At 44.3% G+C, this 60,948-nt stretch overlaps 3 protein-coding genes across 4 annotated transcripts; 1 reads left to right on the top strand and 2 right to left on the bottom strand.

Moving 5' to 3' along the window:
• Nucleotides 1–7,174: 7,174 nt before the first annotated feature.
• FAM229A (family with sequence similarity 229 member A) lies at nucleotides 7,175–7,964 on the bottom strand. The gene is made up of 3 exons (XM_036743219.1): nucleotides 7,813–7,964; nucleotides 7,574–7,720; nucleotides 7,175–7,278 (listed from the first exon to the last, which is right to left on the bottom strand). The coding sequence occupies exons 1-3, from the start codon at nucleotides 7,962–7,964 to the stop codon at nucleotides 7,176–7,178; spliced, it is 402 nt and encodes a 133-aa protein (XP_036599114.1). The 3' UTR covers nucleotide 7,175.
• A 693-nt stretch (nucleotides 7,965–8,657) lies between these two features.
• Nucleotides 8,658–10,564, top strand: TSSK3 (testis specific serine kinase 3). Its single transcript, XM_036745692.1, has 2 exons — nucleotides 8,658–8,802; nucleotides 9,903–10,564. Exons 1-2 carry the CDS (start codon nucleotides 8,658–8,660, stop codon nucleotides 10,562–10,564), a joined length of 807 nt encoding a protein of 268 aa, XP_036601587.1.
• Nucleotides 10,565–11,247: 683 nt separating this feature from the next.
• Nucleotides 11,248–39,111, bottom strand: BSDC1 (BSD domain containing 1). Of its 2 annotated transcripts, none has more exons than XM_036745690.1 (11): nucleotides 38,990–39,111; nucleotides 36,978–37,038; nucleotides 34,082–34,198; nucleotides 29,363–29,530; nucleotides 25,749–25,803; nucleotides 24,842–24,957; nucleotides 23,892–23,960; nucleotides 23,694–23,772; nucleotides 22,708–23,214; nucleotides 13,671–13,774; nucleotides 11,248–13,008 (listed from the first exon to the last, which is right to left on the bottom strand). In XM_036745690.1, the coding sequence occupies exons 1-11, from the start codon at nucleotides 39,109–39,111 to the stop codon at nucleotides 12,976–12,978; spliced, it is 1,431 nt and encodes a 476-aa protein (XP_036601585.1). In that variant the 3' UTR covers nucleotides 11,248–12,975. The 2 variants fall into 2 exon arrangements, with proteins under 2 accessions (XP_036601585.1, XP_036601586.1); XM_036745691.1 differs by lacking the exon at nucleotides 38,990–39,111 and adding an exon at nucleotides 38,170–38,217.
• Nucleotides 39,112–60,948: the final 21,837 nt, after the last annotated feature.

Here is a 60,948-nt window from a genome sequence, read left to right as displayed (position 1 = left end):
TTACGAAGTACATTGCTTGAAAAATATGAATGGAATGGAAGGATGTGCAGTTTGGTACTAACATTAACCTTTGCATTGGAACAGGATTTCGTATCCCCTCCACCTTAACATTAGTTACAATGTTGCAGTCATAGCGGAAACTGTTCTTCTGGAGGTGCTTTCCCTTATTAAAAGAGACTTCTAAAGGGCTTGGTAACTGAATGGATGGGGGATCCAGGGCCAAGGGAGAAGAAACAAAGGTGACCTAGAGGTGGCAAGCCTGGGTGATTGGGAGAACAGAGGAAGCAGTGGATAGAAAGGGAAGTGGGGACGGGGAGAGAGGCTCCTTGAGGAAGATGAATTCAGCTTTGGATAGAATGAATTGGAGATGCAGGGGGAGAGGTCCAGGGGCCAGTTGAAAATGTGGGACTGGAGCTTGGGGAAAGAGGTGAGGATCAGAGACCACGTTGTATAGGTGAGAGCTGTAAGCACACCAGGGGTGAGAGCTCAGAGTGGAAAGAGAGCCAAGAGCTAAGAGCAGGAGACTGGGGACAGAACCTTGGAGCTATAGTAACATTTAAAGGGGACAGAGTCTTTAAAAAAAAAAAAAGGAGTTTGGCAAAAGAGACAGAGGTAATAACAGGTAGCCACGAAGGAGGGGTGAAGATGGGAGATGAGGCTGAGCAAGTGGGAGGAGAGGAGAGGAGAGCTGATGGTCCTGAGGGGAGAAAGCCCGGATGGGGCAGTGAAGAAGGGGCTGTGAGGCTCACATCCTTATGCCCTTATCACATCCTCTCTGCCTCTTTCCTTTTGTTTTTAGGCTGGGGGAGGAACTAAGCTTGTTTTAAGGCAGATAGGGAAGTGCCCAAGGACAGGAAGATCACTGATAGAGGGTAGGAAGGGAGGAGGAGTGGGGGAAGGGATCAGAACACTCTTCTGAGACTGTAAGGAAGGAAGAGGGGATGGATATGGGGACAGGGAAAAGAGCACTAGGGGACAGGGAAAAGAGCATCAGGTAGGATGGAGCTCGCTCTGGGGTGCCTAGCTTCCTTGGCCAGGGAGGAACCAGTGGGCCTGGTCTTTGTGGGTAAGGAGAGATCTTTAGGGGTTCTGAAATCCTAGATGATGGGAGAGGGGTAAGTTTCACTTTAAGAGATTAACCACAGGGATACTTATGAAGTAAGCATTCATTAAATGTTTGTTGACTGAGTGATCTCTACACATGAATCCTAAAGGTTTATGAAGATCCATCCCCAGAAATAATTCAGAAATGTCCCATAAAATTCAGAAGCTAGAATATTTGGTGCTGCTAGTTACCCGTCAGCCAGATGCTGGTTCTTACCCCCTCTCTTCCCCTCCCTACTTTCTAGAAGGGGAGGTGGCAGCTTAGGGAGGTAGAAGGCTGTATAGTGAGGCCCTGGTGTGGGAGGAGGAAACAGGGCAGATGAGGAAGGGGAAGTTGAGCCTGAGGCTCCGGATACAATGGCATTTTGTGGAGAGAAGCTCCTGGGTTTCCTCAGACATTGGAAATTCCCCACGCTCTGCTCTGAGTGACATCTCTGGGAATCTCTGATCCTGAGACCCCTGGGACTGAGACGCACCCCAACCAGCTTGAGTGCTTCAACCCTGAGACTCTTCACGCTGAAATATTCTGATCCTAGGAACCCCACACCTTGAGACCCCCAATGCTCAATACTCCCAACCCTGAAAACCTCCAACCCAGACCCCCTGGAAACACAAGGGTCCTTTCAGACTCTCCCCTAGCCTTGAAACTTCCAATCCTGAAATGTTTAGACTTTGAGACCTTCAGCCCTATGACCACTAAACCCAAGACCCATGACACAGAGACCCCCTGCCCCTGAGACCCCCAGACTTCTATTACTTCCATCTCCTGATACTCTAACTGTACCATACTGATGTCCTGAGACCTTTTAAAGTCCAAGACTCTCGAACCCTGGCACTACTCAGATTCTGAGACCCTCTAGTCAAGTAATGTTGAGCAGCTACTCTATATAACTATAAAAGGTGGCTGGGTGGTACAGTGGATAGGACCTGGAGTCTGGAAGACTCATATTCCTAAGTTCGAATCTGGCCTCAGACACCTACTACTATATGACCCTGGGCAAGCCTCAGTTTCCTCATCTGTCAAATGAGATGGAGAAGGAAATGGCAAACCACTCCAGTATCTTTGCCAAGAAAATCCCAAAGGGGGTTGCAAAGAGTAGGATATGGCTGAAAAACGGTTGAACAACAATCCAACTATATGACATCCAGGCAGAGCCACCTCAAACCTGAGAACCCCCAGACTCTGAAACCTCTGGATTCTCAGACCCCCACCCCAATAATGAGATACCCCAACCCTGATACTCCTGGACCCTGAGACCCTAGACACTGGATCCTTCAACCCTAAATGTGCTTCCAGACTCCCCAGATCTAAGGTTCTTGTTAATTAAGAACTTTTGGCCTTGAGAACCCAAACCCTTAGATCCCCTGACCTTAACACAGGAAAACCTTGAAATCTCCTCCCAAAGTGGGGGTAAGAGGACATCTCTTTCTAGGCCAAGGGGTACCTTGGGTTCATTGAGCAAATGTGGAAGCAGGAGCCCAGGGACCCTCTAGGATGGTAGGGGAAATGAAGTATATATAGGTCTCTGCAGCCTTGAGGAGTTAGAAAGGAAAATCTGGGTTCGACCCCCAGCTGCAGATGGCTGGGGATGAGTAGAGAAGAGGCAGCCTGTTTCCCCTTCTCCTAAAACCCCCTTCCTCCATTTCCACCCCCTCCCTCCTACCTCCCTTCAGTGGGTGATAGGAAAGGGCACAGGTCTGACGTCTGAAGTTGCTATGGCGACACAGAAACCCCTTTCCTTGCTGTTACCATGGTAACTGAGCCTCCATCTGTGCAGCCCCCCATTTAGAAATGGGGGTCTCTAGTCAGAAAAGAGCAGGGGGGGGTTCTAACTAGGGAGGACTGGGGGACAGGGAGAAATACAGGCAGTGACAACATGAAAGAGAAAGTGGGCATGTTTGTGTGGGGGGAGCAGGGAAGGGAAGGGAGGAGATGGAGTTTCCAGGGCTGAGGTGGTTGAGGGTCATTCAGAACATCTCCCCATTCTCCAGAGGAGAACACTTAGGTCCAGATCAGGGGTTGGGCTGGACTGGGCTACAAGGAACCTCTCTTGCTCTGGCACTGATGCTAAGAGCTCACCTTTTACTCTTGGAGGGGGAGGGGTGTTTTTCGGGTTCTGGAAGATAGTGATTGTGTGATTATTACATCTTTAAGTCCTGAAGATTCCAACTCAGGTCTGGGGAGAGGGGAGTTTCCTCCTCCGGGGATCACCTCGGCCAGCCCCTTTCTTGGGCCAGGTTCCCCATTCCTTCAGTTGATTGGTCTAGGTCCTTTCTCACCCCAACATCTCTCCCCCCCCCTCCCGCCCCAGGCTAAACTGCTGGGAAGTTTGTAGATTGGGGGGGAGGAGAGGTTGGGGAGGGAATCCCCTGGGGATATGACATCACCAGGCTGGTGCGACCCATAGGACTGGGCTCTCTGGCTCCCTATCGCCCCACTGTGGTCACAGAGGGATATTTCTCCCCTCCTAGGTCTCTCTTCCTCACCCCTCTGAGTCCTTCCAAATGTCTTGCCCCATCTTGGAACACAAATACTAGGTCAGACAACTCCACATCTCAATCCTGGGAAATGTAAGGGAAGGGCTGAAAGACAGAAGAGTTCACTTGAATCTAGGGCAAGGTAAAGAGAGAGGAGAGAAATTTGGAGAGTGAGATATTACAAAAAGGGGGAAGACAGAGAAGGCGGATGGAAGAAAGGAATGGAAGAGAAGAGGTAGAAGAGATGGGAGGAGATAAGGGAGGAGGAAAGAAGGAGAAGGGAAATTCCTTACGGCAGGGATTGTCTTTGCCTTTGGATCTCTGTTGTCCAGGACTTAATATATGCACGAAGAAAGGACTGAAGGAAGGACTTGGAAGAGAAGGTGGGAATGGAAAAGGGATAGAAGAAACAGGCAAGACGAGAAATAGAAAAGTTGAAAGGAGGTAAGAGGGAGATGGTCACAGAACCTCACAGCAGAAATGGACCTTAGAAATGATCAATCTGAACCTTTATTTAAAGAGGAACTCCCTTTTGACACCCCTAACAAAGGATGATTCAGCCTCAGAACACCAGCCCTGGAGTCAGGAGGACCTGAGTTCAAATCTGGTCTCAGACACTTGACACACTAGCTGTGTGTGACCTTGGACAAGTCACTTAACCCCAAATTGCCCTGCCTTCCCTCTCAAAAAAAAGAAACCCCTCTTTTGACACCTCTAACAAAGGATGATTCAGACTTTGTTTGAAGACCTCTCCCTCTAGATGGGGAAGTCCCTCCCTCACAAGGCAACCTACTTCATTTTCTTGTAATTTTGCCCCCAATTATAACCACCACTCTCTCTCATCTCCCCTGTCCACTGAAGAAACACAAACAAAACCCTTGTAACAAATATGAATAGTTGAGCAAAACAAATTCCTACATTAGACATGCTCCAACACTGGTCTTCTAGAATCTGGAATCATGGTTGGCCATGGCATTGATCAGAGTTCTTTAGTCTTTCAAAGCCACTTGTCTTTACAATGTTGTTATTAGATACATTGTTCTCCTGGTCCCACTCACTTCACTCTGCATCAGTTCACACAAGTCTTACCAGGTTTCTCAGAAATCATCTGCTTTATAATTTCTCCAACTGGCAGGCACCCATTTCCGGTTCTTTGCCACCACAAAAAGTACCACTATAAATATTTTTGCATAGAAGCTTATTTTATTTGGGGGGCAGTTCTAATTGTTACAATTATATTAAATTAGGATACCTACATCATTTATAGCTTTGCAACTTCTACCTGTTTGCCTCAAATCTGCCTTAAGAGAGTTCTTCAAATACTTGGAAGACAGTTATATCTTCTGGGCAAATTTTAAATTGGGCAAGTTTTAACTTCTCTAAGCTTTATTTTTCTCATCAATAAAATGTGGATAATATGTCAGAAGACTGTTGTGAGGATCAAATGAGAGAAGAGGTCTAAAGAATCTTGTAAACTTTAAAGTATTAGATAAACCTAAGCTCTTACACATTGATTTTTTGAACCTAAGTGTAGAACTTTGCATTCATCTCATTGACAATCACCACCATCTTTTTTTTTTGTTACAACTAGATATATGCCAGTTACATTGCTTTACATGAAAAAACTAACACAACTTCTCAATATATACTCCCCACCTTTTGATATAAGTATGACTGCTCACTGTTCTAACCTGTCAACATATTTTTGGATCATGCATCTGTCATCTGGTAGGTTGTTTTGTGCTTTCTGAAAATGTGATAAGCATGAAATCTATGCCTTTATCTGGGTCATTAAAATATAAGGGAGCACAGACTCAAGCAGATTCCTTAAATGTTCCACTAGCCAGCTACTAGAGACTTTCCTATTGGGGTCAAAGTGGTCAAATCATTGATGGTCACTCTATTCAACCAGTTCCAAACTGATCTAATCATATTACCTTCTAGTCCATAATGACGTTGTCAAATGCTGTGCTATTTATTCAAAGTATTCCTCTGGTCCTACCAGTCCAATAGCTCTGGTCAAAAGGGGAAATGTGGTTAGTCAGGCTTTCACTGTGGTCTGGTCCTTTGTAATGACTGACCACTTCCTTTTCTAGGTGAACAGGTTCTAGAATTTTACTAAGAATCAAAATCAAGTTCACTGGCCTATAGTTTGGAGGTTTCGTTATCTGTTCGATTATTTCCAAAAATACCGTCAGAAGAGACACATCCTTAATCCTGCTCATAGTTCAAGGGCCAACTTACATACCATCTAGAAGCTTTCTCTAAGCTCTCCCCTCCTTCCCCTAGCTGAATGTGCTCTCTTTTTCTTCCCCAGAGTACATTGTGGAGCCTGATCTCTTTTCAGATAGAGGCAGGGTAGATAACCTTTAACGTCCTGTCCAGTTCTGGACTTTGAGTTTGAGTCATCCCCCTTTCCTGGGATTTATACCATCTGAGACAACAGCATCTGTGTCTGATTCCTGTGACCCCCAGAGCACAAAGAACTAGGTGGAAAGGAAAGAAAGGAAAAGGGAGGGAGATCACAGGGTTTTGGGTGGGAAGGAATTTTAGAGTTCTCATTTGACAGGAGGATAAACTGAGGCTCAGAGGTGTGGGGAGGAAAACCAGAAGAAATGGAGGGAAAGAAGAGAAAATGAAAAAAAGGTTTTAGAGGGAGGGAAGCAGAAAAAGAGAAAAGACTGTCATCTACTTTGTTTTATTTCATATTAGGTCTCAGTTACCTCCCCACTGACCGGCTGGTTCCTCAGCACCTCCCTCTCCCTCCATGCTTTAGTCCAGGCTGTGTCCCAGGCTTGGAATCCTCTTCCTCCTTTCTCTCCTTATCTTCCGAGGTAGACGCCCTAAAACTTTTTGGTCTCAGGACTCTCTTATACTCTTAAAAATTATTGTGGGTCTTTTCCCCCCGCCCCAGCTTTTGTTTGTGTGGGTTATAGTTATCAATATTTACCCTTCTGAGGAATTAGGTTTTAGTATCATCATGAAAATAGTTTTGAGTCTCGGACTGCCTGAAAGGGTCTCGGAGACCCTAAGGGCACCTCCACCTCCCCCCAACATATTGGAGAACCTCTATTCTAAGCGGGGCGGGAAGGGGGGTGCAGATCCCCTCCGGTGCTACCACTGCTAGGAAACCTTCCCTGATAATTACCCTGCATTGCCAGCGCTCTCTTCTCCCTCCAATTATACAGGCTTTGCTTCTTTACGGCGCCCCCAATATAGTCTCTCAAGCCCACCCCGCCTCGGTTGGCAAGCTCCTTCAGGGACCGTTTCACGTGTTTGCCTCGGCATCCTACTCAACGAGCACAAAGCCCTGCACACAGTGAGAGCTCACTAAACGTTGTACGGCATTGCACTGAATTTCAGGGGCGGCCGGCCAGGCTGAAGGACAGACGGACAGATGCGCGCACACACACATGCAGCCAGCCCGGAGTGTAAAGAACAGTGTAAGCTGTGCTTTTATTAAAATGTGCATCATTCTTTTATTTTAAAATGTGCATCATTGTCTCGTGCTCGGCGCGCGCGACCTCAGCGCGGTGTCCCCGCGGCCGGCCCCGCCCCTGCCCGGCCCCCTCGGAGCCGCCGCGCAGGCGCACTCAGGTGGCGCGGGCCCGGGGGCTTCCGCCCATGGCCAGGTAGACGTCGATGGGCACGTGCAGCAGCGTCAGGCAGTGACAGCCGGGGCAGCGTCGTAGCGGCCTGCTGAGGAGGGGGCGAGGGAGGAGCGGGGAGGGGGTGGGGCGTAGAAGTTGGAGGTTAGAACCTTCAGGCCTAGGAGAGTCTAGTACCGCTGCACTTGGGAGTCAGGAGGTCCAAGTTCGAATCCTGATTCCATGCCTAGCCCTTCCCTGGGTCTCAGTTTTTACATCTCCCAAACAGGGACGTGAGCATGGGTGGACCTAAATGATCTCCCCCTCCCCCCCCAGCCCTAAGTCCTACGGGATGATGGGCGGGGTGGGGGGGGCGAGCCACAGGCGCCCCCTCTATCCCTCACCTGACCGGGGTGTGCTCCGTAGCAACGGGTTCCGCGCTGTCCTGGGGCTCGGGGGCTGCGGCCAGGCCGGGGGAGTCTCCGGCCTCAATGGGGAATCTCCGACCTTGCGGGGGCTCCTGGGCGCTCATGTCCGGGCCCCGGGAAGCTCTGCAGGGAGCAACGCTGCGCTCAGCCCCAGCCCCGACCCTCGGTCCACTGCCCCGGGCTCGTCCCCGCCCGCTCCGGCCCGGGATTCTCACCTGCTGGAGGCCGGAGCCGGTCCCAGGCGGGAAACAGCTGCCCGAGCCCTGGCCGCGGGAGGACGCTCTGGTCCAGGGATAGCCGGGCAGGTGTCTGGTGCAGCGGGGCGGGGCGCGCGGCGGGAGCGGGCCGTCGAGGGCGCGGGCTGCATTGTGACCCACGGGGCGGGCGCGCTGACCTCACAGTAGCTGGGGGCCGCGGCCCGCCCCGGGCGCGTTCCTCCTCTCGGGGAACCCTCACTGCTCGGGCAAGACGGCGCGGGTCGGGCCGCCGCTTCGGGCGGGCCGCGGCGGGTCGTGGCGGGAGGGACGCGGGGCCCCGGGGGCGGCCGGCCCGGGACTGTGCACACTGTTGGGGCGCCGAGCGTCCTCTAAGTCGGGCATAGGCGTTCCCACGGCTCGGCTGGACTCCGCTCGGTGTCGGCCCCGGCTGGACGGCGGCAGCCCGCGATCTTGCTCTTGCAGGCGCCCACCGAGGCACGGGCTGGCCCAGCCGCAGCTCTCCGCTGGCCGGGCGATGGTGACAATGCGGGGCCCGAGGGGGCGGGGGTGGGGGGCACTGCCCATTTTGGTAGCCGGGGCAGCACCGCACCCCCCACCCCTGGGTCACTTGTGCAACATCAGTTTACATCATAATCGGGGCCCGAGCTTAAAAATGTCCGGCCCCCGCCCCCTCCCCCACCCGCGGCTGTGTCCAGACGGAGAATGTTCTAGCGCTGGGGGCGGCTGCGGATGAAGTCCTGGGGGGGAGAGGCGCGGGCAGAGGGCGATGGTGGAGTAGAGCTGCCTCGCAGAGGCAGGATGAGCTGAGGCGGTGACGGGGAAGGAAGGAAGGAGGAGACAGCATGGAGGACTTTCTGCTCTCCAATGGATACCAGCTGGGCAAGACCATTGGGGAAGGGACCTATTCAAAAGTGAAGGAAGCATTTTCCAAAAAACATCAAAGAAAAGTGGCAGTTAAAATTATAGACAAGATGGGAGGGCCAGAAGGTGAGAAAAGGCCTTCTCTCCCTCACCTGCGCCTGTCGGAGGACTCCCATTGGAGGGCGGGCGAGGGGAGTGAGTCGGCACTCTGATCCTCCAGCCCCTACACCGCACAGGGGCCTCGAGCCGTGGCTTCCTGCCTCACGGGATGGGAGGGAGCGAGGCGGGGGATGGATGTGCACAAAATTGGACAAGGGCAGCCCGGGAGGGGAGTGGGGAGGAGGGCTGGCTCCTTTTGTATAGCTCTTCTGCTCATGCACGTGGTGGCGTGAGGCTCCTGCGTTACCAGACAGTGGCAGCTCCTCTCGACCCTTAGTGCATCCGATCATGTGTGTCGAGCTCATGGCCAAGGGGCCCTGTGCTCTAAAGGGTCCTAGAAGCAGAGGTACCCTCGGCCTGAGGAAGCAATAAATGGAAGGGCAGGACAAGGCCTGGAAAAGAATCGGGTACGGGTGCTTGGTCCTGAAGCAATGATAAAGGATAAATGTGTGCGTGTATAACCTTGGGATCAGTCTACTGTCTCCTTCAAGTTTCCCTATCTATAAAACTGGGCTAATGCCACCACTTTACATTTATATAGGACCTTACAGGCGGGTTCTAAAGTGCTTTCCAGGGCCAAGGTCCCTCCAGGCTGAACCTCCTAACCACCTTGTAAGGTAGGAAGGGCAGGGACTCTCATAGATGGTTAGAGGTGGACCAACCCCGCTTGATTTTACTGATGAGAAAGACTCCCAGAGAGGAGAAGTCATTTGTCAGGCCACACAGCTAGTTCCAGGGCAGAGTTGGGACGATTTGGGGACCATCTGCTCAGTGCTGCTTTCCTAGATGCATAAAATTTGAGAGTTGCAAGAAGCTTCCATTTTGCAGATTAAGAAATTTGAGGCTTAGAGAGGTTGTATAACTTGTGGTCCTCCCCAGTGACTTACGGGTGAGAGGCTTTGGAAAGCAGAAGCAGTGAGAACCAGGGAAAGACAAACCTTGAAGAGAGCCCATCTCTAGGCAAGCACAGTATGAAGTCGGGGCAACACAACAGGGATTGCACATCCGTGTCCTGTGTGTGTCACCATCCTGTCTTACTGCCCTCCCCTCGTTCTCTTTCCCCACAGAATTTATCCAGAGGTTCCTGCCGCGCGAGCTCCAGATCGTCCAAAGCCTGGATCACAAGAACATCATCCGGGTGTATGAGATGCTGGAGTCGGCCGACGGTAAGACCTACTTGGTGATGGAGCTGGCCGAGGGGGGAGATGTCTTTGACTGCGTGCTGCACGGTGGGCCTCTGCCCGAGAGCCGGGCCAAGGCGCTCTTCCGCCAGCTGGTGGAGGCTATCCGCTACTGCCACGGCTGTGGCGTGGCCCACCGAGACCTGAAGTGTGAGAATGCCCTGCTGCAGGGCTACAACCTGAAGCTGACCGACTTCGGCTTTGCCAAGGTACTGCCCAAGACGCGGCGGGAGCTGAGCCAGACCTTCTGTGGCAGCACAGCCTACGCCGCCCCAGAGGTGCTGCAGGGCATCCCCCACGACAGCAAGAAGGGCGATGTCTGGAGCATGGGCGTGGTCCTCTATGTCATGCTGTGCGCCAGCCTGCCCTTTGATGACACAGATATCCCTAAGATGCTGTGGCAGCAGCAGAAGGGGGTGTCCTTCCCTGGGCACCTGGGCATCTCGGCTGAATGCCAGGACCTGCTCAAGAGGCTCCTAGAACCAGACATGATCCTCCGGCCTTCAATCGAAGAAGTTAGTCGGCATCCATGGCTAGCAAACACTTGATAAAAGCAATAGCAAGTCCTCCCCAATAAAGCCGGGGAGAAAGAAAACCCACAGTCTGCTTCTAAAATGGTGATCTATATTTTACACTTTACATTTGCTTATCCTATAAAACTCACCCCCAACCCCTTTCTCTTTTCCCTTAAAAGACCTTCATGGAACCAAGGGCTTCATTCAGACCTCCCATTTATCACACCCGATGTGAATTTTTATACGACAGGTGTTTAACTAAAGTAAATTAAGATAGACCCCAGAAGCACACACCTGGGGGAGGAGGAGGAGAAAAGTTACCGGGAGAACTATCGGATCTACGCCGTTGTTGCAACTTCCTTTCCAAATAAAAGCAGAAGCATTGGGAATGATGCAGAAAAGGCCTCTTGACTCCTTGTCTCAGCGAGGGCCAGGTGCCTGCCTCTTGGGCAGTATGTTGAATGGGCCCTGGCAGGCCACTTCATGCAGGGGCCCCAGTCCAGGGTACCAGCTTGCAGGAGTTCCTTTCTCTTAGCCCCAAAACTGAGTGCAAGGGGTATGGGGGGGTGTGGGGCTCTGCTCCAACCACTGGCCACGACAGAATGCTGCTATCGGGTTGGACCCATACCAAAGGTGCTGCAGCCCAGGCCAGGCCAGATGCCTCCCCATCCAGAACCACTAAGCAGGACAAGAACAAAGCCCCAGACGCCTCTGGCTAATGTTGAATGTCTTTAATAGCTGTTAACTGCGAGTCTGCAAAAGGTTTGGGACAAAGTTTCTCTGTGGGGTTTTTAAATTACAAAACTAACAGCTGTTAGAATCTTTTTTTTTCTTTTTCCCAGCTACAAAATGCTCTGGGGAGATGCATTATAATTTAAAATATATAATATTGCACAAACAACCAAAAAGGTTAAACTAAACATTACAAAGAGAAAACTCCCACCCTCCCACCCCCCGAGAAAGATTCAGCATTTTCCCCAACTTGACTTTCTTGATGAACACGACTAACTGCCACCCTCCCCTTACCCCAGGACCTCGACCCTTTTACGATGGTTGTCAAACACACTGGCCTATGTACATGAGTCCACAGGGCAGCAATAGGAAGCAGCATGAGGGTGTACAGGAACCCCAGCAAGCCCCTCCCCACCCAGAGAAGGAGGCAAAGAGAGAATGAAGACAGAAGCCCCTATCTCCCCAGAACCAGAGATATTTAGGGAAAGGGGGAAAAATCCACACTAGCCAAATGTTGTCAGGGGGCAGGTGTGGATGACTGTGGGCCTGCCCCACCACACATGCCCCAAGGAGAAGCAACGGGGGAGGGTCTCATGGCTTACCCGATGAAGGCTGGAAGAGTGTTCTCAGGGACTGTGACTGTACCTTCTATCCTGCTTGGGAAGCAGTTACATTCCACGTGGTGTGTTTCCTAGACTCCAAGGGAAAGGACTGGGGAAGGTCCTTCCACCCCCCACCAAGGAACAAGAGAAGAGCTTGAAGGTTGCTCCTCCTGGCTCAGGGCGGCAGGAGAAGAGAACAGAGCAAGAAATGGCAGAAGAGCGTGTCCTCACACTCAGAAACACAGTTCCTTGAATGTGTGAGAAGCAGGTGCTGTAAGAGGCACTGGGAGAGGGTGGTTTTGAAATATCAGGATTGTGGTGATGGTGGTGGTGGGCAGCACTTGGTCCCCAGTCACTACTATAGTACCCACTTAGAATCTGAAAGACAGAGATCACTTGAGCCTTACGAACAGAGAAGAAAAGGCCTGGCAAAGGAAGAGGAGTCCCCGAAGACAGAGTCTTTCACTAAGGAACAGGAACCCTCCACATCCCCCAGAGGACAAGTGAACATGTATGTTCCCCTTCGTTCCCCAGCCAGTAGAATCAGACAAAGAAGGCCACCTGTGGCAGGGTAAGGAAAGACATGAGGGAGGTAAAGTAGCTGCTGGGGAAAAGATGGAAATGGAGCTAAGGCAGGAAAGGGGCTGTCAGAAGCTGTCCCCTCCTTTCTTTTAGCTGAAAGACAGGACGTGGAGGGGACAACAGGTGAGCAAAGGGCACCACTGGGGCTGGATCAAAAGTGGTTTGTAGGCTTAGCTTCCACATACACAAGCAGGCAGATGGACAGGAGGCCACTGCAGGTACTGCTTGAGGGCAGTGGATTTACAGCAGAGAAATATGGACTCTTCAAAGGTGGTGGTGGTGGTGGGATTCCCCTCCCCCTATGCAAGAATTGGCACAGGTCACGTGACACTGTCTGGCCTCAGAGACAGCACCCCTGGAAGAGCACTGGAAGAGGCCTTCTCTCCAGGAGAGGGGCATGGGTTGTACTCAGACGATGGAACAGACAGCACTGGGTGATGGAGGAATGTCCGTGGTGCCATCCAGGACCAGGCCTCGAGGGAGGTGGGGGCCTGTGTGGAGGAGCTGTTCTCTCTAAGCCCTCCCACCTCATTCCCAGTCCTCCCACTCCACGTCTTCCAGCTGCAAATAGGAGTGAGGGGAAGAACAAAAAACAAAAACCAGACATTTGTATTTACTTTTCCAACTCCAACTTATCCCCAAACCACCCAACAGCAAAAGGGTTGGTGAGCATGCCTATAGGCCCTTCTGGCTCTCACTGGCATTTGAAGAGCCAGGGACTTCTAAAGACCAGAAACCCCCTGAGGTTATAACACCCCCGCCCGGCAGCATGGGGGACCAGAGTTGCCCCTAACTTAGGTCTATCAACTGATTCTGTCTGCCCAATATTAGATGGTCCCTCTCTTGCCTGAATCCCTTATGTACATCTCTGCGACACAGTCCCACTAGATTGATTACCCTTTGCCTTGTTACTGATCACAGTGTCAACTATGCTCATCTCCCTGGGATGAGAGAAGGAAAGCTTAGTGGCATTCTTCCCTGCTGAGAACAGGCTGCTGCTCACTGAAGGGTGCTGGACTTAAGTGATGGGCTGGCTCACTGGTGGCCCTCAGCTCTTAGCTGCCTTCCTAGTGATGGATAAGGAAATGTCTAATGTCCTTTTAGCCCCAGGACTTTGTGAGCAGGGAAGGGAGAAGAAGCTGTTGCCAAAGTACCTCAGACCCTGCAAGTGGAGATGGGGTGGCTCTTTCTGGAGGGCCCCTCTCTAGCTAGCCCAGCCTCACCTCTCCAGATCCGTCAGCTTTGGACAGGGCCAGCTGTACCTCCTCCTCAGTCATGTCCAGATCAAAGTCCTTCTCCCAGTCTTCACTGATGTCAGTACTGGAACCTAGAACCAAACCAGACGCAAAGAGAAGGCTTGGGGCTAAAGCACATCCTAAAGGAAGCTCAAACTTGTCCCAGTGAACCCAGAACAGCCATAAATGTCTCCATTTCCTAGAACCTATCCCTTTTGACTAGAGACTTCTAGGACTCTGTGAGATCTCAGAAGGGAGTCATACCTTGCCCCAACCCAGCAACCAAGAATGATTGCTCCCAGCTGATGCGTCAGAAGCCCTCCTTCCATCTCTATAGTAAGGGCCCTGGGGGTGCTCAAAGAAGAAGCTAGCAGGGGCAGCTAGGTGGCGCAGTGAGTAGAGCACTGGCCCTGGAGTCAGGAGGACCTGAGTTCAAATCCAACCTCAGACATTTGACACACTTACTAGCCGTGTGACCTGGGGTAAGTTACACAATCTGTCTCAGCCCATTTCTTGGCCTGCAAAATGGGAAGATAGTATTTGTAGTACTCGTCTCACTGGGTGGTTGTGAGATTCAAATGAGATAATGGATGCAGAGCCTTTTGCAAACTTTGGAGTGCTATAAGACAGTTATCATTATCAATGTTATTCCTTCTGATTGCCTATATTGGGGGATAGTGTCTGATAGACTGGGTGTCTGATAATCAGCATATTTAGACAACATGATCTCTAAGGTGCTTTTCAGTTCTAAATACCAAGCAAAATATATATATGTAAGATCACTCAGTCCCATGCAAGATACATGTAGAATCATGGGATCACAGATGTGGGGCTAAAAAAGGGACCTTAAAAAGACCGTTTCATTGGAGCCGGAAGGAAACCCAGAGGCTGTCTAGTATCTAGTTCAACCAATACCTGATCATCCATGTGAAGGCCCTGACAAGGACAGTGATGCGGAGCTCAGTAACTCACTTTGGAAACCTCTGACTGTTCTTTACACTGGACTGAAATTCACCTCCATCCAGTTTCCTTCATTTGCTCCTAATTCTGGTTTCTGGAGCCAACCAGAACACATCTCATCACTCTTCCCCAAGACATCCCTTCAAATACTTTTATCTTGCCACACAGCCTTCTCTTCTCCAGACTAAATATGCCTAGCAGGCAGTTGGAAATAAGTGATAAGAATTTGGGGATATTACTGTAATAACAGTTACCACTGACCTAATGCTTTAAGGTTTGCAAAGCATTTACATGCCATATGATTTGACTGTACAGGAAAGCTACTAAGAAATGAGGAGGATCCAGAGAAGGATCACACAGCAAGTCAGCCACAAGGCTGATTCTCAACTGCTAGGAGGAGTTGGGGGCGGGTGAGGTGGGGGGAAACCTCTCCATTCCTCCTGAGCATTCTCTGTACTCCCCCTACATGGAGCATGAGGTGTAAGAGTGTCTGGTAGCCTGACTTTCTAGCTCTCTTTATCAGATGCTTGACTTCTGCTCTGGGTGGGCAGGCCACTAAATCTTCCCACTTTTACAGCTGTACTTCTAGCAGGCCTGCAGGCTATGTATGGGAGACCCCACAGGAAGTAGGAGATTTGGGGATTCTCCTTACATAGGGAATGGCAGAATGGCCTGGAATGTTCTAAGCCTTCATCTATGGCCTCAACTCTAACCTCCTCCTAACTTATCCTCCAGCCTCCAGTCCACTCAACTCAAAACACATTTAAATACCTACTAAGCATAAATCATGGTGCTAGGCACTGGTCATACAAAGACAAAACCTCAAACCAGTCCTGCCCTCAAGGAGGGTTACATTCTATTGGAAGACACAAAATGAACATTTAAAAGTAAATACAAGGTAACTTGAAGAGGGACAAAGTAGTAGCAGCTTCAAGGATTAGCAAAGAATTCACTTGGGAGTGGGGAAGATAAGAAAGACCTGGGAGCAAGAGGAATCACCTGGAATCTAGGGATTCTAACCCAAGGTGAGGAGGATGTGCACTGCAGGCAGGGGAACGGCCACGTAAAGCTAAGAGATGGAAGGTGCAACAATACTTTACTTGGACAACTGCAGGATTATCATCTGGGTTGAATGTAGACTATGTGAAGGGTGGTCACATGGGAAAAAAGAGGAGGAGAGTGGAAGTCAGACTATGGCAGGCTACAAATGTATTTTAGAGGCAACAGAGCCAGCTAGTACATGTTTTTGAACAGAAGGGTGATCATAGATGCAGAGGGCCCCAAAGATCCATCCCTTCATTTATCAATTAGGAAACTGGGGGCCAGAGAATTTAAGTTGCCAAAGTGCTACAGGTCCTAAGTAACAGAGCTAGGATTAAAAACTAAGTCCATTAATGGAACAAGCATTTGGTCTAGGATGTGGGTTCAAATTCTACCTCTTGACATTTCCTCAACTGCATGACTTTGGGCAATGTTGTTTAACCTCTCTAGGCTACAGTTCTGTTATTTTTAAAATGAGGAGGCTAGACTAGATGGCCTCCAAGGTCCCTTCTTAGCTTTGCAGCTGATCCTCTGATTCCGAACTCATGGGCAGGATGATGCTTTTGGCAGCCAGGCAAGAAGTGATGAGAGCCTGAGCAAGCTCAGGAGACAAATGAGTGACAAGATGGGCATGGACTGGGGAGAAGTTATGGAGATAGAATTGACAAGACTTGGCAACTGAACGGTTATAGGGAGTGAGGGGAAGCAAAGTGTTAAGGATGACTCCCAGGATGTAAAACTGGAGGAGCAGAAGGCAAGCACTGCCTGGATAGCAAAAGGGAAGTTTTTGGAGGAAGACCGAGGACAGGCTTAGTGCGGGAAGATAATGAGTCCTGTTTTGGGACATACTGAGTTTCAAATACTAGTGGGACACCAAGGAAATGTCTAGCAGGCGATGCACGGCTATAGATAGTTCTGGCTGTATTTAGGAGACTTGGGAGTCATCTGTAAAGAGATGAAATGATAAAGTCACTAAGAGAAAGTAGAAGTAAGAGAGTCTGGGCCACAACCTTGGAGAACATCCATGATTAGCGGGCAGGAGGTAGATGGTGAACCATTAAAGGAGACTACGGAGCACTCAGAGGTAGGAGAATAATGCTACAAAAGAGAGACCATCCAGGAGGAGAGAGGTGCTTGGGACATTGTTCTCCCTGGCTTCTTCTGTCTCTTTAGTCTACCTCCTGAGCTTTGGGGGGCCTTTTTGGACAGCTCAAACTGGATCTCCAATAGGCATCTCAAACGCAACATGTCCAAAGTAAGATTCCAATCATTTCTACCTTTACAACACTCCCTTCTCTGTACCAAGTCTACACACTAGTTCAGGCCATTATTACCTCTTTCCTGGATTACTACAATAGCTTTCTAACTGGCTTCCCTGCCTCAAGTCTTTCCTCACTCCAATCCATTCCCCACTCAGCTGTGCAAGTGAGTGATTTTTCTAAAGTATAGGGCTAACCATACCACTCTGTCAATTCCAATGACTCTCTATTACCTCCAGGCTAAAATATAAAATCTTCCATTTGGCACATAAAGCCCTACAACCTGGCCCCTTCCTACTCTTCTTGCCCTCTTAGACTTTATTTCTCTCTCCATACTCTACAATCCACTGGAGGCCATACAGGCCTTCTTGCCATCTCTCAAAATTATACTATGACTGGACTCCATGCTTTTTCACTGGCTGTCCTCATGCCTTACCCCCCACCTCCTGGCTTCCCTGTCCAAGGCAGCTCAAATTCTATCTTTTGGAGGAAGCCTTTCCTGGATTCCCCTAGCTACTAGGGGCACAGGGAACTTTGGAATCAGGGAGACCCAAGCTCAAAATCTGCCTCAGATGCTTACTAGCTGTGTGACCCTGGGCAAGTCACCAGCCTTTCTCAGCTTCCTAAAGCTTATAAAATGGAGATATGAGCACCTCCCTCCCAGAGTTGTTGTGAAGCTCTGATGAGGTACTTGTGAAGCATTCTATAAACATTAAAGTACTACAGAAATGCTGGCTATTATGGGTGTCTTTCCTCTGGGATTACCTTTCATCCATCTAGTCACACAGGCCTCCCTCTTAAGAATGTGATCTCCTGGAGGGGAGGAGCTGTTTCATCTTTCTCTATATCCCCAGTGCTTAACACAGTGCCTGGCACATAGTAAATGTTTAATAAATGCCTGATACCAAGAGATACACCAAGGACAAACAGAAAGAGAACTGAGAAAAGGCCACTGCATTCAATAACCACAGTGATCATTGGTAACCTTGGAGAGAACAGTTTTATTAGAGGAGTAGGGTTGGAGGCCAGGGGTTGAAAAAGGGTGAGCAGGGGGTGAACAACTGGCTACAAGTGTAGATGGTTTTTCTTTTCTTTTTTTTCCCCTAGGTGTTTGGCAGTGAAAGGAAAAAAGGCCAGTAGTTTAAGGAGCTCACAAGAGTAAATGATTCTGAATGGTCAGAGGAGACCTAGAGATATGTGTGTAGCTTGCAGAGAAAGAGTCAGGCAATAGGGAGAGATTAAAGATGAGAGAGTCACTGCAGGAGCAAACTCTCAGAGCAAACGGGAGGAAACTGGATCAAGGGCACAAGTACCAGTGTTGGCTGAATCACAGAAGAGAAGAGAACAGAACAAGGCCAAGAGGTTCTGAGGTCTATGGCAGGGAAGAAAAGGCAGATAAAAGGGGAGGCAATTCAAACAAGCATTTACTAACTTGCCTACTATGTGCTAGTCCCTGTGCTAGGCAGGAGATGCAAAGACAAAGTGAAAAGCAGTCCCTGCCCTCAAGGAACTACCTTTTAGAGGAGGTGAAACGATAACTTGCTCTAACTAAATAAACCAGTGATCGTTTGAGGGGAGAGAGAGAGCACTGACAGCTAAGAGGAAAGGTTCTGAGGAAGAAGGGGCATCTGAACTGAACCCTGAAAAGGAATTAAGGTTCTAAGGGGCAGAGGTGAGGCAGGCACTTTAGATAAGAGCCTGAAAAAAGGTAAGGGGGTGGGAAGTGGGAAGAAATGTCAAATCAGTCCAGAAAGGCAGGCTGGATGAGGGTCTTAAGGAGAGAAGGTTTAGAGAATTTGCCCCAGGGAGTGTGAGTGAATCAAGGACAGACAAAAAGATTACTGAAGAGCAGTGAAGGCCAGTTACAATTATGTAATATAAACTTGGCACATTATGCTAACAGATTGGCATGTGGCAATTCTCCAATACAACTGGGGTCTGAGAGTGGCCGTGTGTCTCTTGTATGCAGAAGGTGGTCAGGGATTTAGTGTCTTCTGAAAGGAACCAGCTTTCCCTGACTGCAAAATGTAAGTCCCATGACAGGAAAAGTTCTAGGATGAAGGGTAGCTTCTAATGAGAGAATGGAGATTGCTGAAGATATTGTGGAAGGTAAAGGCAGAAGAAGATAGGGCCCAGAAAAAGAGGGCTGAAGAGGATGATGGCTATGAGGAAGTGGGAAGTGGGCTTTTGCTTTGACAGATAAGGCCTTGTTAAAAAGCACAGTGCTTGCCTTCCAGGAACTTATTTTCAGGGCCCTTCCTCCAATTTATCCTTCACATTACTGCACAGGAATCGTCTAAACGCACTGATCCTACTCATGTCAGTACTTTCCTCAGCACCCTCTTTGGCTCCTTGTAATTTGCCAAATAAAGCCTCGCCTCCTGACTAGTCTTCAAGGCTCCCCATGACATGGCTGAAGCTTCCCTGTGCACTCCTGTCCTCCTTAGGGACCCTGTGTTCTAGCCAAGTCAGCTCTGTCCTGCCCCCATTCTCATTCTGCCTCGTGGACATTCCTCTGCCTTCCCTCCCAGGCCCAGTGAGGATGCCCTATCTCCCTCAAAGGTGAAGTCTCTCTCCCTTGAGCAATTTCTCCAAATACTTTGCTTCAGTCTCTAGTTACACTCCCTTCGATCAGAATCACCTGGGGACTTGTCCTCTTTCATCAGACTGTAGGTTCCCTAAGAGCTGGGCAGGTGTTTGCTATGTTTGTATCTACTAGGCCTCACACACAGACTTTACTTAACGTTTATTGAGTATCAGAGCTGGAAAGGATTTTAAGAGGTCTTTATCAGAGGATCCTCAAAGACTCAGGGATAGACAGAGCCTTCATTAACTTCAAGACTCTGGTTCTTCCGATAAAGAAAGTGAACCTCTGAGAAGTGAATTAATTTGCTTAATGTTAGTCAATGGTCATCAGAATTCAGATCCGGATCTCCTGACACCGAACCCAGCCTTCTTTTTACTGTGGCAATCTGCCTCATCACTTGCACAATCCATCGGGGGAACAAAGGCAGTGATCTCACGAGCCTCAAGATGGAGATGGGGGAGACTAGGGAAACACCACCAACTCTTAGTGGGGAAAGGGAATAAGCATTTCTATAGGGCCTACTAAGTGTCAGGCACTGTGATAAACGCTTTACAAATATCTCATCTGATCTTCACAACAACCCTGGGAGGTGAGCGCTGTTATTATCCACATTTTAGAGTTGACGAAACGGAGTCAGGCAGACACGACCTGCTGAGGGTCATAGTGCTCTGCGTCCTCTGGCGCCACCTGGCTGCCACACTCTTGTGTGCACAGGGATGGGGTTGCAATTAAAAAAACAAAACAGCTTTTTAGATTCTACAACATTCCCGGCAGATCTCCTCATACCTATTCTGCAGAAGAAGAAAGTGAAGTGCTTCCCCGTGGGGACACCTGAGTAAGTGGCCCAGCTGATGAGCTGATGATGACAGACAGGGAAGGCCAACCATCCTGTCTGATGGGTCAGTTTTTGAGTGCCTGCTGAGGCCTGGGATTGAGTGCTCTTAGGCTGAGCCATTTCAAATGGCTCCAATGGCCCAACACCTTCAACGCCTCCTTCCTGCCCACATCTTTCCAAAACAATCCTAGACGAGAATTTTCCTTTCCACTCCCAGCCTATCACAGCCTGCCTTCATCATGGTCTCATGCCAGGTCGGCTTCCTCTTTGTTTGCCCTGCCTCCAATCTCCCCTGTCAGTAGCCCCAAGAACACTCTTCTTCAAATGCCGATGGAAACAAGTCAGGGCTTTGCTCTCCGGCAGCCAGGCTTCTTGTCCTGGTAGTCAAAGCTTTCCAAAATCTGGCCCTGACTCCCCTTATCTCATTTCCTTTTTAACTGTTCCCCGACATCCACCCTGCAATGTGGGGATGGGCCCAGGCTAGCCCTGCTTCCTCCCTGTCCTAGGCACCCCCCTCCCCCTGGTCTTCCTTCTTTGGAATATAAGCTTCTCGAGGGCAGGGCTTCTCTCTTTTGGCTTGTCATTGTATCCCCAGCACTCAGCACCAGTGCTTGGCACACAGAAGACAGTTAAATGATTACTGCCTGCCTGCCAAGGCTCCTAGGACTTCACAAAGTTCTGAGAAGGAAGGTGGCCAAGAAGGCTCATCTCAGGAATGAGGAAGTAGTAGTCCCCTTGTCCCCTTCGCTCTGCCCTGGGCAGCCATAGCTATAATTCTGTATTCTGTTTTGGCCACATTTGAGAAAGAAAAGATATCAGAAGGAGTAGCCAAGGTAGTGAAAGGCCTTGAGTTAATTTCTTTTCTTTTTTTGAGGAAATTAGGGTTAAGTGACTTGTCCAGGGTCATTCAGCTAATAAGTGTCTAAGGTCATATTTGAACTCGGGCCCTCCTGACTCCAGGGCAGGTGCTTGATCAACTGTGCCACCAACTGGCCTCATTACTTAAGGATGTTGAGTTTGCAGACATGATAGTTGTCTTCAAATATCTGAAGGGCCATCTCCTCCCAGAAGGTAGCAGTAGTAATATTAATAATGATAATAATAATGAAAATAATGATGGCTAGGCATTTATATAGGGCTTTAAAGCCTGCAAAGTGCTTAGAACATGGCATCTGATTAGGAAGTAGACTAGGGACTATGAAAAGAAATTGCAAAATGGAAAACTGAGGCTCAATATAAGAAAAGAACTTAATTTTAAGACCAATCCAAAAGTGGGCTGGGCTGGCCTGCTCTGGGAGCCTCCTCATGGGAGGTCTTCAAGTATACATGGATGACCACCTGTGTACACTGTAGGGGAAAGTCCTTTTCAGACAGGAATGGCTCAGATAGTTACCAAGGTCCCTACCAAGTGGGAAGTCCTGTGATCCTGTGACCACAGTTCAACACTCTCAGTTTACATAAGAAAACAGGCCCATAAAGGGGACTAGTCCGCTATTAAGTCAGCCGCAGAGATGTGGCCGGAGCCCCGGTGTTCTGACTCCCTTCCCCTCTAGTGCACTGTTACCTTTCCTAGGCTGGGATCTTCACTGTTCTTCTGTACGTGGCCCTCAGGCTCCCTCCCCTTTCTCTGTCTCAGGATATTCCTGCAGTCTAGAATGCCTTTGGCCCTTCTTGGCAAATCACACCATTCTGGAAGCTCAAGACTCACCCTTCCAGGAAGTTTTCCCCAATTATTCTTATCTTGCCATTGAAATGAGAACTATTGTTACTCTCACTCCCACATCACCTCTCCCTCAGGAGAGCTGGAAAGGATTTAACTTCTCTTGTGCTTCTAGAGAGTGATGAGAGAGTACAGGGGACCATTCAGCACCTGAATACCCACATTTGTGTGTGTGTGTGTGTGTGTGTGTGTGTGTGTGTGTGTGTGTGTGTAGGTAGAGACAGACAGACAGACAGACAGACAGACAGACAGACAGACTCTGGCCTTCTCAGCTGCCCTGGAAGCTCCTGGTTCTGACTCGGATCCTCTACAAGGACTGTTTAGCACTAGATGAACACACCATGAGATCTGGTGACTCTTAGCTAAGTCCCTTTCTTTCTTCACCTTATCCTTTAATACCAGCATGACAATGGGGTCCCCTCAGTTGAAAACACCATCACCAACGGTGCTCCCAAATCACTGCTCCCAGCCCAGGGCCAGTGAGAACCGGACCAAAGTCAGTTAAGACAGAGGCGATTTGGCTCTGTCCCTAAGAACCTGACCAGAACAAAGGAGGATGGGTTGGTATACAGTATACAAGGATACTCCCAACCACCTCCTTGGCTCTGGCCTTTCAGACCCACCTTTCTTCCCATTGTTGGAAGGCGTGGACTTCCCACTATCCGAGTTCAATTCAAACACCCGTAAGTCTGTTGGTCCCTCCTCTCTCAGAGTCTCTACTCTGATCACTGGCTTGGGTTCAGAGCTGTTTGGACGCCCGCTGGGGGTTGGAGGCTTGGGCCGTTCCACAGGAGGTGGACCCGTCTCTCCTGCATCAGCTGTGGGAACCTGGTCTTCCAAAGTGGCTTCCAAAAGCTTTTGGGAGAGGTCCTTAGCAGGGGCTGTCTGCACCAGTGAGGGGGCTTCAGGTGTAAAAGCAGGGTTGACAAGCTGGGTCACAAGTGAGACGCTCTCGCTACTCTCTGATGGGGTGACCTCTGCTGAGGGTGTAGCCACAATTCCCAGACTCTCCTCAGAAGGACTGTGAGGATGGCTGGCCAAACCCTTAGCAGTCGGGGCAGGGCCTGGCTTAGCAGCTTTTTCCTCTTCTTGGGCTTGCACATTCAGCAGAGATGTTGCTGAGGGTCCCTCTGTGGGGGTGAATGGGAAAGTGGAAAAAAGGGGTTACCATTGTGACTGAGCAGGGTCCCAGCATATGCCTAACACATGCCTAGCAAGGATTTGGGCAGGCATGAGAGGCAACAACTGTCCTAATAATACTTCTATTAGAGCTTCCAGAGAAGCCCTTCATCCTCTTCTTCACCTGTGGAATTGCTACATATTCTTAAGCCAAACTCAAACGCAGTCTCCTCTATGATGCCCTCAGACATCAAACAGCACTTGGCACCTTAATAACACATTTATCGTGTCCTATCTCATCACACATATTCTGTCTCCTCCCTGAGGGCAGGGATCATGCCTCATCTAACATGTATATATAGCTCATGGCTCTTCACACTGCTGGTATATCTGTGAAAGAATGAACGCCAGAACCTCAGCACAGCAGAATTCCTCACAGGCTGTGACTGCATAGGTGGCACACTTGGCCAAATAGCCCTTCCTCACTTACCTTCCTCTTCCTCCCAGCCTGGTTCCTCAGAAACACTTTGCTCGGCTCGTTGTTTCAGAGCATCCCTCCGGGCTTCTTCCTAGAGAGGGAGAAGAGACAGACGAGGGTCAAGATGCCTTCCCCCAAGCCCTTTCTTCCATTCCCCCTCACCCACCAAACACCCTGCCCACCGCCCTTTCCAGGCAAGGATGGTTATACCTGTTCTAAGTGGTGGAGCCTGTAGAAGTATCGGTGCCAAAATTCCGAGTGGGAAACAGCTGCTGGGACCTGGAAAAATGTGAACGTCTATATGTATCACAGGCGAAGAGGCTGCCTTTGCAAAGTGCCAAGATTCTTTTGGGCTTACCCATCAGTATCTGCCAGCAAGCTTTAAACCAATGTGGAACCCCTCAAGAGGACACACTTCATTGGGCCCTTGGAGGAATCCTTCCATTCCCAATCAGGCATTGTCACAAATACCAGATTATGTCACTCCTCTGCTCACACATCTTCACTGGTTCCCTAGTTCTCATGGAGTCAAGTTCTAAACCCCATATCTGATATTCAAGCTCCTCTAAAATCGGACACACCTCAGCTTTCAACATATGCTTACTGTCACATTTCCAGCCTTACCTCATGTAAAAAAGTACATTCAGGAGGTGTAGAACAGATGTCGAAGATGGGCAATGGACCTAAACTGGCCAATTCCCTCTCCCTGCAACATGCCCTATTCTTTCTTCCTCACTTGCTGAATGAATGCCTGCAGAATGTTTAACACTTGGCTCAAATGCTTTCTCCAGGAAAAGCTTTCCTTGATCCCCACCTCTCCATTGCCTATCTGTTTTACACTCCTTAACGCACTCACCTAATATTGTGAACCATAGGCCCCTGTATAGATTGTGAGCTCTGTGAGAAGTGGGTCTACGTCTGGCCTGAATTTTGTGACTCTCCTGACTCTTAGAACAAGTCTCTCTGTCCATGGGGGCTGAATGTTTGCTGAATGGATGAAAGGCAGTTAGTCTTGCTCATAATGGTTCTGCACCTTGGTTCAGGTCACACCCTGCTCCCCTGGTTCCCTGACACCTGGATCAGCTAGCTCTGCTAGTAACTGCCCTGGAGCCTCCTACATTGGCTGGCCATGCTCAGTCCCACCCCAAAGGGCTCCTCACCATCTTGGTATAGAGAGCCCGGATGGAGGGGCTGCTGATGAGCAGATTGGAGATCTCTTCTTTCTTTTCCTCCAAATGGAACTGAGATAGCCAGGTGTCAAACAGCTCTGGAGGCCCTGGAAAGGAACAGATATACAGTACAGGATGATACAACAGGACAAGCGTAGTTAAGTGCCCTCTGGGTGTAGAAAACTGTGCCAAGGACTGGGGGAAGATACAAAGTTCAGAGAAAACAAGAGTTCGAGGCTTCATAGAGCATATACTTTACTAAAGATCCTCTTTAGTAAAGGAGGGAGACAGACTCAGATATTACATGGAGTTAGATACTAAGTGTATTAGAGAGCTGCAAACAAAGGAGGGTAGAGGAGGTCTAAAAAAGGTCTTTATTGTTCATGGGGGTAGGGGTAAAACAGGAAGAGAAGGAAGTGGAGTAAGTTTCCTGAAGGAGGTGGTGCTTCAATGGGGAGTCCCGCCTCTACAAAACAGAGGGTTGGCTTGCGTCACCTCTAGGGTCACGGGAGCGAGAAGGCACCAACCCTAGAGAGGCCATCTATAGTCCAAGTACCTCCTTCTAGAAACGAGCAAACTGAAGCCCAGAGAAGTTAAGTGACCTGTAAAAAGTCACAAGGACGGTAAAAGACTGAGTGGGGATGCAACTCAGGTTCAATGCTCTGGGTTCCTTCTGGCTCTGAATCCCTGATCCGATGACTCTCTGATGAAGAGCTTCAGAACACTAAGCAGGGCCATGAAACACTACTGGCAGCAGCAAGGTTGGTCACCAGTGTGGGCACAGGAAGCCAGTCCCATCTGACACACTGGCTCCTCCATCCCTGTACATCCCCACGGCCTAGGGCATGAGGGTAGGGTGGGGCTGTGGTTTCCACGCCCCCCCCCCCCTTTCACTTACCATCGGGTTCATTGCAGTAGGTCGCTGGGTCTGACTGCAGGCTGTACAGACGAGCCTGGCACAAGACACGCAAAGAAGCACAGAGAGTGAGACAGGCCCCTGAGGGGAGCTGGCCAATCCCTCCCTGCCTCCCTGGGGCCCAGCCTGTGGAGGAAGCACTCCCCCAGTCACTGGGTCTGTCTGCTTCTTGCTCCCTCTGGAAGCCCATTATTCAGGAGGCATATATTCCATTCTTCACCTAACACCCAGGAGACAGCTCTAGCAGGTTTTCCCCAGCTCCCAAGGGAGGCCCCAGGTCAGCATGTAACGCTGTGGAGTGAGGCAGATCCACCCTTTTACCCCGGGAGTCAGAAGACCATGGGTCCTGGCATTACCACTTTGGGTAGGTCCCTTCACCTCTCGGAGGTCTCAGTTCCCTCATCTGAGAAATGGGGATGGGAACAATCCTGCTCCCACTGCTCATCTCCCAAGGCTGTTGCAGAAAAGCACTTTGTAATGTGTGATGGGCAGCACATTTGAGAGCCACCCTGATAATGGCCTTGACTAATTCTGAAGGCTGCCCAGGAGCCAGCACAAAGTCTTCTTGGCCAAGCTGTTCAAACCAAACCCCTATTCCTAAGCCCAGCCCATCATTCAAGTGCCTGCGACACAAACTCCTAAGTGCCCTTCCAGCTGAGGGCTGGTGTGCCTCTGCCTGGCTCAGGAGCCAATGTCAATAAGCCTCAGAGGCTTCAGGAAAGGCCTGGTCATGGGCTTGGTCAGTCATCAAAGAATAAGTTCGTCAGCAGGGGCTGAATCTTGTTCAGCCAGATTCGTGCAGATCCTTGACAAAGGTATGGAGGCTTTGCGATCTGCACCTGAAATCATAGAGCCCTGAAGTAATTGAAGTCTTTAGATGGGATATACCTACATTACAAAGGAGGAAAGTGAGCCTCAGAGAGGTTAAGCTTTGATGGGGAGGTACTTTAGGACTAATTTCTAAGCATATGAGCCTTGGGGATTTTTAATGACAAGCTGAGGAGCCATCACTCCCACCAGCTATGTCCTCAAGTCACTGATTGCCTAATAACACACCGAGTGGCGGGCAGAATGGGGATGGAGCCACTGTCCTTGATTTGATTTAGACTCCAGTTTCTAGACTGAATCCAAACATTACAGAACAAACCCCCTGAATAAAAGATATGTTCTGTAAAACTTGGACTCAAAAGGACACACCCAAGGACCTAGAAGGCCACACGTGGCCTCGAGGATGCAGGTTCCCCACCCCTGGTAGAGGAAGCTCTGGTCCTAGCATGCCACCAGGATATCTGTCCCAGCACAGTCAGCATGTCCTTAGAAACTCAATCTAACTTGACTGCTGGGATAAAGAGTTCAGATTTTGGGGCAGCTAGGTGGCGCAGTGAGTAGAGCACCGGCCCTGGAGTCAGGAGGACCTGAGTTCAAATTTAGCCTCAGACACTTGACACATGTACTAGCTGTGTGACCTTGGGCAAGTCACTTAACCCCAATTGCCCTGCCAAAAAGCAAAAAAAAGTTTAGATTTTTATCTTTCAGGGAATGAGGACCTACTGGAGTCAAGATCAGCGTAAACATTATTTTATTCTAAAAAGCTGTCTGGAGGCAGCCATATGGCACAGCATTCATGTTACAAAGACTTGAGTTCAAATACTGACTCAGATATTTACTAGCCGTGTGAACCTGAGCAAATCACTTACAACCCTCTTTGAGGGGGTTGGACTTAATCACTTCTAAAGATCTCTTCCAGTTTTGAATCTATGGCCCTATAAAACACACTAACAATAAATAAAGATACCTTGCCAAACTACATCTATGTAATTCTGAATTATTCAAAGCTTTTCTTTGTTATTAATATGAAAATGAAAAATTAACCAATTCCCCAAAGCTGCATTCATATGTTCCTTCAGTCCTTATATACTGAAGGCCTTCCACTGTAGGGGAATCTGGGAGACAGAAACATAGACTAAAAGAAACATTGACTCTAAGAGCCAGAAGGGACTCTAGACATCTCTAGGACTCTAACCCTCTCATCTTACAGTGGAAGAAATTGAGGCCCAGAAAAAAGTGACTTGCCCACCACAGGCAGTAAGAAGCAGAGGTTCTCAATTCCCAAGTCTAGGGCTCTTTCTACACACAGCATGGTCTTGTTGGGTCAGGAGAAGTATGACTGGGTAGCAACATGGGACAGTATGAGCTTTAAGGGCCCAAACCAGCTGCTCTTGGAGTCAGGAAAGCGGGAGGTCTTGGGTTGGGCCCTGAAGGCTAGGCCAGCTTTGAAGCACAGAAGGGGCAGGGAGGTGGGATGGGGTGTGGTGGGGCAAGACAACCTGGGCCAAAGCTCAGAGTTGAGGCAGAACAAGGAACTCAAAAAGCCAGCTTGGTTACAGCAGAAGCCTTCTCTTGGGAAATGAGTGATAAGGTCAGATAGGTAGATTGGGGCTAAATAATGGAAGGTCCTGTATGCAGCACAAGGATGGTTTTTTTGGTAGGAAATGGGGTCAGTGTTTCAGGGAAATGACTTGAGTTGTATTTAAGGGAGACAATGAAAGAGCTTGGTAGCAGAACATCAGTTAGCAGGTTATTATAATCACCTACAGAAGTAGTCTCCAGGATTTCTACTGGACGTGTGACCATGGGAGTGACTTGGTACAGGGGAGAAGGAGAGCCAGCTTAATATAAGAGAAAAAGAAGTGGATGCATGTTAGGCCTATTGGTTTGAATGCTGGCTCCCCTGCTTGCCAGCTACGTTGTCTTGGGGAATCCATTTTACTTCTCTGAGACTCAGTTTCCTTATCAGTAAAATGAATACCTGGCAAGCTACAACTGGTGGCCAAATGTGGTGTGCCACCTGTTTCTGTGAAGTCGGGGAGCTAAGAATGGCTTTGCTGAATTTAAAAGTGAAAAAAACATTCTTAACTCATGGGCTAAATCCAGCTAGCTGTAGTCTCCCAACCTCTGGCTTAGAGGAGGGCCCCTAGCATGTTGGGTGTGCCCTCTGTGGACGATCCACAGGAGGCCATGGAGGATAAGAAATGCCCAGGATGAGCTGTGGTCTTCCTTGATGGAGGGAGGGCTGACTCCTGAGCCATCGCTAATCCACTGAGGTAGGTGTACCTCCCTCCTACTGCTGCTCTGGAGATTCAATGAGATAACTCACATAAATGAGCTTATAAACCAAGGAAACATAGAAATGTCAGCTATGATTATGACTATTGGGGTCTTTCTCAGGGTATAGCCTGTTTCCCTGTTATATCAGGAACTCCCTAAGGTCCGTAATAATGACTCCATCTTTGACAAGTCATTTAACCTCTGGCAGATGAAGTTTCTTCATCTGCAAAATAGATAATAATTCTTTTACTCCCTGCCTTTGAGGGTGGTTGTTAAGAAAGCATGTTGTAAATCTGGAAAGGCCATGGGAATGAGAGGCATCGACATCCTCATCAGAGCTGTCAGATATTGTTTCCCTCTTCTGTAGGCACATCCAAGGGGAGATACCCATTTCTTCCTCCTGAGTCTCTCTCCCCAGAGCCCAGATGCAGGACTCTGCACAGATTGGTCTCTGTCTATGGGGTTCCCAGGGCGCACCTGACACATACCTTGGCACTATCATAAAGTTCGGTGGTTCCTGAAGGTGTGCCCATCAGGGTGATGACATCACAATCGATGGTTTTGTCAGGGGAAGGGGCAAATGTGTCTGAGATCACCCCGAGAAAGTCAGATAGCCCTTTCTTCATCTTCTCTGTTGCTCCTGAAGAACCTTCAGTCTGCAGAGAAGTCAATGGAGGAAAAGAGGAGTTTTGGTTCAAACTCACATTGTGACTGAGTGCGTGGGAGACACAGAAAGGATAAGAGTACTGGATGCCAATTCAGAACTAGTCATCCTCCCGTCTGGGGCTTGGTGACCACCCTGGGACCGTGAAGACTGGAAAGAAAAGGGCATAAGCGGGCAAGGGATAGGAGAAACAAAGCTCAGAGCTGGGCAAGGAGTTTGTGCAAGGGCTTCCAACCAGCCAATTACAAGCAACTGGTTTAACTTCAAGGCAAGCCAGGTCGCAACTGCTTGAGGGGGAGGGGTGGAAGTACATTTCCAGACCTCTCCAACTGTCCTCTTCCATACTGAAGCCTACAAACAAATAAACAAACTCCCAATACCTTATCAACAACAAGAACAAGAAGAGGACCATGACGTCAGAAAAATGATGACACGACTTGCAGTTGACTTGGATCTGAGTGAGGGAGGGCTGTGCAAGGTCACCAGCTTCACTTTCTCCTCCAGAGCCATCTTGTTCTAGTGGCCTGATGTTCACCAGGACGACTGGAGATGGCCCAGGATGCATTGGGAGACCCTGGTCCTTTTAGGCTAAGGTCTTTTCAGGTTCTCACTCTGAGTGAGGTAAGGCCCATTCAGTGACTAGGCCTCTTTGAGAAGTTAAGAGATGGGGGGGTGGGGGGGGGGGTGGAGCCAAGATGGCTGCTTGAAAACAGGGACTCACTTAAGCTCTCCCCCAAACCCTCCAAACACCTGTAAAAAATGATTCTAAACAAATTCTAGAGCTATAGAACCCACGAAATAGCAGAGGGAAACAAGTCTCCAGCCCAAGACAGCCTAGATGGTCCCTGGGAAGGGTCTGTCACACTATTCTGGGAGCAGAGCGCAGGCAGGGAGTAGACAGGTGGAGCAGGCTTCAAGGCCCTAAATCACTGAGCTGTGGCAGTTACCAAACCTCTCAACCCACAAACGCCAAAGACAACAGAGCAAGACAGTGAGAAAACTGCTGGATCTTGGTGACAGAAGTGCCCTGGGGGCAGCAGAGGTGGTGTGGCGGCAGCAACGAGAAGCTCAGGCTGCCAGCTCCAGAGCTCCAGTGGCACCTGCTTCCGGAGCCCCTGGCCCACATGGTGGGAGGAATCAAGCGGCAGATCAGAGAGGGAGTGCAGGAAGCCCTTTGCTGGCACAGAGGCAGGGTTCTCTTGTTTTGCCCTGCTTGGATCTGGGTTGCGGTCCTGGTTGGCGGTTCTTGGGGGAGACGGAGCACTGGTGCAGCAGAGCTTGCAGTGACTGTGGAAAGGGAGTCCTCCTGGTAGTTACGTGGCAGAAAGGAGTGCTTGTACTCAGAGATTAGAGCCCAGGCCATGAGAGGAGTATCATACCACCTCAGAATAAAAATAGCTCTGAAAACAGCAGCGCAAAACTCCTGAAGCTTGGGACAAAGCACTCTCCACTCTGTAAGTAGTCATACCCTGACCAAAAGCTCAAAAGTCAAGCCAGTGGCTGGGAAAATGAGCAAGCAGCATAAAAGGACTCAGATGCAGACTACAGAATCTTTTTTTGGTGACAAAGAAGATCAAAACATACAGCCAGAAGAAGTCAACAAAGGCAAATATCCTACATCAAAAGCCTCCAAGAAAAATATGAATTGGTCTCAGGCCATGGAAGAGCTCAAAAAGGATTTGGAAAATCAAGTAAGAGAAGTAGAGGAAAAATTGGGAAGAGAAATGATAGTGATCCAAGAAAATCATGAAAAACAAGTCAACAACTTGCTAAAGGAAACCCCCCCAAAATACTGAAGAAAATAACACCTTAAAAAATAGACTAACCCAAATGGCAAAAGAGCTCCAAAAAGCCAACAAGGAGAAGAATGCCCTGAAAGGCAGAATTAGCCAAATGGAAAAGGAGGTCCAAAAGACCACTGAAGAAAATACCACATTAAAAATTAGAATGGAGCGAGTAGAAGCTAGTGACTTTATGAGAAATCAAGAAATTACAAAATAGAACCAAACAAATGAAAAAAATGGAAATCATGAAAAGTGAGTCAACAACTTGCTAAAGGAAGACCCAAAAAAATAATGAAGAAAATAAAACCTTAAAAAATAGACTAACCCAAATGGCAAAAGAGCTCCAAAAAGCCAATGAGGAGAAGAATGCCTTGAAAGGCAGAATTAGCCAAATGGAAAAGGAGGTCCAAAAGACCACTGAAGAAAATACTACCTTAAAAATTAGAATGGAGCAAGTGGAAGATAGTGACTTTATGAGAAATCAAGATATTATAAAACAGAACCAAAAGAATGAAAAAATAGAATACAATGTGAAATATCTCATTGGAAAAACCACTGACCTGTAGGATGGATCCAGGAGATATTAATTTAAAAATTATTGGACTACCTGAAAAGCCATGATCAAAAAAAGAACCTAGGTATCATCTTGCAATCAATTATCAAGGAAAACTGCCCTGGTATTCTAGAGCCAGAGGGTAAAATAGAAATTGAAAGAATCCACTGATCGCCTCCTGAAAAAGATCCCAAAAAGAAAACTCCTAGGAATATTGTCACCAAATTCCAGAATTCCCAGGTCAAGAAGAAAATAGTGCAAGCAGCCAGAAAGAAATAATTTGAGTATTGTGGAAACATAATCAGGATAACATAAGATCTAGCAGCTTCTACATTAAGGGATCAAAGGGCTTGGAATACGATATTCTGGAGGTCAAAGGAGCTAGGATTAAAACCACGAATCACCTACCCACCAAAACTGAGTATAATACTTCAAGGGAAAAAAAATGGACTTTCAATGAAACAGAGGACTTTCAAGCTATCTCAGGGAAAAGACCAGAGCTGAATAGAAAATTTGTCTTTCGAAAACAAGAATCGAGAGAAGCATGAAAAGGTAAACAGGAAAAAAAAATCATAAGGGACTTACTAAAGTTGAACCATTTTGTTTACATTCCTACATGGAAAGATGATATTTGTAACTCATGAGACCTTTCTCAGTATTAGAGTAGCTGAAGAGAATAAGTTGAATATGAAGGCATGATATCTAAACGAAAATAAAATTAAGGGGTGAGAGAGGAGAAAGGGAGATACAGAATGGGGTGAATTATCTCACATAAAAGTGGCAAGAAAAAGCAGTTCTGTAGGAAGGGAAGAGGGGGCAGGTGAGGGGGAATGAGTGAATCTTGCTCTCATTGGATTTGACTTAAGGGGGGAATAACACACTCAATTGGGTATCTTACCCTACATGAAAGTAGAGGGGAAGGGGATAAGAGGGGAGGATGATAGAAGGGAGGGCAGATGGGGGAGGAGGTAGTCAAAAGCAAACACTTTTGAAAATGGACAGGGTCAAGGGAGAAAACTGAATAAAGTGGGACAGGACAGGATGGAGGGAAATATGGTTAGTCTTTCACAACATGACTATTATGTAAGTGTTTTGCATAATGATACATGTGTGGCCTATGTTGAACAGCTTACCTTCTCAAGGAGGGTGGTTGGGGAGAGAAGAAGGGAGAGAATTTGGAACTGAAAGTTCTAAAAACAAATGTTCAAAAAAGTTGTTTTTACATGCAACTTGGAAATAAGATATACAGGCAATGGGGTATAGAAATCTATCTTGTGGGGGACGCTAGGTGGCACAGTGAGTAGAGCACTAGCCCATGAGTCAGGAGGACCTGAGTTCAAATCTGCCCTCAGACACTTGACACACTTTCTAGCTGGGCAAGTCACTTAACCCCAATTGCCCTGCCTTCCCGCAACCCCCCCCCCCCCCCAAAAGAAATCTTTCTTGCCTACAAGAAAGTAAGGGGAAATGGGATAAGGTGGGCAGGTGGTGGGTGGGTGGGTGGGGCAGGGTCTGGTGATGACAGAAGGGAGGGCAGACTGGGGAAAGGGGCAATCAGAATATATGCCATCTTGGGGGGGGGTAGAAATGACGAAAAAATTCGTAACTCAAAATCTTGTGGAAATCAATGTTGAAAACTAAAAATATTAAATAATTAAAAATAAAATGAAAAATGAAAAAAAAAAAGAGATGACCCCTTTATGTGAGAAAGAAATCTAGCCAGTAAACCCAAAGTTAAGGAGGCAGTCTTCAGCCATTGAAATGTACCTTCCTTTGGGCAGAGCAATGAGACGAGGGAGAGGGAGATTTCTTTCTCAAAAACCAAACCTTAAATTCACTCTGGAGCTCATAGATCAGACAATAGGTCTCTGCCCTCCTACCTCAGAGTGAAGAGTAAATAGTAACAGTTTCTCCTTTGGTCTTCCCCTCCCAATTTGATTTTTTTTTTGAGTTTTGATTAAAGGGGTCATCCCTTGATTAACTTCTTAAAGAGGGCTATTCACTGAACAAGGACTTCCTAGAGAAAAGGCAAGTGGCCCAAGGGGCAAATAGGTGCAGTCAGGGGCATAAGGCTACAATAAAGTAGAGTGAGAGTAAGAGAATGGCTTAAAGGTCCTGAGAACACACAACGATGAGTTCTCCGAAGCCCTTGGGGTCAGTAGGTGAGAGGCAGGCAGTTGGCTCTGCCCACAAAGAAGATACTCACAGTCAGCTTTTCCTTGACCACGCTGGCAGTGGCTGCGATGGTACATGCTGTGTCGTGCTGTACCACCTGGCTGAATTCAGTTAGGTCCCGTTTCATGAATTCCAGGGCTTCTGTGGACTGTGGGAAACCAAGGGTTGACCTCTAGATCTCTTATGCTTTTAGGTCTCTCTCTTGATCCCTGTCTCCACCCTGCCCCCCCCCCCCCCCCCCCCCGCAAACATGGCCCAAATGGCCACCCTCCAGGTCCTGCTGCATCTGAATACTGAACTCACTAATCTAGATCCAATCTAGAACTTAGATGTCAGAAGCAATTGATTACAATTCTAGGCTCATATCAAAATTCAAATTCCTAAAATCAGGAATCTCAAGTCTCTCTACCATCCAACACCCCATCTTGAAAACAATGCTCTAATCAAACTAATAATAATGACAATGATGATTATAATGACATGTATTTTTATGCTGTTTATGATTCTTCACATACATGATTTTATTTTGATCCTTAAAATAGTCCTGCTATGGGAGGACATACATAAAGGTCATATAGGATGGGCAACTGGATAGGCTGGGGCTTGCTATGACTGGAGGGAATATCTATGCTGATAAGATCAGATTCACTGGAGAATTTGAGTAAGAACTTTGTGATGAAGGCAGGGCAAAGATTATCTTCACTAGTAAAAAGCAGGGGGACAGACTGAAAGAGAAGTGACTATTCCGAAGTCACAGAGCCATTAGGCAAAGCTAAGTGTCCAGAAGGAGCCCAGGGAACCTTCCCACAACATCAAACAGGCCTCCAGCTTCCCTTCAGCTGTTTCCACACACTTCCTTTTCAAACCAGATTCCATGTACTTAATCTCCATGAAACCTTTCAGGATTAATCCTAACAAGTTCTACTTAATTCCTTTATTCCATCATTCCCTTAGGAATTATGTATGTAATTAGGTAAGGCTACAATAATTTACATTTATTGTATAGGCCAGGAGGATTCTGGTGATCTTCTTGTCCAAATCCACTCTATTCTTAGTTTGTTTTTTAGGACCTCTTCCCTCTGGATACATTCTGTCTCCCCAAATGGACCTGGTGTCTCCTTCCTCAAATCAGGAGTTTCTCAAGGGTAGAGGGCAAGATCCAGGTCTTATCTTCCCTCTGTTCCTCCCACAGTGCTCAGGACAAGGGGCAATGCAGACAGCATCAGACATAAATAACCAACCCAACAGTGCTACCCCCACAGAAGGTCATAGCCTGCTGCTGGATGAATGAACTACAGCTTTTCACATTCAATCTCCAGGAAATGCCCTTAAATGGGAAGGAAGCACCTCAGAGGCCCCTATTATAAGTTAAATCCTATCATTCATTCCTCCAGAGCAACAGGAATAGCTAAGGACAGGATCAGGGACAGTGCCTGGATCAACGCCAAAGGTTGCTTTACCGATTACAAATGCTTCCAAGACTTAGTCAAACTAAGAGCTACAGGCTTCCAGGAAGTAAAGCCTGTTCTGGAGAAACAAAACTGGTCTTACCTGTCTACTGCCTAGGTAAACAGTAATTAACTTCATAGTCAACTCAGAAGTTAGTTTTGACAAATAATCTTGGAATGGCATTAGCGCACACATTACTGAACCACTCAGGATCCCAGCCATAACATGGCAGTGCCAAGAGGTGGAAATAAGAAGGAAATAAGCATTTATGTAGGTCCTACTATATGCCAGGGACTGTGCTAAGCGCTTGACAAATATTATGTCATTTGATCCTCACCACAATCAAAGGAAGTAGATGATGTTAGAATCTCCATTTTTAAATGGCGGAAACTGAAGCTTTACTCAACCTGCCCAGGGTCCCACAGCTAGTCAAGTGTCTAAGGCCAGATATGAACCCAGGTCTTCCTTGTTCCACTCTACTGAGTCATGTAGGTGCTACGGGGCAGCTGGATTTGGGGTCAGAGGACCGAGGTTCAGATCTCAGCTCTGCTATTTTCTATCTGTGATCTTTGGGCGAGTCTCTTCTTTTTCTTATGCTTCTGTAAAATGAGAAGGCAGACTAGACAATCTATAAGGTCTAATCTCAGCTCTAAATCCTATCATTCTACTTGTTCAACCTTTGCTCCCCACTATTCTTTTATAAAAATGGTATCCACTCCAGACCAACTGGCCCGGTGACTATGCCAGGCCCGTTCCCGATTCTTTGTCTTTGCTCATGCTAGGTCCCTGTCTAGAATGCTCTTCTTCTCTCTCCCAGTCTAAAGCCCACCCAGTGGTCAAGGACAAACTCAAGCTTCACCTCTTTGAAGAGGCCTTTGTTGATTGTCCCAGCCCTTAGTCAGCTTCTCCTCTGATGTATTTACTGTTTTCTTTGTCATGCACCTGGTCCTGGGCACAAGCCACAGTATACTTTTTTGTTTCTCTAACTAGATTGTCAGCTTTTTGAGAGTGATTACAGTCATTGATCTTTGTATCCCCCATAACTTAGAATACTAGGCTCTGCATAATTTATAGAAATACACAGTGTCAGAGCTTGAAGGTGCACCCCCCCCCCACATACCCTAGTTTACCCACATGTTTTACGGATCAGGAAACAGAAAAGGGAAATGGTCACACACCTAATTACCTTTGGCATGGCAGAATCATGAGCCCTGCCATTTACCAGTCATGTTATTATATGCAGGTCACTTCTTTTCTCAGTCTCCTTCCTCCTCTGTAAAATGGGGCTGACAATACTTACCCTGCCTGACGAGATTGTCAAGGGGATAGAGCACGATTCTGGATTCAAAACACTAGATGCGTATCAGCTACAAACGTGACACAACTAGGCCAGAATTCCCTACCAATGGGGAAGGGAGAGTCCAAGCCTCTCCACAAGTATGGCCCAGAAGGGGTGAGGAACCCTGGTCCCCCTTTACCTTCTCTTTGACAACCTGGTAGCTCTGCTGCAGCCAGCTTCTCCACCAGCCTCCATCCTCCCTGCGAAGGAAACAGCAAGTTTGAGAAGTAAATTCTCACCCCCACCCCTACTCCAAAGGCACTGAAGCAGTCTCCAAAGAGGTTCGGGGAGTAGTCACGTATGGGGCTGCCTGTGGGTGCTGGGTGCCTGGAGATCATCCCTGGGCCTGGTGTTCACGTTTGTAAGGGGGGATGTTTGGGGGGAACGTGGACAAACAGAAACAGAACGTGGGGGAAACAGCCGGAGTGAGAGCAGGGAGACAGGAACCGGTGTGGGACAGATCAGTTTGTGTCCGTGTAAATGCTCTTGTGAACAGTCGCTGGGGGGGGGGGGGGCAGGGCGGCAAGAACGCGAAGGAGAGGAACGTTCCATATGCTATGCTGGGGAAAGAGGAACAGTGTGGGAAGAGGGGACTCGATACATCCCGGGGTGAACGTTCCACGGGTCTTGGGCGGGGGAGAGGTACACTTGGGGGGAGAGTCCATGGACTTGGTGAAGGGAACAGAAACGGGGGGTGGGTGGCCATTCCACAGACTTTGCAGGGGAGGACATTCCACGGACTTGGGGAATGGGGTCAGGAGTACGAGAATGCTTGAGGGTAGGCATTCCCTGGAAGTGGAAAGGAATACCGGGGCGGTGGACACACCCCGGCCTTAGGAAGGCGGGAATACTGGAGGGATGAACAGTCCCTGGATTTAAGGTGACAGGCGTACCGGGGGGGAGTGTCCCTTGGACTAGGAGGACGGGAATGTTGGGGTGTATAAATATCTCCAGAAATTAGAGGAAAGTAAAAACAGCTGGGAGGTGAAGATCCCCTGGACTTGGGGGGGGCAAGGAATAGTTGGGGGGGGTGAATATCCCCTGGGCTGGGGGCGGGACAGGAATCCTGGAGGAGATGTGAACAACACCGGGTGGGGAGGACAGGCAGTCTGGACCTGGGGTGGGCGGGGCAGACGGGGGGGGGGGGCGCCTTAAACCCGGCCATGACTTCCCCCCTCAGAGCTCTCTCCTTTTTCCTCCGGGTGCCCCTCGCCCGGCCCGATCTCGCCTCCGAAAGCCACGAACTGGCCCCCTCCGGCCTCCATACACCGCCCTCCATCTCAGCCTCCCCACCCGCCCCTGGGCCCCGGCGCCGGGATAGGGAATCTCACCCTTCCGCCATCTTGCCCGCCTGACATCACCACTATTTACTGCCCTTTGACCTCTCCCTCTAGGCTCCGCCTACCCTCGCGAGCCTGGCCCAATCCCCACTCTGCTTCGCTTAACCCGCCTTCCTTCACTCCGTCTCCCAGCCCCCAGGAAGTACCAACGCCCACTACGGTGGCTGCCGTGGGACAGAAAGTCCAGGCCTAGGACTGGGCTGGTGTGGGAGAGGGAGGGGAGGGGAAAAAAGGGGAGGGGCAGGCGGAGAGGGAGGGAGGCAGGAGGCGGCGAGGCTTCGATCCTATAGGTCGCAGGCAGTGGAGCGTAGCTCGGAGTGGACTCTGGAGGGTCCTGGGCTGGGGGGGCTGGGGAGGCTGGGCTCCGTTCCCTCAGACCCGCTTCCTCTCGGGAGCCCACCCAGACCACCCTGCTGGCCCTCGGAGATGGCCGCTATATCCTTCAGTTCCTTTCCATTCAGGTCACTTCAGTTGCACAAGCATTCACCCTCAGGCCTCCTCAGTCAAACCGAAATTGCTCTGTCCCGAGGCGCTCAGGCTCCGAGCGGCGCCTCCTCTCCGTCCTCACCCTGCCTGACCTCGGCGGCCTCGGACGCCGCTGGCCAGGTCCTGGACAGCCTCCGCCCGGCCTTTAGGGGACCCTTTCTCTCCCTGGCTCCTCTGTGTGTCTGTCTCTTCTCTCTCTCCCTGTGTCTCTCTCTTATCTCTGTCTCCTCTCTTTGTCTCTGTTTTCTCCGTCTCTCTTTTCTCTGTGTCTCCTTTCTCTCTTCCTCTCTCTCTGTGTCTGTCTCTGTCTCTGCTCTCCTCCTACCTGTCTGACTGCTTCTTCTTGGTCTCCTGCCCTGGACCCTGGTCCATATCACCCTGGGTTGTGAGTGTCTCCCCGGGCTCTGCCCTGGGCTCTTTCTGGACTCTCTCTTCCTGTGACTTCATCGACTCACATGGGTTTTATTATCATCTTTATGCAGACGACTCCCAGCTCTAGATAGAAGGCCCTGTTTCTGACCTGAGCCTCACTCCCATATCATCAACTACCTACTGGACGGGCTAACTAGAAAAAAGTTTAAGATGAAAGCTACGGAGCAGGCTTCTTCTATCAATTATATGCGAGTGTGTATAGATGTGTGTGTGTGTGTGTGTGTGTTGTTTTGAGGACAAACTTCTCCTTTCCTCTTTTGTCTTAGTATCCCCAGCGCCTACCACGGTGCCTAGCACATACAGCTGTTTTGCTCCTGCTCCTGCCCCAGCCCTCTACTCACACCTCATTGATGCTTCCCCTGCCCCCTCCAGCTGCAGTTTTCCAGACACACTAAATTGCTAGCTACCTGATAGACATTAATGGCTTACCTGAACTCATTCCTCAATGATTAATTTGCTCCCACCCAATCATATCCTTTGCATCCCAATGATACCGACCCTTTGTCACTGTTCAAATCCCATTCTCTACTCTTCACTGAACACTCCCTTATTCCTGCCCACCCTTTCCCCACAGTAATCCAATCTAAAGCTACTCGCCCTTAAATTGTGCCCTCTGGAGTGCCTGCTCCATAGCTAAGAAACTAGCTTTCTCTTAAACTTTTTCCTCTCTTTCTTCCTCCATCTTTTTGCCCTCACTGAGACCTGGCTCCTTCCTGATAGTATAGCTTCCCAAGCCACCCTTCCCAGCACTGGTTATACTTTCACTAATACCCTTCCAACCTCTCCCACTCACTGGCCTGGAGAGGGAGTTGGAATACTTCTTCCCACTCATTGCCACTTCCAGACTCTCCCTCTACCATCATTGCTCAGTAACCTTTCCTCCTTTCGGGTTCATTCAATCCATATTTCTCACCCAGTTAAGATTCTGGTGGCTGTTGTCCACTGACCTCTGGGACACTCTCTTTCCTTTTTCAATGAGTTCAGTGCCTGGCTCATGTCTTTCTCTTCCCCTCAACTTCTATCTTCATACTGGGGGGACTTCTGTACATATACTGATACTCCCTCAAATACCCAAACATCACAGTCGCTCAATTTACTCATTTCCCATGACCTCCATCTCGCCTTAGTGATACACATGGACAGTTATACTCTTGGTCTTTCCAGCACTCACAAGTATACCACTTCCATGTTTATGAATTCCAAGTTCTTTATCTGATTATAACCTGTTGTCATTTTACCTCTCCCTGTTCTCGTTCTCACCATGATCTCCAATCTCTCAACTCCTCAGTTTTTTCTCAGGCCATCATCCTTACGTTGGCTATACTCTCCCTCTTGCTCCATCTTGATACCTTGGTGAACCCTTCAAATCTTCACTGTCTTCCTTTGAGGTCCTTGCCCTCCCAATCCTCAGTCTTGGATTATTCCCATCATCTGCTGCCTTTGCTTCTACTCATGTTGCTGGAAAAAAATCATGACACTGTGCTGCCTGGGTGCATTACAAATTTCTATTATATAATTTCAACTGGGTCTTCACTGAAGCATACACCTCCATAACTGACTCACTATCACCCCACAGCTGGATCATTGCAATAGCCTAGTGTCTACCCACTGTAATCCATCCTCCACTTACTTGTCAAGCTGATCTTCCTGACATGCAGGACTAACCACATTGCCACCCCCACCTCCTACCAAAAAAACAAACAAACCCCTGAACCCTCCAGTGACTTCCTATTACCTCCAGGACCAAATATTAAATCCACTGTTTGACATTTAAAGTCTTTCATAGCCTGGTTCCTTCCTACTGTATTTCCAGTCTTATGCCTTCCTTGCCTTCATGTACTCTGCAATCCTGTGACACTGACCTCATGTATTCCTCACACATGACATGCCATCTCTTGACTATATTTTCACTGGTTGTCTCCCATGTCTGGAACTCTCTCCCCCACCATTTCTGGTTTGCTTCAAGCCTCACTTAAAGTTCTACCTTCTTCAAGAAGCCTATTCCTCCTAGTCCTTCTTATTTTTAATGCCTTCCCTCTGAGATGATCACTAATTTATCTTGTATATGTTTTGTTTGTACAGAGTTGTTGGCATGTTTTCTCTCCCATTAGACTGTAAGTTCCTTGAGAACAGGGTTTTTGTTTTTGCCTTTTCGCATCCCCAGCACTATAAAAAGGCACAGTACCTGGTAGACAGTAGGCAGTTAATAAATATTTGTTGATTTGACCTGACTTGACATTTGCAAAGCATCTTGACACATTATCTCATTTCATCTTTACAACAAAGAGGTGAATTAGGTGTTATTAATCATTTAATATCAAAGCCAAGATTGGCTCAGTGTGGTATGGTGGGGGAAAAATGGTGGACTATGGAACAGAAGATCTGGTTTCAAGATCTGGTTTGGATGCTGATTTGATTTTTTAGTTACTTCCTCTTTCAGGCCCTCAGCTTCCTCTATAAAATGAGGGGTTTAGACTAGGTGGCCTCTAAGGTTCCCAGCTCTCTAACAAGCTCTGGATCTAGAACACTGGTCCATGAATTCTAAACCCAAAGTACTCTCCACTGTACCACAATGTATTCTTATTTGGTGTTGCCTTATTTATTTTTGTTCCCATTGCGCATGGCACCTCTCATCTCCATGCTCTTTCTTTTATAAAAAAATAAGTTTTTATTGCTATCTTCTGTTTCTTACATCATCATTCTTAGATCCCAAATATCCTTCCCCCTCCCTCTCTGACAGAGCCAGTTCATATAACAAATAGAATTTTTTTGAGAGGAAAAATTTGTACAACTGATCAGTATATTGAAAAAAAATACAAAAACCTGTGCATTATATATGTTCTGTTTCTCTTCTAATTTTTGTAGTATAATCTTTAATATTAAAGTTGCATATCTACTTAGAATGTATTAAGAAATATGATGTAAGGTGTTGGTCTAGCCTAATTTTGGCCAGCTTCTTTCCAGTTTTCCCAGCAGTTTTTGTCAAATAAGTTTTTCCTAGATAATTTAGGTTATCCACTTTATCAAATACTAGGTTTATTGTATTCTATTGTTTTGGATTTGTCTAGGAGGTTCCATTGATGTATCTCTCTATTCTTTACCCACTACCAGATGGTTTGATGACTGCTACTTGATAATCTAGTTTGAGGTCTGAAAGTGCTATTCCCCCTTTATCCCTACTTCTTTTTGTCATTTCCAGTTGAATTTCATGATTATTTTATCAAGCTCTATAAAGTATCCCCTAAGTAATTTGACGGATGTAGCATTAAAAGTGCAAGTTAGTTTTCATAGAATTGTCATTCTTATTATATTGGTACGGCCTAGTCACAAGCACTGAATATTCCTTAAGCTAAGTTCTTTATTTCTTTAAGGAATACTTTGTAATTGAATCTATAAAAGTCTTTTGTGTGCTTTGATAGGCCAATCCCCAAATATTTGATGCCTTTTGTAGTTATTTAGAATAGTATTTCCCTATTAGCAATTCTTGTGTTTTGTTATTATTATATAAAGATACTATTGATTTTTGAGGATTTATTTTGTAGTCTGCAACTTTGCTGAACCTGTTATCTCAATTAGTATCCTTGCTGATTCCACAGGATCTTCTAAGTAAACCATCATATCATCAGCAAATCGGGATAATTTTATCTCCTTTACCTGTCCTTAGGCTTTTAATTTCTTTCTCTTGTCTTATTGTTATTTCTACATTTCCAGAACTATATCAAATAATAGTGAGGACAGTGAGAATCATATCCTTGTTAAATCCAGAACTATATCAAATAATAGTGAGGACAGTGAGAATCATATCCTTCATTCCTGTATTTATTACAAAAGGACCTAGTGTATTCACGTTACACATCACGTTTCCTTTTGGTTTAGATAGATGCTTTTCATATTATTAATAAAACAACCCCTTTATGCCTATACTTTGTAGGGTCTTTAGCATAAAAGAGTGTTGTACTTTGTCAAAGGCTTTTTCTGCATCTGTTGAGATGATCATGTGATTTGGGATGTTTTGGTTTTTAATATGATTATGTTTGTTTTCCTAATATTGAACCCATCCTTGCATTCTTATGGATGAATGATTTGTTAAATAAATAGTTGTAGTCTGTTTGATATGATTTTGTTTAAAATTTTAAGTCAATGTTCATTAATGACATTAGTCTGTAGTTTTCTTTCTTTGTTTTATCATTCCCTGGTTTAGGTAGTAAGACTATATTTGTCTATAAAAGGATTCTCATAGTGTGCTTTCTTTCTTAATTTTTGAGAACAATTTGTGAAGTATGGGTATTAACTGTTCTTTAAGAATTTGATAATATACCTGTAGATTCTTCAGTATCAGGAGTTTTTTCCTCTGGTAGTTCCTTTGCAGCTAGATCTGTTTCCTTTTCTGATATCTGGTTATTTAAGATCTCTATCTGGTCTTCTGATAGTTTGAATAGTTTATATTTTTGAAAGTATTCCTTTATTTCTTTTGTGTTCTCAGTTTTGTTACAATATAACTGCACAATATATTCTGATTATTCTTTTTATTTCTTCTGGTTTTGCTGTGATTTAATCTTGCTTGTTTTCTATTTTATTGATTTGATTTTATGTTCTTTTCTTTTTAATCAGATTAGCTAAGGATTTAACAATTTTATTAGACTTTTCAAAGAACCACCTTTTAGTTTTATTTGTCATTTCTATGGTTCTTTTTGTTTCCAATTTATTTCCCCTCTAATTTTAAATAGCTCCTCTGTTGTGCTTATTTTACATTTGTTTATTTATTAGCTTTCTGATTTTTTATAAAAGCATATTTGGTTCATTAATCCTCTTCTATTTTGCTAATGAATATTTCTAAGATATGATTTTCCTACCCGCCCCCCACCCACGACTGCTTTAGCTGCATCCCAGAAATTTTGGTTTGTTGTTTCCTCATTCTCATTTTCATATACATAGTTATTGTTTCTATGATTTGTTCTTTGACACATTCATTATTTAGGATTTCATTTTTGTCTCCATTTGTTCTGTATCTTTTGTTTATGGTCCCTGAACCAATTTCTATATTTATTGCATTGTAATCTATAAAGGATGCATTAGCTATTTCTGCCTTTTTATATTTACTTGCAATAGCTCTGTGATAAAAGTTTCATGGTGGTACAAAGAAATATATATATATATATATATGTATGTATATATGTATACACACATATATTCTTTTGCTGTCCCAATCTGAAGATACCCTAAGTTTTTTAATTGAAATTTTTCCACAAATTTGTTCAGTTCCATATTTCCCCTTTTGTTTATCATTCTGTTAGACTTATCTAAAACTGAGAGAGGGATATTGAAATCTCCTGTCACTATTGTGTAACTGTCTATGACTTCTTGTAGCTTAGAAATGTTTCATTTATGAATTTGGAAGCTAAGACATTTGGAACATATAAGTTTATTACTGATATTGATTTGTTGTTCATGGCTCCTTTCAGCATAATGTGGTTTCCTTGTTTATCCCTTTTTATTTTTTGTATGTTTGTTTTTGTTTTGTCCGATACTATGATTGCAACTCCTACTTTTTTGGATTCACTTGATACATGGTAAATTTCTCCTCAGTTTTATTTTGTCTTTATTTTCTAAATATGTTTATTCTAAGTAACAGATTGTAGGGTTCTGTTTTCTTATTCTTTATTATTTTACTTTACTGGATTGTTTAATCCATTCACATTTAAAATTATGAGATTACTTTAAACAATGCTATGTTCCTTCAGTTACCTTATTCTTTTTAAAAATTCAATTTTATTTTTTTCTATTTTAATCATTTTTAATGTGACCTGATTTCCACTGTCTCCTTCACTCCTGAACCCTCCTTGAGTTTATCCCTTTCTCTTTAGGGTTTTGATTATTAGTTCCTTTTTCTTTCCTGCTTTTATGCAGTTATATAAAATTCCCCTGCTTTTTTTCCTCTCAGTCAAATAGATTCCCCCTTTATCTCCTTCCCTTCAACTATCCTGTTCATTAGTTTTTTAAATTTCATTTTTTTGTATCCCTTTCCAAAAAGGATTTCTATCACTCTCTTCATTATCCATCCTCTCTGTCTAGTCTAGAGCCTTGTTTTCTGGTTCATGATCCTTATAATTGTCTGGTCTCTTTTCTACATACTCCTCACTTAATCAAAGTTTCCAAGGTATCGATTCCAGGCTTTTCCCTCTAGGCAGTTTCTGCTCTTGTAGAATTTGCCCCATAGATTCCTCTTTTCCATTGTGCCTCACTCCTAGAACAATGCCAATTATTGCAGGTGTCAGAGAGGATACTGCCTTATGGTAGGGCCCCTCCCCCACCACAACCCTGGTTATGCAGCCCTCCCCTGGTTACCTTTCCTTATGCTCTCCTATTGTCCCAGGTGCCAGTTGCCCCTACGAGTTCCAACTGTCCCTTTCCTGAGGAAGGATGAGTAGACTTTTCAAGCACCAAATTCCCCAGGCCATACCCAGTGCAAAGGCCCCATCTCCCTTCACAAACCATCTCTCTTCACTCATAGGAGCATTCATCAATGGAACCTTCTCCCACCACCAAAGAAAGGCCTCCTTCCTCCCTCTCCCCCTTTTGTAATCCTTCCCTCCTCCTCACTCACTATCTTCTGTAGACTCTTCTCTTTCTGATCTTGCAGGGCCACCTTCCCCTCAGTGCTATCCCTCCATTTGATCTGAAGATCACACGTTCCTGTCTACCTTGCTCCCCTCTCTCCCTTTCATGTACCCTCTCAAATTGTAATGTGGTACCATAAACCCCCTTCCCCCAAACCCACTGATTCACCTGTAGGCAGAGTGTCCTGTCCATAATGCCCCATGCCTGCCTCCTCCCAGTTATCTCCACTGGACTTCCGTCTTCACTCCTGTCTCTCTGTGTACATTTAGAAAGAACTCTCTTAATAGTCTCTCTGCCATTACTCTGTTCCCTTTGCTGTCCTTGGCTGAGGAATTTAGTTACTCCTCCTGCATTTCTGTGGTTTGGGGTGTTCAAGAAACAAATAATCTCTTCAGTTCTGGTTTTCTTTCTAAAAATGTTTCAAAATACCCTTTAACTATCTTTTTTCACATATGGTTAAGCTCAGATTTGCAGGGTAGATCACTCTGGGCTGCATGCTAAACTCCACTGCTCTTTGAAACACCTTATTCCACTCTCTACTGTGTTTTTGGGTGGCTGCAGAATAGTCTTGTGTTATTCACATTTCCTTTCCTTTGTATTTGCGAGTCTTCCTCCTGATAACTTGAAGAGTAACTTCTTGTTTCCAACTTGAATTGTTAAATTTAACTCTCATGTGTCTTGGAGTTTGCAGCCTTGGGTTGGTTTTTTTTTCCTGGAAGTAATCTGCATTTTTTCATTCGGTATTTCATATTCTATATTTAGTAGTGCTAGGTAGCTTTCTTCAACTATTTCCTGAATTATTGTGTTAAGGGTTTTTGTCCTGTCATGTTCTTCTGGGAGACCTATGATCCTTAGGTTGTCTCTATGCATCCTGTCTTTGAGAGCCATATATCATGCTTACGTAGTGAGTGTATTTTCTTTTAATAGTCTTGTTTTTTCCTTCTCTTCTAGAGTGTCCACATTTGTATTCCTAATCTATTATTCTCACTTTTGTTTCTTTGGTGAGACTTGCCATTGCAGATTCCACTTTTTGTATTCTGCCTATTATTTCTGCTGTGCCAGCCATAAATTCTGTTCTCATAATTCAAATTTCTCTTTTGAACCATTCAGGAATGACATTTTGTTGTTTCATGTTCTCAAATTCCACAGGGTCCTCTATCTTATCAAGGACTAGATCATTTTCCTTTGTTTTGTAGTATTTATTCACAGATGCTTAAATTTGTTTACTAGATCTGGAGGTCATATTTCCTCCTGTTATTAATGTTTTCCCTATTGATTTATCTGCTTATGTTCAAGGTCTTTTCTTCCTCCTGAGATCTTTGGTATATGGGTGGATTTCATTGTAGGCCTGTGTCCCAGCCTTGATTTACTAGTGCAGCCTTGTTGCTAATAGTCTAGTTGGTGAGGGAGGGGTGCTGAATGAGCTCATGTTCAGTGAGTACCAGTTCATGAGTTTTTTGTACCTTTTTTTAAACCTTCTTTTAGATTCTAGACCATTGCTACAACTGAAGATGATTTTATCTTTGGTGCATAATTTCTGTTTTGCAGAGGTTTGAGAATTAGAGGTGATCAGAGAAAATGTCTAGTCCTCTATCTTGTTGCTCATGTGACCTGGAAGTCCCAAATGGATCTCTGTTCTCTTTCTTCTAAAAGAAAAATCTTATTTTTATTGATAGCTGTTATTTTTATATCACTTTCACTTCTCTATATCTTCTTCTTCTTCTTCTTCTTCTTCTTCTTCTTCTTCTTCTTCTTCTTCTTCTTCTTCTTCTCTTCAGATGATTCCTTCAAATATCAAAAAAAGAAAGAGGAAAAAAGCATTTTAGCATAACCAATCAACATGTCAACCTTGTCTAGTGGTACTTGCATTAAACCACACACATAGTCCCCCATTTCTTCAAAGAGGGGAGAGAGCTACATTTTCTCAGTTCTTTTCTGGAACTAAAGCTTAGTTGCTATAATTATAAAGCACTCATTTGTTTTCTTTGTTCTTTCTTTAAAGGAGGTTTGAGAACTGATTGGCATCCTATGATTGGTAGTGCAAAGACAAGCATTCCCTCTTAGCTCTGAGAGCTGTTTGGGACTCTTCATATCTTTAAGACAGAAGGCAGACTTGAGTCATGTCCAAGAATTCTGAAACACTCTTTGAGATAGAGGTCGAAAGGAAGGAATAGGTACTTTAAAAACTAAGCATTGGGGAAATAAGTGTCCTTAGCCTCGGCCAGGAATTGAGGAGCTAAACCAGAAAGAATGGGTGCCATTGGGACCACAGGTGAAAGGAGAAAATGAAAGGAGTGTTGAAATGAATCAGAGAAGAGAGAAGTCAAACAGGGCCATTGGGCCCTTTTAGATATCTCAGAGCACAAGACTCAGGCTGAAATTGCAGGTTGTACCCATCTCTTCAAGGACTGAGGAAAGTCATTAAAAAAAGGATCTGTTCTTTTCCCAACTTCCATCCCTCCTGCTAATCCAGTAACAGAAAATGTAATAAGTTCTACTTGTTCATTTTACCTAAATGTTTCCTGTATCCTCATTTTTGCCTCAAACATTAAGAGGCCAAGGGCTAAACAAGAATTTACATGAAGGCAAATAGCAAAACCTATGCCTAAATGTTAGGAATTTTCCTAACCAGGGGCTCCTAATTATTTTGGCAGTAGTCCCAACTTTTAATCTGATATACATGCCTTAAAACGAGGAAATATTTGAATTCATCTCCTGAATATTCCATTACATTCATATACCAAAATTTAATTATCCATTCTACCATTTATAAGCATTTACTCTGCTTTCATTTTTTTTCTAATACAAAAGTGCTATGAATATTTTGGTATATATGTGACATTGCTTTGCATCTTGATGTCCTTGCGGTAGATGCCTAGCAGTGGGGATCTCTGGGTCAAAGGGTATAAGAGACATTTTAATTCATTTTAGTTATATATTGCTTTACATAATGATTGTTCAAATCCACAAAACAATATTCCCCTCCAATATTAACTATTTAATCTTTGGTCATCTATGACAATTTGCTAGGCATGATGTTTTGATTTGTATTTTTTGTATTATTTGGAACAATCTTTCATATTCATCAAGACCTTTCTTTTTTTCTTTAATTTTATTTTTTGTTATATTTTGAGTTCTGCATTGTCTCCTTCTCTCCCTCCCAGCCCTGCATTAGAGAAGGCCAACATTTATCTATATATATGTATATATATATATACATATATATATATATACACACACACACACACGTACACATATATACACACACACACACGGAACCATACAATACATGCTCCCATATATCAGTTCTTCTTTGGAGATGGATAGCATTTTCCTTCATAAGTCCTTCACAGTTGATTTGAATGCTCATATTCCTCAGAATAGATTAATCATAGTAACTCTTTGAACACTGTTGCTGTTACTGTATACTGCGTTCTCTTGGTTCTGCTTGTTTCACTCTACATTATTTCATGTAAGTCTTTCCATTATTTTCTAAAACCAATCTGCTCATCATTTCTTAAAGCATGATAGTATTCCGTCATAATGACTTACTACAACTTATTCAGCCATTACCCAATTAATGGACATCCCTTCAATTTCCATTTCTTTGCTACCACAAAGAGAACTGTTATAACTATTTTAAAATATATAGATTCTTTTCCTTTTTCACTGATCACCTTGAGAAACAGACCTAATAGTAGTATTGCTGAGTCAAAGGGTATACATTTTATAATTCTTTTGGCATACTTACAAATTGCTCTCCAAAATGGTTGGAGAAGTTCATAGTTCTACCAACAGTGCATTAGTGTCCTAATTTTTCCACATCCCCTCCAACATTTCTCACTTTCCCTTTTTGTCATATTAGCCAATCTGATAGGTGTGAGATTACACCTCAAAGTTGTTTTAATTTTCATTTCTCTAATCAATAATGATTTAGAGCATTTTTCATATTACTATATGTAGCTTTGATTTCTTCTCCCAAAAATTTCCTATTCATATCCTTTGACCATTTATCAATTGGGGAATGACTCATATTCTTACAAATTTGACTCATTTCTCTATATATTTGAGATATAAGGCTTTTATCTGAGAAATTGTGTATAAAAATATTCCTCTAATTTCCTGCTTTCTTTCCAATTTGGCTACATTGGTTTTAATTGTACAAAACCTTTTCGATTTAACATAATCAAAGTTATTCATTTTATATCCTACAATGCTCTCTATCTCTAATTTATTCATAAATTCTTCTCCACAAATCTGATAAGTAATATGTTCCATACTCTTCTGATTTACTTTTGTTATCTCCTTTTATGTCTAGGTCATGTATCCATTTTGACTTTATCTTGGTAAGTGGTGTAAGATATTGGTCTATACTTTTTGTCAGACTGTTAGCAAATTGGAAAGTTTTCCTACTAATTTTTACCAAATTGTGAGTTCTTATCCCAAAAGCTTAGATCTTATCAAACTTGTGTTTATCAAATGCAAGATTACTATAATCCTTTACTATCGTGTATTGTATGTTTACTATATTCCACTGATCCACCATTCTATTTCTTAGCCAGTACCCCATAGTTTTGATAATTACTGCCTTATACAGTTTAAGACCTGGTATTGCTAGACCACCTTCCTTTATATTTTTCATTAATTCCTTTGATATTCTTGACCTTTTGTTTTTCCAAATGAATTCTGTAATTATTTTTTCTAGCTCAATAAAATAATTTTTTGGTGGTTTAATTAGTATGAGACTGAATAAATGGACTAGTTTAGGTAGAATTGTTACTTTTTGTTATATTGGCTCAGCCCACCTAAGAACAATTAATGTTTCTCCAATTATTTAAATGTGACTTTATTTGTATAAAAAACATTTTATAATCATGTTCATATAGTTCCTGGGTTTGTTTTGGCAGGTAAGCTGGCAGGCATTTTACATTGTCTACAGTTAATCTCTTAGTCTCTTTTCTTGCAGGATTTTGTTGGTGATATAGAAGTACTGATGACTTAGGTTGGTTTGTTTTATATCCTGCTACTTTGCTAAAATTATTGATTGTTTCAATTTATTTTCAGTTGACTCTCTAGAATTTTCCAAGTATGCCATTATATTGTCTGAAAAAAGAGATAGTTTTAGTACCTCATTGCCTATTCTGATTCTTTCAATTTCTTTTCCTTCTCATATTACTATTGCTACCATTTCTGGTTGGTTGGTTGTTGTCCTTTGGTCTTGAAAAGGGCGAAAATGACATCACTACGTTGGAGTCAAGGTACAGTGTGTCCAGCTGTGGCTGATCAGTCCAATAGGATTTTGGAAGGCTCTATCACAGATTGGCTACAAATAGTCCATATGAACATTTGGAGTGCAGATGTCTCTAAATTTATGGATCTCACATTTCTTTTGAGCTACTGTAATTCTGATTCGCTCAGAGAGCACAGCATCTTCTTTAATGCAGGTGTGTCATACTGGGTGGTCCTGTGTCACTCTCTCACATGTCTCAAAATCAATTCCGAAGTTCTTCAGAGAGACTTTGAGAATGTCTTTGTATTGCTTCTTCTCCATGTGAGTGCTTGTTTAATGTGAGTTCTTTGTAAAATAGTCTCTTAGGGCAGTAATCACAAAACTATCTGGTACTGGCTAAGAAACAGTGATGGATCAGTAGAATAGACCAAGTACACCAGACAGAGCAGTAAATGACCATAGTAATCTAATGTTTCATAAACCCAAAGACCCCAACTTCTGGGATAAGAACTCATATTTGACAAAAACTGCTGGGAAAATTGGAAAACAGTCTGGCAGAAATTAAGTATAGACCAACATCTTATACCAAGATAAGGTCAAAATGGGTACATGATTTAGAAATAAAGGGTGATACCATAAACAAAGTAGGAGAGCAAAAAATTGCTTAGCTGTCAGATCTATGGAAAAAGAAAGAATTTATGACCAAATAAAAGATAGAGAACATTACAAGATATGAAATGGATAATTTTGATTATATTGAATTAAAAAGTTTTTGCATAAACAAAATCAATGCAATCAAGATAAGAAGGAAAGCAGAAAGGTAGGAAACAATTTTTATAGCAAGTGTCTCTGATAAAGGCCTCATTTCTCAAATATGTAGAGAATGGAGTCAAATTTATAAGAATACAAGTCATTTCCCAATTGATAAGTGGTCAAAGGATATGAATAGGAAGTTTTCAGATGAAGTAATCAAAGCTATGTATAGTCATATAAAAATGTTCTCAATCACTATTGATTAAATAAATGCAAATTAAAACAACTCTGAGGTACCATCACACACCTATCATATTGGCTAATATGACAGAAAAGGAAAATGATAAACGTTGGAAGAGATATGGGAAAATTGGGACACCAATGCATTGTTGGTGGAGTTGTGAACTGATCCAACTATTCTGGAGAGCAATTTGGGCAATCAAACTGTGCATATACTTTGAATCAGCAATACCATTACTAGGTCTATATCCCAAAGAGATCATAAAAAAGGGAAAAGGATTGACATGTACAAAATTATTTATAGCAGCTCTTTTTGAGATGGCAAATAATTGGAAATTGAGGGGATGCCTATCAATTGGGGAGTGGCTAAACTAGGTGTAGTATATGAATGTAATGGAATACTATTGTGCTATAAGAAATGATAAGCAGGCAGATTTCAGAAAAACCTGGAAAGACTTACATGAACTAATGCAAAGTAGAGTGAGCAGAACCAGGAGAACACTGTACACAGTAACAGTAACACTGTGCAATCAACTATGATTGACTTAGCTCTACCCAGGAATACAATGATCCAAGACAGTTACAAAAGACCCGTGAAGGAAAATGATATCCACAGCCAAAGGAATGATGGAGTCTGAATGCAGACTGAAGCATACTATTTTCACTTCATTTTTTTTCAGTTTTTTCCTTTTGTTCTGTTTTTTCTTTCACAACATGACTAATACAAAAATATGTTTTACATGATTGCATATACATAACCTATATGAAATTGCTTACCATGTTAGGGAGGTAGAAAATTTGGAACTCAAAATTTTATTTAAAAAATGAATATTAAATATTTGTCTTTACATGTAATTGAAAAAATAAAATAGTATTTAAAAGAAAAAGAAAAAAATAGTCTCTTAGGCAAACATATGTTTGGATTTGAACAATGTGGTCAGCCCATCTGAATTGTCCTCTCTAACGTAGACTTTCAATGCTTGGCAGTTTGACTTGAGAAAGGACTTTACTGTCTGGTACCTTATCTTGCCAGGTGATATTCAGAATCTTCCTAAGACAAGTCAAATGGAAGTAATTCATTTTCCTGACATGGCACTGGTAGACTGCCAAGGTTTCACAGGCATACAACAATCAGGTCAGCACAATGTCTCTGTAGACATTCAGTATGGTAAGCAGCCTAACACCTCTTCTCTCCTACACTCTCCTTTGGAGCCTCCCAAACACTGAGCTAGTTCTGGCAATGCATGTGTCAACCTCATCATCTATGTGTACATCCCTGGAAAGTATACTGCCAAGGTAAATAAATTTATCTACAGCATTCACAATTTCTCCATTTGCTGTAACCAATGGTTCCATGTATGGATGGTGTGGTGTTGGCTGCTGGAGAACCTCTTTTTTTGGTGTTGTTAGGCTAAAATAAGCACAAGCAGCAGAGAGTTGATCCATACTTTGTTGAATCCTAGCCTTAGAGGTTGCATTGAGTGCACAGCTAACATTTCTAGTACAATATTGAATAATATTGGTAGTAATAGGCATCCTTATTTCACTCTTGATATTATTAGGAAGGCTTCTAGCTTATCCCCGTTAAAGAACATGCTTCCTGATGGTTTTAGATAGATACTTCTTATCATTTTAAGGAAAAATCCAATTATACCTATGCTTTCAAGTGATTTTAATAGGAATGAGTGCTGTATTTTGTCAAAAGCCATTTCTGTATTTATTGATATAATCACTTTTTGGTTAATTTAAATTATTGATATAATCAATTATGTTAGTAGTTTTCCTTATATTGAACCAGCCCTGCATTCCTGGTATAAATCCCACTTGGTCACAATATATAATCTTTGTGATACATTGCTGTAGTCTCCTAGTTAGTATTTTATTTAGGATTTTCGCATCCATTTTCATTAGTGAAATTGGCCTATAATTTTCTTTCTCTGTTTTTGCCCTTCCTGGTTTAAGTATCAGCACCATATTTATTTCATAAAAGGAGTCTGATAGGACTCCTTCTTTACCTATTATTCCAAATAATTTATTTAGTATTGGAATTAGTTGATCTTTAAATGTTTGGTAGAATTTGCTTGCAAATACATCTCATGCAAATACATTCTAATGCTTTGTTCTCAGAAAGCTCATTTATGGACTGTTCCATTTCTTTTCTAAAATAGGTTTATTTAGATATTCTATTTTCTCGTCTGTTACTCTGCGCAGTAAGTATTCTTCCATTTCACTTAAATTGTTAAATTTATTGGCATATAATTGGGCAAAATAACTCCTAATAATTGCCTTAATGTCATCTGCATTAGTAGTGTATTCACACTTTTCATTTTTGATACTAGTGATTTGGTTTTCTTCTCTCTTTTTAAAAGCATATTAACCAATGGTTTATCTATGTTATTTGTTTAAAAATAAAATCAGCTCCTAGCTTTATTTATTGATTCAATGGTTTTCTTGTATTCAGTTTTATCAATTTCACTTTTAATTTTCAGGATTTCCAATTTAATGTTTAATTGGGGATTTTAAAAATTGTATATTCAATTCATTGATCTGCTCTTTATTTTATTGCAGTAAGGATTTAGAGATATAAATTTTCCTCTGATTGCTTTTGTTGTATTCCATAAATTTTGGTATGTTGTCTCATCATTCTCTTTAATATAATTAATTACTGTTTTTATGATTTGTTCTTTGACTCACTCATTCTCCAAGATTAGTTTATTTAGTCACTAATTAATTTTAATCAGTGTTTCCACGGTCCTTTGTAAAAAGTAACTTTTATTACATTATGATCTTAAAAGCATGCATTTATTATTTGCTTTTCTGCATTTGACTATAATGTTTTTATGTCCTAATATGTGGTCAATTTTTGTAAAGGTGCTATGTATCACTGAGAAAAAGTATATTCCTTTCTGTTCCCATTCAATTACCTCTAGATGTGTACCATTTCTAGCTTATCTAAAATCCTATTCATCTCCTTGGCTTTTTCTTATTTATTTTTTGATTAGCTTTATCAGGGTCTGAGAGAGGAAGGCTGAAGTCATCCACTATTATAGTTTTGCTCTCTGTTTCCACCTGTACTTCATTTACTTTTTCCTTTATAAATTTGGATGCTATAGCATTTGGCGCATATATGTTTAATATTGATATCACTTCATTTTCCATTGTACCTTTTAACATAATGTAGTCTCTCTGTTTATCTCTTTTAATTAAATCTATTTTAACTTTAACTTTGGCTGAGATCATGATTGCTACTCTTGCTTCCCCCCACCCCCACCAGCTGAAGCATAATAAATTCTTCTCCAACCTTCTCCCTCTTCCTCTCCCTCCCCTTCGCCCTAAATCATACTTTTATGCTGGGTTATTATCAGTTTCCCAAATTCCTTATCTATTTCCTCCCTTTTCTGCTTTTTCCTAAGTTAGCTCAAATGCTCTTTCTACAGTAAGAGCCTTGAACATGTTATTTTACTATAAGTGTTCAGTAATCACATTTTCCCCTTATTACTCTGTCACAAATTCTTCTGCTGCCTAACATGCTGGTTAGGATACAAGTTAAGATGCCCTCTAACTCTTTAGCTGATGTTTCTTCACTCTTTCCTCCTTGAAACTTTTCTTCCATTCTTTCACAGAAGACTTCATTCTTTCTGATAACCTGAAGGGTGGACAGATTCTAGCTAGCTCCTTCACCTTCTGTTCTGTGATAGAAAGCCACTTGTACTTTTTTTGAAAACATTATCACATGGTTCTGGCAGGACAATAAGCAAAGCACATCCCCAGAAGGTCACTACCAAATTTACCTCACCATACTTCCTTGCTGAAAACCATATGCTCAGCATTTTGCTGTTCTTGTTGACATCTTTCTTGGCTAACTTTTGTAGCAACTTGCCTGTTCAATAAACACATAGCCTATTGCTGTGCTGTGTGCTCTTGAGATCTTCCTTTCCTTAACTATGGTTATGTTATCTCTCTCAGCCACCTTTGATTGGTCGCTAACATATTTCTTCCAAGTCATCACACTTTCCTCTACTTAGTTTTTAAGTGGAAAGCCAATCGACAGTAAGCCTCTATATAATTGCATTTAATTACCCACCTCTTTTCTCTTTTCCCCATTGAAACTCTGATTCCTTCTTATATTTCCTCTTTTAAAAATTTGTTTGTTTCTTCATTTGCCTCTCTTTATTTATGTTTGATTATTAACACTGGGTCTCCCTATCTCACCCAGGTCAGAAGTACAGGATCTACTTGTGTTCCAAACCCTCTCTAATTGGCATGGAGCTTTGACTTTCTATTTTTCTGATACTGGGTCACTTCACCCTTCCTTGAGCAGCATAGTGGCATCCCAGTCCTGGGGACTCACTATGCCAAATAGCATGGACATCCCATCAGCTTAGGACACTGCATCTCAGAATGCTTAAGCTCAAGAGGTCCACTAGCCTCAGCCTCTTCCAGACAGCTGAAATAACAGATATCTGCCACTACACTTGACCCTCCTTATGTTTCTCTGGCAACCTTACCTAGTTATAAGTCAGATCAAGGGGGTAGGATGGGGAGATAAAGGCCAGCCTTTAGGAGACAGAGCTTAGACCCAAGCAATTGGTTTTTCCCGTGTTCATACATACTTTTGGCCTTCTTTGTGTTAGAATTAGCTGGAAGTAGGTGATACATAGCTCTGGAGAGAGAAGCTCTATGTATCTCATCCTCCAAAGCTGAGCTCAGTCCTGCACCCTTAAAAGAGTGCTTCATGATGGGCCTTAGAATGTAGTAGTGTCTTCCTCAGCATCTGACACAGGTTCTTTGCCTACACTGAACTCTAAAATATGAAAAATTAGTCTTAGTTTCTCAAATGAAAGGCTTGTACTAGATAGTTTTTAAGGACCCCCTTTTGGTTCTAACATCATATATGCCTTCCTCCAGCAAAGAAGGAAGAGGGAGGTTAGTCTCAGCAAAGAGTTGCAAGTCCTTGCTTTGCCACTAATTGGTTGTGTGACTTTGGACAAATTTCTTTCCCTCTCTGAGCCCTCATCTGTAAATTTAAAATGGGGAACTGGACTAGATGGTGCCTTAGTTTCCTTCTAGTTTCAAAAGTCTACAATTCTAGCACTTGTATACCCAATCCTCCCCCCTCCTCCAAATTTGCCCATTTCCCAGACATTAAGTCTCTACTTAATTTATTCTCTGATAAAATGCTCTAACTGAATAACTCTCTCATTTGATGCTGTTTGTCCTTAATTTCCAACTTGTCTCACCATAATACTTTTGCCAGCAGGTGGCGATAAAAGCCCAGGTAAAACACCTGGGTCTCAATCAGGTCTAGGTCCATATAGGAAAGGATTTTCCCAAGAGATCATTTTGTCAGAACACAATGGAGTGTGTGCCTGGGGAAGACCTGACCAATTCGTACTTTTCCAGGGTAACATAGCTAAGTGTCAGAGCTAGTTTTGGAAGTCATGACACCTGGATCTTAGAACAGCATTCTTTCCACTACATCCCTTACACAGCTTTCAACAATCACAAATTCCTCCTCAGTTGTATAAAGAGAGGCACACTATTGCATTGCTAGTGGAGCTATGAATTAATACAACCATTCTGGAAAGCACTCTTGAGAAACTATAAAATATTTGGGAGTGTTTGCTACCAATGTTTACTCAGAAACTATATGAATCCAACTATGAAACATTCTTTGCAGCAATGGAGACAGCTGTAAATAATTCTAGAAACATTTATTACTTATAGGTAGGTTGAGCCAATATAATAAAAACGACAATACTACCTAAATTAATTTACTTATTCAATCCTGTACCAAACTTTCAGAGAAATATTTTATAGAGCTTAAAAAAATAATGAAATTCACATGAAGGAACAAAGAGTAAAGAACCTCAAGGGGAATAATGAAAAAAGTGGGAAGGAAGTTGGGAGGAGGTGTCTATCAGTACCTGTTTTCAAACTGTAATATAAAACAGTAATCATAAAAATTATTTGATAGTGTTTAAAAAAAGAGGTTGAACAGTGGAACAGATTAGGTCCACAGCATATAGAAGTAAACACAGTAGCATAGTGCTTGATAAATCCAAATATCCCAATTACTGGGGAAAGGATTCACTATTAGACATAAACTGCTGGGAAAACTGTGCAGCATTTGGGCAGAAATTAGATTTAGATCAGTAGCTCATACCATATAGCAAGATAAGTTCCAAATGGATACATGACCTAGCTATAAAATGTTCCATTATAAACAAATTAGAAGAGAAAAGGAGAAATTGCTTTTTGGACTTATGAAGAGAGGAAGAAATCATGACTAAAGAAGAGATAGAATCACATACAATAAGATGGCAATTTTGATTATATAAGATTTTTAAAGCTTTTACACAAATATAATAGTGAAAGGTAAAAAGGAAATGGGTAACTGGGGGAAATTCTTGCAGCAAGTTTCTCTAACTGAGGTCTTATATCCAAGACATATAAGGAACTGATTCAAATTTATAAGATTGACAGCCATTATTGGTATTTTCAAAAGAAAGCTATTCAAGCTATCAACAAACATATGGAAAAATACTTTAACAAATAATTAGAAAAATGCAAATTAAAGCAACTTTGAGGTTCTATCACATATCCATCAAACTCATAAAGATGACGAAAGAAGAAAATGACAAATATTGGCAGGGTTATGGGAAAACAGGTACACTAGTACACTTCTGGTGGAGCTGTGAATTGGTCCAGCCATTCTGGAAAGCAATTGGAAATTATGTCCAAAAATTTACTGAACTGTACCCTTTACTAACTCTGACTCAGTTCTAACACCACTAGGCCTGTACTTCAAAGTGATCGAAAAAAGTAAGAGGACCTAAATGCACAAAAATATTTGTAGCAGCTTTTTTTCAGGGTAACCCCAAATTGGAAACTAAAGGGGCTAAAAATTGTAATATATGAAAATAATGGAATATTATGGTGCTATAAAATGATGAAATAGACAATTTAAGAGGAAACTGGGAAGACCTCGAAATGATACAGAGAGAAGAGAGCAGAACTATAAGAACAATCTATACACCAATAACATTATAGAGAAAAATATCTTTGAAAGTTTTGCTTGTAAATTCAGTTTCTCATATGGGTATGTCAAAAGTCTTAGACTTTTAGACATCCTCTAGAAGGTAGGTTGATCAGATGACTTCTCCAATCAACTCAAAGAGCATTTATCTCCCCCTATATAATATGGACCTGCTCCTGGTTCCTTCTTACAAAGACTCTCTCTGCTACTCAATGACTGGAGTTCTGTCAGTTGTTTCCAGTCTCTAGAACAACTAGAGAGAAAGTCATGTTAGCTCAAGACCCATGATTAGGGACTAACATGAGTAATTTAGAGGGGGGAGAAATTGTGGGGGTAGATGATGAGTTCATTTTAGACAAGGTGAGTTTGATATGTCTGTGAGACATCCAGGTGGTGATGTTCAGTAAGCAAATGGAGATTCAGCCCTGGAACTCAGGAGTGAGATTAGGTTTGGATATATAGATTTAAGAGTCCTCTAGATAAAGTTGTATAAACATGAGATTCTCCAAGGAAGAGAGTGTAAAGAGAAAAAAGTCCCAGGATTAACATTTGTTCATCCAGCAAAGGAGACTGAGAAGATCAGTGTGTAATAACACAGAGCCAAGGGAAGAAATGGCATCCAGGAAGAAAAGAGTGATCAGGAGAGTCCTAACTAGGGTGGTCAAAAGGAATAAGGAGCAAGAAAAGCCAACCAGATTCCACAATTTTGGGATCACTTTGGGGAGAATAATTTCATTAGAGTTGTAGGAATGGAAACCAGATTATAAGGGACTGAGGTGAGGAAGTAGAAGAGGGAGTATAAATGACTCTTTCTAAGTGTCATAGTCAAAAGGAGAAGAAATATTAGATGATTGCTGGAGAGAATGATAAGAAAAATGATCAGGGTGCTCAGAAGCACAGAGCATGGTGTGGAGGAATAATAGCAGTGGCAGTCAGAAGATGAAGGATACCTCTGGTCCCTGCAACTCAAAACCATGTCACTCCTCTGTCCTTCTCCTTTGGAATTACAACTAAGGTCTAAGGATGCATCGTTGGGGGCAGTGAGAATAGTGCTTATGCCCTCTTCAGTGTAGGTGGCCCCAGAAGTGGAATCATCTTTGTTTCTGGCTTTCATTGTTGAGCATTGCCCATCTATCTTGGGCTGACTTCCTTACAGAATATTAGGCTTTTGGCTTAATTCTTTCTCTGAAATCTATTTTTTCCCAAATCTGAGGGAGACTATGCCTAGCTTCCTTCTTCTTCCCTATCATGATCTCTATAATAGAATAGTCACTTTTACCCAAGGTTCTCATAATTTTTATTTCAGTGGCCATTTCCTACTTCTTGAGAAACAGGTGTAGATGGGCAGTTTATTTCTGTTGCTTCCTCTACTTTCTGAAAGGTGAAATCATCACTAAGGCAAATCATGAATTTCTCAGTGCTTTACTTTTGACAAAGAGAAAGCTCCAGCAGATGTTCTTACGGCTTATAAGATAAAGTTAAAACTCCTCAGCCTAGCTTTGCAGGCCCTCCATTAATCATTAGGACAGGAATCACCAGGAGGGTCTAACATCTTTCTAGAAGCTGCCATAGTTCTAGGCTGCCCAAAGGTCAAGTCTAAGGAAGCCCACTTAAGGGAGATAATATAGGTCTAGGCAGCTAGGCAGAGTCTAGTGTCTAAAAGGTCTGAATTCTCAAGAGCAGACCGATGAACTGGCTATAGAACTATGATTCTTGAGCAGAGGCTGTCAGTTTTCCTTGAAATGGTGAATGTTCTCACAGAAATATCATTGAAGTTATTTCTAGTCAAGATGGTGGAGTAAGAAGTTTGAAGGGAGATGAACTCTTGGAACATCTCTCTCAAAAAACAACAAAGAGAAGGAAAAGAGCCCCCCAAATCCACACATGAAAATTGAAAAACAAATGGTACCACAAATAGAAAATGAGCAAGCTGAAGAAAAGTACTGATAAAAACAATACTACAGAGCAATGA

This window comes from Trichosurus vulpecula, chromosome 2 (genome assembly GCF_011100635.1).
Source record: "Trichosurus vulpecula isolate mTriVul1 chromosome 2, mTriVul1.pri, whole genome shotgun sequence".
NCBI classification, from domain to species: Eukaryota; Metazoa; Chordata; class Mammalia; order Diprotodontia; family Phalangeridae; genus Trichosurus; species Trichosurus vulpecula.
This window is presented reverse-complemented; position numbering and strand designations above follow the sequence as displayed.

What these genes read in the sequence shown, in the direction of transcription:
- FAM229A (XM_036743219.1), bottom strand. Translation starts at nt 7,964, where the DNA reads ATGCAGCCCGCGCCCTCGACGGCCCGCTCCCGCCGCGCGCCCCGCCCC. An exon ending in CCGGCTCCGGCCTCCAGCAG is followed by an intron (nt 7,721 to 7,812) that starts GTGAGAATCCCG and finishes TGCTCCCTGCAG; the next exon opens with AGCTTCCCGGGGCCCGGACA. An exon ending in ACGGAGCACACCCCGGTCAG is followed by an intron (nt 7,279 to 7,573) that starts GTGAGGGATAGA and finishes CCTCCTCAGCAG; the next exon opens with GCCGCTACGACGCTGCCCCG.
- TSSK3 (XM_036745692.1), top strand. Translation starts at nt 8,658, where the DNA reads ATGGAGGACTTTCTGCTCTCCAATGGATACCAGCTGGGCAAGACCATT. An exon ending in CAAGATGGGAGGGCCAGAAG is followed by an intron (nt 8,803 to 9,902) that starts GTGAGAAAAGGC and finishes CTTTCCCCACAG; the next exon opens with AATTTATCCAGAGGTTCCTG.
- BSDC1 (XM_036745690.1), bottom strand. Translation starts at nt 39,111, where the DNA reads ATGAAGTCACAGGAAGAGAGAGTCCAGAAAGAGCCCAGGGCAGAGCCC. An exon ending in TGGTCAAGGAAAAGCTGACT is followed by an intron (nt 29,531 to 34,081) that starts GTGAGTATCTTC and finishes ACTTCTCTGCAG; the next exon opens with ACTGAAGGTTCTTCAGGAGC. An exon ending in AGGCTGGGAGGAAGAGGAAG is followed by an intron (nt 23,215 to 23,693) that starts GTAAGTGAGGAA and finishes TCACCCCCACAG; the next exon opens with AGGGACCCTCAGCAACATCT.